This window comes from Manihot esculenta, chromosome 2 (genome assembly GCF_001659605.2).
Source record: "Manihot esculenta cultivar AM560-2 chromosome 2, M.esculenta_v8, whole genome shotgun sequence".
In the NCBI taxonomy this organism is placed as follows: Eukaryota; Viridiplantae; Streptophyta; class Magnoliopsida; order Malpighiales; family Euphorbiaceae; genus Manihot; species Manihot esculenta.
In genome coordinates, this window is record NC_035162.2 from 37,902,815 (window position 1) to 37,974,903 (window position 72,089).

Here is a 72,089-nt window from a genome sequence, read left to right on the forward strand (position 1 = left end):
TCCTTGCTTCTTCTATATTTTCTGAAGTTTTTAAACCAAGTTTTACAAGTCTCAAGGGCATGCATGTTGTTTACCCAAAAAGCCTAAAGTTTATGTGAGTCTTTATATGAGATGTTTTTCCTTGGGAAATTGCTGGTGCATGTTGTGTTTAGAATAAGCTTTTAGGTCCCTTAGGTATGTTAGATGTTCTGGGTAGCACTTGGACCTTTGCATGTGAGTTTTGAAGCTTTTTGGGAGGCTGAATGCTAGGGCAGAATCGGGTTCTGACTAAACTGGGGAACCCAGGTTCGGTCATCGAACCTGCAGGCAGAGGCAGCCTTTTGACCGCCTAAACTGCCCCTGAAAGTATTGACTTTCGGACCTGTGAATGATTTTAGGCTGCCGAACCTGCCCCCAAAAGTTACTGACTTTCGGATCTATGAAGGGGTTTAGCTGCCAAACCTGCCCCCGAAAGTTACTGACTTTCGGATCTGTGAGAGACCTTCGGCGGCCGAACCTGCAGCCGAAAGTCCCCTACCCAGCCTTCTTCTGCTTGTTTTACATACATATTTTGATATGTTTTAGAGGATTCTTGGGGAGTTGTTTAGAGTCTTGTAAAAGTTATATTTGGTCCCTCATTTGAGTCCATCTGTGTAGGATCTGACTTGGAAGACCGTAGAGGCTTGTAGTGAAATAGCTGCGAGCGTCAGCCAGAGGTGAGTAGAACTGAACTAATCTATTATTTTAAAGTAATCAAGCCTTTTAAGCATGCTCATGCATCACAATTGCCATGTATATGTATTAGGTTGTTTGCAAGGCAAAGGAGGTGGATTGAATTGCTAAAGGACTACAACTGTACCATTGAATATCACCCAGGCAAACCCAATGTGGTAGTTGATGCCTTTAGTTGCAAGCCCTTTAGTAATATAGCTCATTTCAAGGCAGTTTGACTCCTGTTGTTATTAGATATTAGATCTTTAAGAGCAGAGTTAGCAGTGGATGGTTTAGGGGCATTGTTGGCAACTCTAAAAGTTAGACTAGTTTTGGTGGAAAGGGTTAAGGAAGCACAAAATCAAGATTTAAAGTTAAGTAAAATCAATGATGAAGTGAGGAAGGGAATCCGTATTAATTTTATTCTAAAGGAGGACGAAACCTTGAGTTTTAGTTATAGATTATGCATACCTACAGTTAAAATCTTAAAGAGAGAGATTGTGGAAGAAGCTTATTGTACTACATATTTTATGCATCCTGGTAGCACTAAGATGTATAAATATCTTAAGAAAAATTATTGGTGGCCAAGTATGAAGAAAGAGATAGTTGATTTTGTATCAATATGTTTAGTGTGCTAACAAATTAAACAGAGCAGCAACATCCAACAAAGAAGCTGCAACCACTGCCTATTCTAGAATGGAAGTGGGAGCACATTACCATAGACTTTGTTTGTAGATTTCCTCATACTTCACGTGGACTTGATGTAGTTTTGGTGATAGTTAATAGATTAACTAAGTCAACACACTTTTTATCTATCAGAATGGACTATTCTCTAGATAAGTTGGCAAAGGTCTATATCAATAAGATCGTGAGACTCCATAGTGCTCTAGTCTCCATTATTTCAAATAGAGATTTGAGGTTCACATCTCTATTTTGGCCTAACTTGCAAAATGCTTTAGGCACCAAGTTGAAGTTTAGTACTTCCTTTCACTCTCAAACAGATGATCAATCAAAAAGGACTATCTAGACCTTTGAGGCTATACTCAAAGTATGCATGATAGAGTTCAAGGTAATTTGGGACAAGTATGTGTAATTAATGGAGTTCTCTTATAATAATAGTTATCATGCTAGTGTTGGCATGGCTCCTCCTTATAAAGTCTTATATGGGAGAAGATGTAAAATGCTAATGTGTTAGACTGACGCAGGAGAAAGAAAGTTAGAGGATTCAGAAATGGTGCAACACACTATAGATAAAATCCAGATAATCAAAAGTAGACTAAAAGTAGCCTGAGATAAACAGAAAAGTTATGCAAATTTGAAAAGAAGGGATATAGAATATAGTGTCGGCGACAAGGTATTTTTGAAAATCTTTCTATGGAAAGGAGTTGTACAATTTGGCATGTGTAGGAAGTTAAGTCTTTGGTTCATTGGGCCTTATAAAATTTTAGATAGGATTATACTAGTTGCTTATTGTTTAGCTCTACTTCGAGAGTCCTTTCATGTATCTATATTAAGAAGATATGAAAGTGATTTTTTTTATGTCCTTCATAATCAACCAATTAAACTGATAGAATATTGAACTTATGAGAAAGAATCAGTGGAGATTATAGCTAGAGAAGAGAAAGTTTTAAAAAATAAGGTAATTCATCTATTTAAAGTATGTTGGAGCAACTACTCTAGTAGAGAAGCTATTTGGGAGTGAGATGAGGATATATGGCTTCAATATCCACACTTGTTTGCTTCCTCGAGTATGTAAATTTTAATGACGAAGTTTTTTTAGGGGAGAGAATGATAAGACTCTTAGTCAAATAAGACAAAATAATGGAACCCATTTGCTTAAAAAAAAAGTGAGGATTTTAAAATAGTTAATTGTTAAAAAAATTCTATATTTTATAATTTTTTGTAATTCTATCCTGCACTTTAAAAATAATCAATTTAAATCTATACTTTTAATTCAAAAATTACACCTAACCAATAAAATTTTTATTAACCCATTAATAAAAATCTATATTACGTTATTGTGTATAATTGGTAAAAAATAACTAATCTATCAAGTGTTTAACCTTTTCATTACTGGCAGAAGCAACTTCATAGAAAACAACTAAGAAATGATTCTAGAAAACCTCTCTTTATGAGCCTTTTAGGCTTTTTTTTCAGTCATTAGTTTCAAGGTTCTTTCCTTGGTCATCCCACTAAATCAGTTTGCTTCCCATTTTTTTAAATAATAGATTATTCTTCCTCAGCCTCCACATCTAACATTTACTATAACCTACATTTGTGTCTAGGAAAGTACTTGCACTTAAAGCAAATGTTATTGGCTTTACCTTAGCCCAACCTCCCTCGAGGGAAGATTTATCTCATTTAATGGTAGGAGTAACTTTCACAATAGGTCCAACATCGCATACTCATCTTGTTATTTCCATATAAATTAGAGCAACTCCTAAACTGAGGCTTCTACTTCCTCATGATAGCCTCTATTAATTGCTCATGCAGCAACCTGGCTTGCTCAAAGGCAAGGAAGAAGGATTAAAGAATTAAATCAAATGGCTTCACTCCTTTAGATAACCCACTTACAAAACTTGAAATGAAATAAATCCTCAATCAACCTGAACAAAACTTCAGCTTAATAGATTTTAACTTCTCAAATTTCTCTTGATACTCAGTTTCAATGGAAGTTTGCTCATTAAATTAAATTCTTCCCCCGTATCTAAAATTCTTAACTCTATAAATTTTTTACAAATCTCATCTGAGGATTCATTTTAAGAGATTTTAAATTTTTAAATTAGTCATTCCTGAGATCAATTATCTATTTTTCGCAAAAAAATAAACAAGCCACTTCTATTTTAAGGTATATTATAAACCCGACAATAACGTGAGCACCTCCTAACTCATAACTTAGGATTTTTTCGTTAAATTGGGACATTATAAGACTTAACCCTTATCTTTTGAGACTTAAATTGTCACATAATTGCTGAAAAAAAAAACATATAAAATAAATTTTAAGAGAAAAAAAAAAGAGAGAAAAATAAAGAATAGTTATTTTAATAGCTGAATTAATAAATCGATTCAGTAGAACTAGCCCAAATCGACAACTGCAGCTAACTATAACCACGTAACTGTTCTCTCTACTTACTGACTCGCTCAGTTGAGCTCACCAACTATTATTCCTAACATATTCATCGGTCAACTATCCTATTGATTATACCTTACGTTAAAAAAAAAAAAAAAAAACACCGATATCTTTCCTTTAATAAATACATCTTATTACTTTATGGTATAAAATAGAGGACGATGCACTAGTGGCGAAGCCGTATGCCAATGCCTATCAAGATTTCTGATTTATTTTGATTCTTTCATTACGTACACCCATTTAAAAGAATGATGTAATAAAATTCTTAGTATTCATTTCAGATAATTTTATCATGGACTTCATGCATGTGAAGAAAAACAAAAACATTCAAAGCAAAAACCAATTCAAAAGCTAATTTAAAAATAGATTTAATATGGTTAACAAAGATATTTTTAAATTTTTAACAATAGCACTCAGTTAATTGATTTAACTCCTGCAAAACAGTTTCCCTATATATTTTTGCCTCATTCAAAACCATACCTTATCTCTCAAACTAATCAGAAATCTTTTTTTCTTATCCATTCATTATATTTTAAAAATGAAAATTATAAAAAATTACTAGTTTCCACACATTAACATTAATTATAGAAATCAAACAAATTAACTACTTGACTTTTTCTCCCCCCCCCCCCCCATACCACCCAAAAGAAAAATACCCACTTGCTTTTTCACTTAATGTAAAAAAGAAACAGAAAAAGAAAAGGAATCGTCTGGCATCTGGGTCTGCAAATCCATCAACATTCTGACACTGATACTCAGTACGCTGCAAAATTTTGAGGTTGCTATATTATCAATAAAGTTCCAAATCAAATGCAGGTTAATTTTGCTAATGTTAGAAAATTTTCCAAGCTTGATAAACTACAGGATCAGGAAGTAACGCACCAGCCAAACCTAGAAGCTATAACCAACTCACTTTTCTCTTTTCTATTTTCTCAGTAATTGGTCTCTATTTCAATAATATTTGCTTCCTCAAGCATGAAAGTAAATGTGTATACATATACAATGAAACAGATGCTTAAATCATTCTCTTGGAAGACAAACTTTCCAGTTGCACCTTTATATCCATAAACTCTATCCAGAGTTATTCTCAGTTAATTTTGGGCTTCGGTCTCCTTGGCCTCAAGACAATGTAAAGAACACCCAGAACAGTTAAAAAAGCAGGAACTGTTGTCATATCAAACACTACATGCACTTTTCTCTCTCTCGTGCAATGAATTGGATGCAGAAGAGCTATAGTTGCATTCACTTGATCAGCAAACCTGAAAGAGAGACAACAATCCAAACTTGGCCATATCATTTGCTTACACAATTCCCGGTCTATCATACATAAACAGAAAGATTAGCATCTCCTACCACAAAAGTTGAATCTAGAACAATTTTATCCCACCTTTATATTATTATTATTCTAAAAAAAGGCAATGTGTGACTGTCCAACGAAGAATAAATATGATAAGCAGTAAGTGATAAAGCATATTTTAGTCCACTTTCTGATTATCTTATTGATATTTATTTACATCTTTTGTGCCTAATTTTGTAGTTTTAATCATGTTTTGCAGATATTAGGTGTAAAGAGACATTCTGAAGAAAATGCTCTTAAAACTGTCAAAAAGTGCCAAATATGGAAAGTGCCAAAAAGGGAAAGTTTTCAAATATGGAAAGTGCTAAATAAGGAAAGTTTTCTGATAAGGAAAGTGCCAGAAAAGGAAAGCGCAATTAACAAATTCTTTGAAATTCAAATTGCAGATTCGTCTTTCCTTATTCAGACAGAGAAGCCAATTATGGAAAGTGTCAAATAAGGAAAGTTTTCAGAAAAGCAAAGTCCTCAAATAAGGGAAGTGCAGAAGCAAAAGCAAATAAGGAAAGCTCAGTCAGAAGATTATTTGAAATTCAAATCGCAAATCTTTCTTTCCTCATTCAAAGACATGCACACACTGCAGCAGTCAAATCTTCCAATTTAGGCAGCAAGATTTCAAGGAGATGCACTTGCCTCTTCTTCATTCAGCATTCAAAATTCAAACGAAGGCTCCACCTAAAAAGGAAAGACTGGACAGATTTCTTTCCACTTATGCACATTAATGACTGCACGCTCTCCTTCCTCTTCTGCAGTCCATGCGCACACCACTTGCCTTCTGAAGGCCAATGCGCGCATCCTTCCTCTTCTGAAACACCAAACGCGATTCTTTCCTTTTCAGATGCAACTTGGGCAGCCTCTTGGGCAGCAAGGAGACCTAGGTAACACTTTCAACTATAAAAAGACACATAAGGAGCCTTCACACAACTTTTACACACCACCTTGGAGACACCTACGAGATTCACATCACTTCTTCTACCTTTCTTCTTTTCTTTTATTTTTGGTTTTGTTTCAGCCATGAGAGGCTGAAACCTTTTATTCTAGTTGAAGATTAGGTGATGCTTTAGTTGTTTTATGGATTGGGAGACTTGATCAAACATTGTTTAACTTTTGGTTGTTCAATATTCATGCCATTTCATGATTTCAATATTGCTTTGTTCTTTAGATCTACGTTGATTCTTGATTGCAAAGTAATAATATGTTAATTTGGATGATTTAAGTCTGTAATTGCTTGGATTATTCAAACATAAGAACACTTGGTGTAAAAACTAAGGAAATTGTATGATCTAACGACATATCATGCGTTTGAGTAGTTAGGATTGGATCTCTCTATCTCTTCATGCAATTAACAATTGTTTTGATGCCTAAGGCCCAAGGACGTTCCTTGGCAATTTGTTAATTAGTAATTAATTAGAGGACGTTCCCTAATTAGTTTAATCATAAGGAGAGACATGGTGGTGAGAAGAGTCTTCCATCTCCATAACTAATCTATTGAATCAATCAAAAGAAACTAAATGTCAATGATCAATCCCAACAACTGAAGTGGATCCAATTCTTCAACTAGAGCTTTCTTATTATTTATTTCTCTTTTATTTTTATTATTTGCTTTATTTTTATTGCTTTCAGTAGTTTATTAATCAAATCAATCTCAAACCCCCCCATTTTGCTTTTACTGCAATTTATTTTTATTCTGCTTTCAGTTTATCTCGTTTTCAGTTTTATCTCATTTCAGTTTATTTTGCTTTCCGTTTATTTCTCTTTCAGTTTTATCTCGTTATATCTCGTTTCAGTTTATTTTGCTTTTAGTTTATTCCGTTTTCAATTTATTATTGTTTCAGTTTATTTTCTTGGTCTTGATAAGGAAAATAGGTAAGTTCTCAATTCCCTGTGGATTCGATCCTTTCACCACTATCTACAGTTGTAAATTGTTGATAACCCGAAAGGTTATTTTTGACCGGCTTCGACAACCGCGAGTCAGTAAGCTACTACAAACTCTGTCCGGAAAGCACAATGGATTAGCAGCTAACACAAACACGTCAAGTAGTCCTCATGAAACAACAGATTAGTGGACTTCTCAAAAAGTCACATTAGGATTTAATGATGAAAAAGTTGCAAACCGAAGCTTGTAGCTCCAGCTTGATGGTTGGGATAAAAAGCAAACAGAAGTGCTTAGGTGTTCTGTTTACAGATGAGAACTGGAATTAGATAACACTAAGCACAAATTTTAAAACAAAATCCCAATAGTTTAATGAAAATTTCCTTTTCGGTAATAAACTAGAGACAGAATTAAGCAAAAGAAAAACAAAAAAAGTGTGTGGCTGAAAACCCAAGAAACAAGTGTCGGCTACACTGTAAGCTTTAACGTGTATGTTTGCCAATTGAGAGGACATTAAAATGGATCTCTAGTATTATCATAACAAATAAGATTGGAAATGACCACATCAGCCAAAACAAATGCATGCATGACAAATTGAGGATAAAGCAACAAATGGTTGATTAAGGTGGTTTTGTCTTGTCCACTGGGAAATTGAACACTCCGATATGCAAAGTGACAAACTAGTGGTGAAATGATAAAGAAGAAAAAGGAGAGGCCTAAAAATGATGGTGAGTGAATCAATATCAAAAGATCTACAATTTCTGGATAGCAATGTGGCATTTGTTTCAAATAAAGCTGAAAGCTGAACTAGTTTATGATTAAAGCTTAATTATTGTCATAATTCACTTGTGGAGATTGGGATTTCAATTTTGAAGTAATTTAGGGACATAGATTTAGAGTTAATGACCAAAATAATCCCATCATTTTTCCATTTTAGCAATTGCACCCTATAACCAAAATAACCCCATCCTTTTTCCATTTTTGCAATTGCATTCTATCTTTTTATATTTTACTAACTAAACCCTACACTTTTGTACTTGTTCCAAGTGCACCCCAACATTGGATTTTTCATCAGAGACTAATGGAATTGCCACCTCATCTGACATGTCATTACCACGTCAGTTAAGCTCAAAATACAATTAATTAAAACTTAAAAGTTTAGAGTTTAAAGTTCAAGGTGCAATTTTAGATTTTTTAAAAGGTAAGGGTTTCTTAAGTTATTTCTCCTAAAATTAAAATTTATAATATTAAAAAATAGTTTATATTATTATTATAAATAATAAATTTTTTAGTTTTATCAATGATTTAATATATCAATTTTATTTTAAAGTTTGAAATAATAACTAATATGGATTCAAAAAAAAAAGTATGTGAATTAATTCGAAATTAAATTAAAATAATTTAATATACTAAATTATTAATAAAAACTAGGAAATTTATAATAATAACATAAATTATTTTTAATATTATGAATTTTAGTTTTATGAGAAATGACCAAAAAACCCTAACCTTTAAAAAAAATTATACAAGAATTTTAAAAATTTATCAATTAAATCCTAAAGTTTGAAGTCTTAATAAATTATACTCCGAACTTCGCTGACGTGGCATATTGACGTGTCAAATACGTGACAATTCCGTTAATCTCTAATGAAAAATCTAACGTCGGGATGCAATTGAAACAAATATAAAAGTGTGGGGTTTAATTGATCAAACATAAAAGAATAGGGTGCAATTGCAACAATGGGAAAAGGATGAGATTTTTTTGTCATTAACTCTAGAAAATATGATTTCTTGCGTTGGTAGATATGGTAAGAAGAGAAATGGGTTCTATATCAAAGAGAAGGAGAGAGTTGAATGAGAGACTGAGAGATGACAAGAACAGAGCGGTGGGATGGGATGATATTGTTAATCAACAGATAACGGTTCATTTTCATACCCAAGCAAGTAAACAGTAAATCCACCCAAGATGCACCTAATTAGAATAAATGGGTCCATTTGGACACTTAATGCAAGAGAAAAGTTCATACTGAAATAGCAAATTTTGCAAGAGTAAAATTAATGTATTCAAACCTATAAAATATAAGTTAATGACTAAAAGTGCTGCAGTACTTTGGCATCAACGATTGGGCAATATTTATGTCCACAAGAGGTTTGTCTACTTTTGGCTATCTAGGGCTAGCAGTCTTCTCCCACCCAATTGTTGACAAGTCTATATACTAACACCCTTATCTAGATCCATCGATGAAGGGCAAGGCCCAGGTGTATGTTCAACTGCAGTATGTTTTTGGCTCTCGAGCTATAGAGTGCAAGAGAGCCAGCTATAGGGTCCTTCCTCTTAAACCATTGATGATGGGCTGTGCCAAGGTCTATGTCGATGCAAGTATTACCTAAATTTTGGCTCTCAGGCCAAACAATTCTATCCTTGCCAAAAGTCAAGGAATTTGCTACGGCCCTTAATAGCTATTTTGTTAGCCAAGCTGAAGACTAAATGTCCAAATCTATGTGGTTTAAGGTGTTGTATACTTGCATTTTTTGGGGCTCTTGAGCCATTAATGCTTCCCTACCCAAAGTCAAGGAAGTTCATTAGGTCCTTCCTCTTGAGCATGTATAACAGGACCAAGGTAAGGTCTATATTGATGTGAAATTATTTGATTTTGGCCACTTTGGGTAGCAAAATGTTTACCCACCTACAGGTTGAGGAGATCATCCAGAGTCCTTACTCTGGAGTACTGGACCCATCAATTGTGGACCTAGCCAAGGTCTATGCATGTCCATGTCTGGTGTAATCTATTTAGGTCCTTGTGCCAACTATTCTAACCCTTTATAGAAGGCATTAAACATGAAAAATATATACGAAGTAGTTATCCACATTGAAAAATATCCAACTATTGATATGGCCATCAGTAGATAGGCTCTCGCTCCATGCACATTATAGTTTTGCTATCCTGTGGTGATTTTAATTATGGAGGTTAATATTGTAATTTTGGGTTTCTCCTATTCCTAGTATAAAGAGGAAAACGCTGCATAATAAAAAATGACCATTTTTAAGCTGCTGCGCTTAGCTATAATTGCAATTGCTGCATACTTTCCTTTTTCTATGTTCATATGCTATCTTTGTTTGTCATAAGGGCTATTTTTCAACAACTTGATCCACCAAAGTTGTTTGACTTTCTTTAATATAGAATTTAGTTCAATCCTCACACTGAAAATTAATGGTTGAAAATTTTACCTCCCAAGAATTTCATTAGACTAATAAGCCCCCATTAGAGAGAAGTGCATCATAAAACAATAATGAAACAAGAAAATGAAGAGAGGGTAATCTTCTAATGAGAAAAAAAAAACAGAGATTATATAACAGCTATATTTTGGTCCAATGGACATAACAAATGATATTATAAATGCCTAACCCTTTGGAAGCATCCTCCAAGGTATAAAGAAGTCTTGTTGCATCCACATAACGCAATTCTCCAGTAATGGTTGAGATCTGAAAAGATAATAAAATACAAATTAAACAGATTCTACAAATACTTATCAGGAACTGGAAATGATACAAAATACAATAGAGAAGGGGTGCTTACTCTTCTCCACAGGCTAACCACATAATTATACTTGTTCACAAGTTCTTTCTCTTTTGATTGAAAGAGCCTGAAGGTCTTCTCAGCTGGTTATCGCTCAAGGTTTTCCAATATCAGTCATAGTGCACAAGCAAATATAGAATTAGAAGCAATTCTTTTTTTTCTTTTTGGAAAAAAATCGAGATGGTAGTTTTTCAAGTGTCATAAATTTGATAATATTCCAGAAAACCATTGAATGGACAGATAGGAAAGTGGGAATTCATTCTATTTGAACAATGGGCAAGAATGAGATTGAGTTATGGGTAGCAAATTTATAGATAACACATGTATTATTAGCAATATAACTATCCTATTACTACTGATATTAGGAATCCTTAAACAAGGAGACTATTCAAATACTATCAGGAAAATCAACTAAGAATTCTTGAATAATAAAATACTAAACTTAACAGAACTCTACAAATATTCCTAAATAATATAAATTTTCTGTTCCTAATTTTACATGGAATATAATTTCTGAAATTTATCTTCCAATACCACATCATTCTGCAATCCCTATAATCCCAATTTTACTAAAATTCAAATGGAACTTTTACTTCATATAAGTTCTAAGAGAAATTGCCACGCAATAGGATGACCAATGAATGACCAACCAATAACAAATGTCTGCTACAAAACCATCAGACAAGGATACATGTACTCTCCATTAATAGACGATGAATAGCAGAATTCACCCGTTGTATTGACTCTTCGAGAGTTGTGATTATATAACTCCGGCCAATTGTATCCGACTGAAACTGTGATATGTGCCAGCCCTGAGAAGTAATGGAAAAAGGATTGCACCCGACCGACCATATCCAGTCCTGTGAAATTGCAATGCAGTATCATAAAATTGGCATTAAAGAAGATGCAACCTCATTTGGCGCAACACATTAGAATACAAAAAGATTGCAAACCACACGAGAGAATATGCATTGAATGTGCATGTGTGCACTGTGGGGGTGGGGAGAAGAGGGGAGGGAAGGGAGAAATGTGTGTGTGTGTGTGTGTGTATATATATATATATATATAGAGAGAGAGAGAGAGTGAGTGAGTGAGGTGAAGAGGATGATAATAACTGATGTAAACAACCATGCCTCAGACCAAAGGTATATAAAACTTCAAATTTCTGAAATAAATACTGCATTTTCTAGTTCATAAAAATAGCACCTGCACTCTGCACTCTGCAGACAAATATATACACATAAAGCATCAAAGTTCATAAAATTTCATTAAACACAATTCTCACAGTTAGTTCTAATAAATTAACAAGAACACTTTAATGAGTAGGACATAATGACTTCCATGATACCAAAAAAAAATACCAGATGATTTCGTAAATACTTTCATAACTTGAAATAATTTTTACATGTACCTAGCATGTCCAAGCATTTATTAGAACTATTACAGTTCAAGAAAATTAGGCAAAATAATTTTTACATACATCTGGCATGTCCAAGTATTTATTAGAACTATTACAGTTCATGAAAATTAGGCTGCTAAATATAAGGAAATCAATGTAATTTGAATATTAGCACCAGAAAAAACTTTTTTTCCTTTGTACTAGGCTACAGGAATTGAGCCTCAACTCTCAAATTTAATCACAGAAGATGACGAGGGAGAAAAGATATAAAACTCTACCAAAATGTGTTCATATCAACAAAACATGATTCATTATACATTTCTTTGGTAAGTCGCTGAAATATGATTAACATGTAAGCAAGCAGATCTGCCAATCAAGCAACATAAGCATTTTTACACACTAATACCTCAATTGCAGTTTCATGGGCATGGCTATAGGCAATATGAAGGGGAAGTAAACCAGCCAGATGTTCAGAAACAGCAGCCATTGAAGCTTTTATGGGCCTCCTGAATAGAGGGGAAATCAAGGAGTGCAACAACTACAATTGTTAGATTTCAGTTTCAAATCAAAAGATACACAATTATCCCATGTATACTCCAATTGAAATTTCGCCATATTATATTTTTGTTTGTTTTCCCAAAAAGGATTATTTGATGACTCATTTTAATTTGCCACATCAGATTAAAAATTAAATTAGACAAGTACAGGGCCCAAATACTCTGCAAGTCTACAAGAGTTTCACATCGTGAAAAAAAAAAAAAAAGAAAAGGGACACCACAATCATATGAAATAAAATGAAAATGATATAGCATGTACAACTTAGGGCTGCGAACTAATTGTTTGAACAGGGCACAAGCATCTGAAAGTCAGCCCAGTAAAAGTATGCTTCCTCAAGTAGTTTTAAATAAATTTTCTAGATAACTAGTAAATGAAAATAGGTGGGTTCAGAATTGTTATAGATTATAGGAAGTAAATATATTAATATAGGAAGTAAATATTGATAGATGGGTACTTAATCTTAGGGATTGTATAATCATAGACTTAATTTTCCTTCTTGTTTAGATACCGTCTTTTATATATAAATAGGTTGTAATCTTTATTATGAAATACAACAACAAAGTATTATATTTCTACGTGGTATAGATTTATTTTTTTCTCTCTTGTCAAGTCTTAAATTTTTGGAGACTAAGGACTCCTATTCTTTTGTGTTATCCATCTAGGATAATATTTGTGTCTCACCGTTCACCAAAAGAGGATGTCAAAGTCGCCTTGCAGCTCCCTTGTTAGATTTGTGGTTCGTTTGGGTGTTGGGTGGAATCTTTTTTTTTTTTTTTGATACTATTCATTTGGGTTACCCATAAAGAGTAACTTTTGGAGACTTAGGACTCTATTTATTTGGGTTACCCATAAGAGTAACATTTGGAGACTTAGGACTTTGTTTATTTGGGTTACCCATAAGAGGGTAACATTTGGAGACTTAGGGCTCTGTTCATTTGAGTTCCCCGTAAAAGTGTAACATTTGGAGACTTAAAGCTCTGTTCATTTGGGTTACTCGTAAAGGATAACATTTGGAGACCTAGGACTCTGTTCATTTGGGTTACTCATAAAGGGTAATATTTGAAAACTTATGGCTCTGTTCATTTGGGTTACTCATAAATGGTAACATTTGAAGACTTAGGGCTCTGTTCATTTGGGTTACTCATAAAGGGTAACATTTGAAGATTCAGGCTCTGTTCATTTGGGTTATCCATAAATGGTAACATTTAGAGACTTAAGGCTCTGTTCATCAAGCTATTGTTCAGGGGAATTATTCATCGGGTACTGTTCACGAGTACTGTTCATCGGGTACTGTTCACGAGTATTGTTCATCTGGTACTGTTCATGAGTCACGAGTACTGTTCATCGGGTACTGTTCATGAGTCACGAGTACTGTTCACGGATTCGAAATTCTATTCAAGTAAGGTGATTAATCTTATTAATCATTCTAAATTTGTTAAAGAATTAATGGACTATTTGTAATTTCTATATTATGACAAAAGGAATATTTCTCTATTTATGATGTGTGTAAGGCGTTTTACCAAGCTAAGAAAATGTAGTCTCCCATTCTAGTGCTAAACCTGAATGTCAAGTCATGGCAAAAACCGTTTGTGAAGTTTTGTGAGTACGTCAATTATTGGAAGAAGTTGAGTTCATAAATTCGGTGTCTGCTAAGTTGTATGGGACGAGTTGATTATATATGTAACAAGCTAAGCATGATTAACATTTATGCTCCAACTTGAGAGGGAGTGTTATAGATTATAGAAAGTAAATATATTAATATAGAAAGTAAATATTAATAGATGGGTTAGTTGCTTAATCTTAGGGATTGTATAATCATAGACTTGATTTTCCTTCTTGTTTAGATACCGTCTTTTAAATATAAATAGGTTGTAATCTTTATTATAAAATACAACAACAAAATATTATATTTCTACAAGAATAAATAATCAAAGGCTTAAAATTAGATTGACCCTGACCTCAAGTCCCACAGAAGTGACTGCCCATTGCACTGCAAATAGCTTTCCCAAGATGGTGGCTCCGACTGGACAACTATAACCATGTCTGAAAGAGCCTTTGCTTGGTAATGCTTGTCAACCAATAATGGCTCTCCATGAATGAACCAAAAGATAGGAACTTCAAGTGTAGACCTGGCATGGGCATGTGCTCCTGTATTATTTGAGAGCCAAAACTTTTAACTTCACTTTAATAATGAGAATATTTTTAAAAAATAAAAATAAGAATTACAGATCATGTAAATTATCATGCGGAAATGCAATAACAGCAAAAAAAAAATGTGAGCACTGGAAAATAAAACTCAAGCAAAATCCAAAACATTAAAATTAATAAATAATAAAGCTTCAGCAAGTGCAGAAACAAATTGTGCCAAAAGGGATTTCTTAACATTAAGAAAAATAATGGTATTTACAAGAACTGACATATTAACCACAGCTAGCGAACTAAAAACTCAGTGTTTCAACTATTACTGGAGCATAGATTTGGCTGCATCCATGCACAATTAACATTTTTTGACTTTATCTACTTGCTCTTTTAAGGTTGCTAGTTAGGTGTCTCACATGTTGCTTACCATTTCTAAAAGATAAACTCATAATTTCAAATTTCCATTTGGAGTTTAATTTTACTTGTGAGGACAAAAAATGTGTTAATAATATGATTAATGCAAGATCACTGTAATTGAGACTATTACAAAGTCTTTGGCAAAGTTGAAGGCCAAGTTTTACAAGATTGAATTTGTTGGCTTATTTAGTTGCTGATTTAAGGCTGATTTGTTTGCATAAATTAGGGGCTTAATTGTGGATATTTATCTTGTAATTATATTCTTCCTTGCTTGGGTGCAATTCTTTGTATATAAACAGACATGTAAGTTATTTATAAAGATTTAAGAGAGAAATACAAATATACATTCTGAAATTCTCCAAAAGCTTCAGAAATTTATATTGTACAATAGTATTGGATGGTGATGGAAAAAGACATACAAAATAAGCCCCGCAGAAATAAGGATGCCTAGACCAATATGCAGAAATATAAGATAAGACCATGGGAAACGAAGTAAAAAGAGTGCATTTGTATCAATTGCAAATAGCAACCATTGGAAATGGTTGAGAGATGGAGAATGAAATGGTTGTGAAAGAAAGCAGTTGCATGGCAGAAATAACAATCAATTAAATTTGTGGTCAAACCGTCAGAGTCTTGTATTCCAATTCCTTCCCACCCCATGCTAGCAAGTTTTATTGTATTTCAATTGAGAGCAAATTTTAGGGACACCTCATTTCCTTTGAGAAGAGATGGAGTGGGCCAAGACTACCAATATTCACATTGGAACCTTTTTTGTTACCTACAGATGACTGAAGCACAAACTTTTTGTTTGTGCACTCTTTATTTCAGCTGAAAAGAAAAAAGGGCTTGCAATCCTTTCCTTTAACTGGTGAAGTACCAACTTGGCAATAATGATAAACAAAACTCTTCTTCCTCAGACAACCTAGTTTCCTCAAGCTCTTCAGATAAATTGATTGATCAATATCACCCCCATAGACTTCAGTGAACCATCACTCAACCATTTTGTTTTCCTGTTCTTTTCAGTTGTTATAATTATGAACCCAGTTGTGCTCCCTTTTTCTTTAACCAAAACTTGTTTCATACCTTCTAAAACCAAGCAAAAGTGATAACACTAAGACAGATAAAAGATAAGAGTCTTGGAGCCCATCATCCAAGTCAGTTTCCTTATCTCCTTCCAGCACAAAAATATTTTCTTTAAAAATAATATTAAAAAAAAAAAAAGCAAAGCCTTAAGAACAGCCAATTCAGATATCAAAAATTTCAGCATCCTTGCCAGGAAGGAACAATTTTTTTAATAAAAAGGATTCTGAGAAAACTACAATAAAAATCTGCTAGATTTTAGTGAGAACATTTGACAGTTTGTTTTCAGCAAGAAACCAAACAAAAACAAAGATCCTTGTGAGATATCAGTCAAACTACAAATGGTTCAGCAACAATATGTCTAGCTTTAGCCGCTTTATAGATAGTTCAGTAGTTTTCAACTTCAAAGGCATCATTTTTTCCCCCACCAATAGTCCTTTTTCGCAACTTGCTTCTCGACAAAATGAAAACTCAATATAAATGCTTCAGATATCCAGGGTTCAAATGACAGGATGTTGCATCCTGTATGGCCTGATATGCAACAAAAAAAGGGACTGGAAAGAGTGGATTGGGGAAGAAGAGGTGGCAAACACTTAGTGTGTTTGCACTTCTGGCCATATAAATATCAATAAAATGCAATTCTTTGGACATGATTCCAGATTCTAGCTTAGTGTAAGGGCCAAATTTTTATAATAATTTTAATTAAATAGCTTGAATTTAGGCAGAAATTGCATCTCAAGTACAATTTTTAAGTTCACAATTATATTCTATTTAGTTTCTTCTAGCATAAAAATATATTTATTCTATTTAGTTATGACTAAAATAAAAATAGACATTAATTTTGTTTCAAAAGTGAACCAAACATGCTCCAAGTACCTAGTGCTCTTTTAAATTTTTATTTGGCATATCACTGATATCCATTAATTTACATAATAACAGCCTTACATTAAACATTAAATTATTCGAAAGCTTATTCCCTTTAACCTTTTATTCGAACCCTTAATCCTTATTTGTCACTTTTTTATTTTAATTATATTTATTTCTTATCATAGAAAAGGGACGTCTAGCCATTTACAGAAAATAATGATGTGCACCAAATATTTACATTAATTTCTTAAAGTTCTAATTTATGTTATTCCATATTTGAAGCTTAATTTCAATTTTAATCATTGCCATTGCAATATATACATGTTTGTGTGCATGTGGCAATTGTGAATTTAAGTCATTTTTCTTATTTCTAAATATTCATATAGTCTAATACGATATGATACCATGGCACCGCAACCAATACAGTTATCCTAAACCCCGATGATATTTCAAAACATAATGATCAAATAAAATATTTTTCAACAATCTGAAAATAAAGAGAAAGCTAATATGGTGGTAGATAACCTTTGAGGGAACCATGCTCATTCAACCTCTGCAATTGATACTGAAGAATGGAAGAATCAAGATAGGACCGGGTGGTCTTCCTATATGTTCCATTAACAAGCAAAAGTGGAACAGCTGCTGCACGTCGTGCAACTGAAAATGCCATTGCCAATGCAGGATCCTCTGCAAGTGATAATCTACATACAGGTTCAAATAATATATAAGTTGCAAGGACAAATGAATTTCTTACCGTTTACACAAAGCTACACATTCAGAAATCATCTGAACTCCAAAGAGCATCAATACAAGGATTTTTTTTCTTGGAAAAAAATACCTGTGGAAAATTGTTACTAGGGAAAAGATTGTTTTAAGGACATCCTACTGTTATTAGATTGAAAATTATCTTTTTTGGCATTTTGAGTACATTGGAAAATAATAGACTTGTTAAGTGTCGGCAACAGTGCTTATTCTCAAAAAATATAGCAAGAGAACTGAATAATAAAGTTAGGTAAAATTTTCTAAATGGAAAATTAAACTAAAATTTTCAATTTTTAAAAAAATATACCAATATTGAAAACCTAACTTTCCTTTTCTTCTGAAGAGACACATATCAACCAGAAACATGTATGTTTTCCAATCTTTGGCACTTTGTTGGCCAGAGTTGAATCGAGCAACAACATTCTCTTTCTTTTTTTGGTAAGTTCCTCCCATTTTCTTTTGCATATAAAAGGTTCTTTCTTCAAGTTTTGGATGAAAGACTGTTTCGCTTCAAATAAATACTTTACATTAGCAGCTATGATCAAATCCTAGCAGATTTTTCTCATAAGTATAAAAATTTTTAAAAATATACATTAAATTAAAATATCAAACTTTTTTATTTAAAAATATGAGACAAAAGTAATATTATCCTTCACATATTTATTTACAATAATGTGCTTGTTAAGATATAAATTTTTTGTTAACTTTTTAAAATGTTACACTCAATAATTTTATCATAGTAGTTATCTAAGTTTGTTTTTGGAAAATATTTTTATATTAAAAATTATAGTTGAATAAAATTTTAATTATGTTAGGTCTAATTAAAATGTTAAATTATGCATGTTTACATTTAAATAAATCATTAGAATTATAATTTATTAAAAAAAAGTTAAAATTATAAAGCGGAAAAATGCAATTGGAAAATTGAAAATTTGGAATAAGGAACACGCTTTCTAATTGGAAAATGAAAAAGCACATAACTAGAAAAGAATGTTTTCCCCGACTACTTGAGGCCTTAATCTTCTTTGAAAATTTAACACCGAAAATGTTTTAACCCACTAAAACTTCACAATTTTTACTTAGAGTTGATTATGAGAAGGAGTTTATCAGACTAAATAGTAATGTGAATGTGCTTCTATTGTCATCTTACGTATTCGTTTCCTTGTCATAAATTTCCAGTAATAATAATATAAACTAAAATTGATGTAGAGAACATTAGTGATAAATCAATGGGGAAGGAAAAAGGCCTTCAAAGGATAGAAATCAGCAATAAAACAAGAGCCAGAGGGACATCACCATGCCCCAGGGCGCGTCCAAGGCAGGAGGGGCAAGAAAACAACAGTCCTGAGACCAACGCACCCTAGGGCATGTTCCCAGTCTGCCCACAAGCCTCGGGTATGTCCTGCACAGGGAGAAATGGATCTCAGGCTGATTTTTGTCCAGATTTGGTTCTTAAGCTTTCCTACTTCATTTACAACTCCTATTTAGCTCAGTTATTAATTCTATTTTACTTTTTAATGTCTTTTTGCTTTATTTAGGGAAATTATTTTGTAATCCTATTTTAATTAGGATTAGTTTATACTTATTTTAGTTATGCATTCAATTCCTGTGAATGTCAAGTGGTATCAGAGCAGGGAAAATCCCCCCAACTAGGATGGCTAGCCTTGATGAGAGTGATAGCAAAGGTTTTCGAAACGGTGATCGAGGAGCTAGAAAACTATGACTATCCTAGGGACATGAAAACTATGGCGGAAGAGGTAGTGTTATCAAGGCGAGAGGCAACAGGGTCCCCAATGGCGAGAGGCAATAGGGTCCCCTATGGCGAGAGGCGAAAGGCTGCGACAAAGCCAAAATTTTGTTATATATTTTAAATATAAATATATACATATGCACACTTCAATGAACACCCATATTTAAAGGAAAAATTATATGTTCAAATGAAATATATATATATTATTTGCAAGAGAGAAATTTTTTTTCACAAAAGAAAGGAAAAAGAAAAAGAGGATTTGAAGCTCTGCCAGGTCCAGCAAGAAGAGGAGAAAAATTAAAAAACGAAGACATGCTGCTATGCAGGTACAGTAGGGAGAGAAGAGAGGAGAAAGAAGAAGAAGAGAAAAAGAGAAAGAGGAGAGACATAACTGGTTGATGGTATTTTGAGCAAAAAAGAGTAAAAAATTTGCATTTTAGTTGCTGCAGAAGTGTTATCTGCTGTTTCAAAGAGATGGAGAGAAATTTGCATCTAAGAATTTCTCTTTTGTAGTTTAAAAGCATTATTTTATTAGAAAAAAAAAAAAAAAAAAAAAGATTTGCTTCAATAAGGCGCATTGTGGACTGATGCGAGGGGCCTCGTCCTCGCCTCTTGCCTTTTATCGCCATGCCTTTTATCGCCTTTAACAACACTGGGAAGAGGTGCTCGTGGCTATGATAGATAGGATGAAAGGGATACCAAAGAATTCAGATTGAAAGTCGATATTCCTAACTTCAGCGGCTCTATGACTATCCTAGGGACATGAAAACTATGTCGGAAGAGGTGCTCATGGCTATGATAGATATGATGAAAGGGATAGCAAAGAATTCAGATTGAAAGTAATATTCCTAACTTCAGCGGGAATTTCACTATTGAAGAATTCTTGGATTGGATAGTGGATGTGGAGAGATTCTTTGACTACATGGAGATGCAAACCATGGTTTTAAATAACGGCCGTTATGTAACGGGTTTTGGGGGCCGTTACCTGTTATCCCGTTATACAACGGCCCCTCCTGATTTGCAGGCGTAACGATAATGGCCGTTACCGACTGTTACATAACGGTAACGGCCGTTACCGACTGTTACATAACGGTAACGGCTGTTACCAATAATTAAAATTTTTTATTATCCTTTATCTTCTGCTCCCTATTCTCATTTTCTTTAGTTTCTACACTTTTCAATAGCTTTAAAGACTATATTTTTTAAGCTTTCTCTTCCCTTTCTCTTTCAAATTTCAATTTTCCCTACATATTTCTCGTATAAACTTAGATTCATTATAAACTACTCTATTTTCAAGCTTATTTCTTCTAAAAAGGTAGTCAAATTTTATCTATTTTAGTTTTTAATTGTTGTTTTTTTCCATTTTTTGTAAGTTTTTGTAGATTAAAATGTTAGTTTTGAGTTAAAATTGTACTTTGAGCAATTAGTTTAATCGATCTATAAAGATTATGTTGATTTTTCTTATTTTAAACTATATGATGTTTAACTTAAGTTAAATAATCTATATTTTATATATTTATATTTATTATGCATTTGTATACATTGTTCTGAATTAAATCTAATCAATCTCATTTTATTTATGAACTTTCCAATTTTTTTTAAAATATTTGCGTAGCGCCAAGCCGTTACCGTTACCGTTACGTTACGGCCGTTAAAAGTCTATTTCTGTTACCCGCGACCACGACCGCGAACGTGGCCGCGACCGTTGTTTAAAATCATGATGCAAACAAAAGGAAAGTTAAAGGGGTAGCATGCCGGCTCAAGGGAGGTGCGTCTGCTTGGTGGGAATTTTTGCAAGCTAAAAGAGCGAGAGAAGGAAAGGGTCAAGTTTGTACTTGGTACAAAATGAAATTCCTGTTACAACAAGAATTCTTACTGCCAAATTATGAATAAATCCTTTTCCAACAATACCAAAGGTGGCAACAAGGGAGAAGAACCATCCATGAATACACCGCAGCATTCATGAGATTAGCCAAAAGGAATAATCTCCATGAATCCGAAGGGCAGCAAGTTGCACGATATGTGGATGGTTTGAGGCCCGCAATTAGAGACAGAATTGGTATGCAAGTATTAAGAACCTTATCCAAATCAGAGAACACAGCACTAAAAGCTGAGATGATGAAGAGTAAAGGATATGCCATGACTTTTACTGATGGGATGACAAGGACAATGTTAAAACGTGGCCGCGACCGTTGTTTAAAATCATGATGCAAACAAAAGGAAAGTTAAAGGGGTAGCATGCCGGCTCAAGGGAGGTGCGTCTGCTTGGTGGGAATTTTTGCAAGCTAAAAGAGCGAGAGAAGGAAAGGGACAAGTTTGTACTTGGTACAAAATGAAATTCCTGTTACAACAAGAATTCTTACTGCCAAATTATGAATAAATCCTTTTCCAACAATACCAAAGGTGGCAACAAGGGAGAAGAACCATCCATGAATACACCGCAGCATTCATGAGATTAGCCAAAAGGAATAATCTCCATGAATCCGAAGGGCAGCAAGTTGCACGATATGTGGATGGTTTGAGGCCCGCAATTAGAGACTGAATTGGTATGCAAGTATTAAGAACCTTATCCAAATCAGAGAACACAGCACTAAAAGCTGAGATGATGAAGAGTAAAGGATATGCCATGACTTTTACTGATGGGATGACAAGGACAATGTTAATCAGGCTGCATATAAAGAAGATTTAGAGGAAACAGTCCAACGTACTTCTCAAGTTACTAAGGTGGAGAATTCCAACAAGAATCCAGCTGCTGGTACTAGCAAAGCAAGTATTTCCAACCCTTCCAAAGATATAAACCCTTATACTAAGGCCACTATTATTAAATGCTATAAATGTAACGAGGGCCAAAAATCCCATAAGTGTCCAAGGAGGAAATCAATTAACATCATTGAAAAGCAAAAGGAGATTTGTTGTGAACCTGGAGTAAAGGATGAGGATGAGGATGACCAATTACAATAAAAAGACTCTATGGGAGGAAAGCATGTTCTTGCAAATGATAAGAAGAGTTGCCAACTATTCATGAGCGCCAGCAAAGTGCGACTTGATATCACAATTGAGCTGTGATTGTATATCCTTCAACCATGGTTGCTGAAGTAAGAGAGTGGCCTAAACTCTTCTATCCTAATGTTTCTATTGATTTTATTCATTCAGGAATCCTTGAAGAAACAAAATAAGATATGGAGGTGTTCAGTAAAATGTTGTTCAACTTTTCAAGTCCTAATTCAACAATGAAGAAGAAAGGGTGTTATTCCCCAATAACGACTATCATTCCCTCTCACTTCAAGATTCGGGGAAGAATTTTTTGCAAGTGGGAAAGAATGATGCAAAAGCTAACCGACAATCCTTTTGGCCCGTTACAAAAAATTCTAACTCAAGACGAGTTTTTTCTTTTTTCCAAGGACGAGAATGATGCGGAGCACATTAGTTGTAAACCAATGGGGAAGGAAAAAAGTTTCAAAAGAAAGAATTGGCAGTAAAATAGCAGTGGACCCTAGGCATGCCAGACAGCCTGCAACATGCCCCAAGGAGTGTCCAATGCAGGAAGGGCATGAAAGCCCCAGTCTTAAGGCCAACACGCCTTATGACATGTTCTCAGTTGACCAACATGCCCTAGGGCCTATCCTGCACAAGGAGAAATGGATATGGCCGATTTTGTCCAGATTTGGTTCCTAAGCTTTCCTACTTTATTTAGAATGAAAACCTGAATTCTGAAACATAAGATAGTAGGGTATTTATAAAGTTTTATATTCTCTAATTAGGATAGGAATTGAACTCTATAATTTAAGAAGACAACTCCAACCAAAATAGGGATAAGTTTAACCGGGAATTCTAAATAACATAGGAATCTCAAATAAGGTATAGAAAAAGAAAGAATTCTAATCAAAATAAAAACAAAAAAATTCCTATTAAAATAGGAGAGAATTGCTCTCAATTCTCCATATCATAGAACTCCTATTTAGCTTAGTTATTAATTTTCTTTCAGTTTTTAACGTCTTTTGTTTTATTTAGAAAGTTATTTTGAATCCAACTTTAATTAGGATTTGTTTATTTTAACTATTCAATTCCTATTTTGTAAGAGTTTTATTCCTATTCAATTCCTATTTTGCAAGAGTTTTATTCCTAATATGTTTAGAGGAATTAAAACTCTTAAATACCCTAGATCTACATGTATTTTTCAGCTTTTTGATAAATAGAATTTCTAGTTGAGTCTATCCTCTCAATTTTCACTCTCATGTGTGAGGATGTGTTATCGTTGTGAGCTTCACGCTGCATCAAAAATTCATCTGCATGGCAATATCCCTAAACAGGGCCATGTTGATGGGCCAAATCTATACAAGTAATCTACACATACAGATACATACATACATGTATATATACACACACTTGCGAATTAAACTTCATGCTTCAAAAATCTTAAAATGTAAATCAACTTCATAAATGATTGAATTTTCATTATTTTTTATCAAATTCTAATTTATTTTTCCACAAAATTCTAAAATATAAGATATTGAAAAGACAATTTTATCAAATAGAAATTGTTTTAATATTTTCAAATTTAAAAGAAAATAATAATGGATACATTAATTACTTTTAAAAAAATTTAATCACTGGTATGCATTTCTTTTAAATAATAAAAAGAGATACCATAATAATAATAATAATAAGGAATCAACCTTTAGTTAGAATTTTCACACATTGCCAGACTATTTTATACAAATCATGCATCAAATTAATATTCATACTGCAAAAAATTCGTCAAACGTTGAAACAACTTTGTCAAACAAAAAATGAGTCGCACGGAAATTCTAAAAGAAAACAGTGAAAATATGTATTGAAATCCAAAAGAGGTTGACATTGTTATGTTTTGAAACGTGACAAATCTGCAATAAGTGTCAAAGTTAAGAGTGATAAATGTAATTGGATTAATTCTTTAATAAAAAAATAAATTTAAAAAAACGAAGAAAAAGAAAAGTAAAAACGTAAATATGTCCACAGCATACGGAAATATTGCTTGTGACTTTCTTTAAACCAGGGACTCATTTCCTATCCAATTGCTTACTTTTAGCTATGATTAGAAAACATTTTCAATTGACCAATTTTCCTAAGCATCCCAAATTCTAGAGGATGCAAAAGACGTTTCTGCATAATATTTTTTGTGAAACATGTCGAGCCTAATTCTAAAGACAGATACAATAATGCAGAATACATACAAGCTCTGGCTGAACATAGGCTTTTGGGAAGGCAATAACAAGGAGGAAAGCCCATCCATGAGAGCCTTGAGATCCACGGGCAGTTTATCATTCCTAACTTTCTGCACAGGTTAATTATGAGTTAAAACAAATTTCAAAATCCAGAAAAGCTCCTTTAGAAGTATAAAAAACACACACCATACCTCCTGTGTAATGAAGAACAACTGAAAGGATATCTTTTCATAATAGTGAAAAGCACCATCAGCAATTGAAGGTGATATTATATGTCTCATGGAACCCCACAGTGTAGCGCCCAAATGTGCCAGAAAAGTATCCCGTGCAACCGTGTAGTTTTGGAACTCCTGCTAGGAATCAGTAAAATGTAACAAAGGCATAACTTTAGCAATGAATTTTTTGACTATCCCATAAATACACACGATTATATGTTGTCTCTTGCTAAAAGAAACCAATTTAACTGTGAATCTACCTATCATACTTTGACTTAAGAGAAGTAACCCTAAGTTTCACTTGCTCCTCAGTTCATGGTTATAGTTAAAAAGTTATGAAAAAGAATATTGATGCAGTGCTAAACATAGAAGTTATATTCATTACCGAATTAGGAAGTCTACTATTAGTTAGGAATTCTACTAGGTTTGTTATCTTTTTCCCAGTTTAAGTTGGTTAGTACTCCTTTTTTTTGGTTCAGTACTCCTAATTAGCTATTATAATGGACTTCTTTGACTTTCTGAAAGTCAAAAAAAGAAAAAAAAATTAATAATCTTCATGTAAAGACCAGGTAGCATACCTCATAAGTATCACTGAAAAGATTCCAACTCTCCATTCGTTTTAACGCCTCTATAGCTTTATTTTTATGACTTTCATCACGCTCCTCACCTTCAAATGATTGGAGCTCATTTTTCAAATCTTGCATTCTCTCATCAAGCTCTGACATCATAAATACTGGAATTAGCCTCAGAGGTATTCACTAACCCAGAATTCATGTTAGAAATTGTGAAATATATTTATAAAAATACAAATTTTAGACAATATGGCTATTGGATCTACAAGGTGTTAACTGTTAAGTAAAGAACATTTAACAACCTTCAAGTTGCAAAAGATGAACTAAACAAAGAACCTTAAATGCACATAGAGAAGATTACCTTCACAAAGAGCTAGCTTAACTTTCCTTCCCTTGCAGTGCTTGAAAGCAAAAAGCTCATAAATATCAATCTCCGCCAGAAGAATATCAATGGCTTGATGATCTTTCTGTAGCATTTAAATGCATAAATATTTCAATCAAGCATCAGCTTTGAACAAACAGAACCAGACAATGGAAAAAGCGACAAAAAGGTATATAAGTGTATTGATCACAACAATACAGTATCATATCCGTAGTTGCATAAGAAATAGCGAAATTTCAATACTGTTCCAGTTAACAATCTAGCATCTCCTAGTCAATCCATTTTACACCATGCATGCTGGACTAAAGAGTCGGGCAGACAATAATTAATATTTCAGGTGCATAGAAATCCTCAACTAGCTGTGGATTTTATTGGAAATGAATTTGGATAGATTAAGCCTTTGTTTGGGAGGAGGCTTTTAAAAGTAATTGGAGATTTTTCAAGGATTAAGAACCTTGAACTTGTGTTTGGGAGAGATTGAGATTTTCTAAAATGAGGTTTTGGAGTTCTTAACAACTTCCAAAAACCTCCATTTTCAACCCACCAAATTCCCAAATTGAGAAAGTTTTATCTTTAAAACCTCTAAATACCTTAACAAACATTCCATTCCTTCCAAACAATTAAAAACTATAAAGGTTTAAAACCATGAAAAACTCTACTCTATAACACCTTACTTTAGAAAACTTTACTTTACCTCTTGCCAAACAAAGTATAAGGGTATAAATTTGTGCATAGATATTTGTAGCCCCTCCCCCACCAACAAAAAAAAAAAAGAAAAAAGAAATTATTTTATGGATTACATGAACTGGAACACATAAAAGAGCCTTCAAGAAAGAAGAATTGTTTCTCTATTCTTAAGGATATGTGGTTTGAAACTTTTGTCTAATTGGACAACACTTCATGGAACATTTTCATCTCATCTTGTAAATTATTCTATTTTTTGTACTAAGTTGACACCACTTTGGTGTTGTTCTATCATCTTTTATTAGCTAAAAAATAATAATAATACTTGCATACAATAAAAGAATAGTGGGCCAGTAACTGTTATCAAATGGTTACCTTATGTCTCAAATCAAACAATCTTTTAGAAAGAAGAAAGAGATCTCTCAAGCAGAATTACCAGTCTTTCCATTAGTTGATCTAAACATTATACAGATGGCAGGTCAACAAATTAGGCAGCCAAGAGCAATGGTCAAGATCATTTCAATATAAACCAATGTTATAAGTTATAGGGAGTAAATATGTTAATATAGGAAGTAAATATCGATAGATGGATCAATTACTTAATCTTAGGATTATATAATCATAGACTTGATTTTCCTTTCTGTTTAGATATCGCCTCTCATGTATAAATAGGTTGTAATCTCTATTATGAAATACAACAACAAATATTATATTTCTACATGGTATCAGAGTCATTCTCGTAGAGATTTAATTTTTTTTTTCTCTCGTCAAGTTTTAAAATTTTTGGAGACTTAGGGCTCATATTCTTTTGTGTTATTCATCTAGGGTAATATTTGTCTCTCATCGTCCACCTAGAGAGTACGCCGAAGTTGTCTTACAACTCGCTTATCAAATCTGTGGTTTGTTTGCCGTTTAGATGTTGGGTGGAAGCTTTTAGTTGTCTTGCAACCCGCTTATCAGATCTGTGGTTCGTTTGCCGTTTGGATGTTAGGTTATCTTCCTTTAATTCATTTGAAGGCAAAGGAGTATAGAATTTTGGTTGAAATGGTTTTTGACAGTAAGACCCATATTATTAAAATTACCACAACGTCTTCAGTAGCGGCTAAGACAGGTAAAACGTGATTTTGGGTTACCCATAAAGCGTAACATTTGAAGACTTAGGGCTCTATTCATTTGGGTTACTCATAAAGGGTAACATTTGGAGACTTAAGGCTCTGTTCATTTTGGATTACCCAATAAAGGGTAACATTTGGAGACTTAGGACTCTATTCATTTGGGTTACCCATAAAAGATAACATTTGGAGACTTAGGTTATGTTCATCGGGATTACCCATAAAGGTATCATTTGAAAACTTAGAACTCCGTTCATTTGGATTATCCAGTGTAACATTTAGAGACTTAGAACTCTTTTCATTTGGGTTACCCATAAAGGATAACAATTGGAGACTTAGGGCTCTGTTCATCAGGATTACCTATAAAGGGTAACATTTGGATACTTAGGACTCTGTTCATCGGGGTTACCCATAAAGGGTAACATTTGGAGACTTAGAACTTGTTTATTTGGCTTATCCATAAAGAGTAATATTTAGAGACTTAGAGTTCTGTTCATCAGAATTACTCATAAAGGGTAACATTTAGAAACTTATGGTTCTGTGCATTTGGGTTACCCATAAAGGGCAACATTTGGAGACATTGGGCACTGTTCATCGGGTATTGTTCACGGGAACTGTTCACGAGTTACTGTTCACAGGTTCTATTATTATGATCCTTTGTTTATTTTGATTTTTTTGGGTTGGTTGTTCTTATGACTAAAATTGATTATATATGTAACAAGTTGAACATGATTAACATTTATACTCCAACTTGAGGGGAGTGTTATAAGTTATAGGGAATATATATGTTAATATAGAAAGTAAATATCGATAAATGGATCAGTTACTTAATCTTAGGATTATATAATCATAGACTTGATTTTTCTTCCTATTTAGATATCGTCTCTCATGTATAAATAGGTTGTAATCTCTATTATAAAATACAACAACAAATATTATATTTCTACAACCAACAAGAATGAAAAAGCATCATTTTGGATCTAGGAATGGTTACTTCAACTTAATTTTGAAGATATGCAAATCCAATCCCCGTACACATTCTCGTACTTGTCTACTTGATACTCATATCAAACTGTGATATACAATTTCATATGTCAGATTACCATTGAATTGACAACATAACCATAAAGAGATAGGAAGCAATAACATGAAGTAAATTCCTGCCTGGCTGGGTAACTTGGACTCAAATGTCAAATCTGGCTTAGCCAGATGTAAAGGAGTTCCAGCCAACTGCATGTGAATATTTCACAGCTAGTTCACTAATATTAAATTGTAGTGGCGATACATTTTATAATTTAATATTATTAATTTTTATTTTATTCTTATATCTTAAAGTTTGATTGTTGATACTTTATCAACATTCTAATAAAGTTAAATAGCAAAATGCACTTGAATAGAAAATTTTAGTTTCTTCAACCAAACAAACAAACAAAATAATAATATAATGATTTGGGTCTTAAACCGCAATTCAAAGTTCAAACATTTATGGTATTCCTATTTATTTTGGTAGAAATATTAGTCTTATTCTAACTAGAATTTACATTTTTTGCAGTCATATTTTTGAAGTTATAATTTTTTTTATATTTAAACCTGAAGTTTGTACATACCATAAGTATGATGGGAGGGCTTCTAATCTAAATATAGTGCATTTATCTAATTTCTCCATCAGGACATATTTGCAAGTTAATATCACCCAGTATCAGATGCAACACGCGACTAAAATCCAAGTTTGATGAAACAAAACTTAGAGGAGGCTAGGAACCAACAGGTTTAATAATGACATCATTCAATAATCATATCACCATTGTGTTAGAGCTTGGCATTGGCAACTGTGATTGTGTTGAATGAATCTCACAAGAGACCATCTTCAAATATTGTGACTGTTTCTTCTCAGGCACATTTCATCTTCAATAAGCAAATGTTTGTGCTTCAGAATGAGAAAATACAGAACCAAAATGTCCTTCAAGAGATAGGAAGTGCCAGCCAAAAGCAATGAGATCATGGAGAATATCAGATATTTATCTAGTAGATAGTCTAGGTTATCAAGCACAAATGTAAGAGACATATTATGAAGCATTATATCCCAAATATCGCTTTAATTATAATCTGTCCCTCAGACCTTACAATTCTAATTTAGATCCTACACTTTTGATTTGGTAATCAAGTTGGCAAAATGCAGCGATGAGGACCTTACTATCAGCCCAGTTAACACCGACAGCATAAAGGCAGGACATGCACCAGGCATGCACCTTATGTGCCTAGGTGCATACTTTGTTCCAGGCACAAGGCTCAAGGAAAGCACACCTTCTTCGTCTCCAACTTCAGTGAGCATCTCCATTGACAAAAACATTACCACTTGACCCAACAATTGCCAATATCCTGGAATTTGATATTAACACACTAGGAAGTTTTCAGAATTAGTATCACTGGTGATAACTAATTGCTGAATCTCATCAAACCACTACATCCAGGAACACAAACCTCCCATCTTTCCATTTTCAACACTCAAGGTCCTTTTAATCCATCTCTTCATACATTATTTTTGTTGAATCCCACATCGGTTGTGAAAAGGAGTAATATGCCCCTTATATGGGCCATAGGCACTCCTCCCCCTTGAACTAGTTTTTGGAGTGAGTTAGGACTGGTCCAAATTTAATATGGTATCAGAGCCTCTCATCCGATGTTGAGCCTCCTATAAATATGTTACGTACCAATAAAAATTCTGAACGTGAGGGGGTGTGTTAAATCCCACATCGGTTGTGGAAATGAGTAATGTGCCCCTTATATGGGCCATAAGCACTCCTCCCCCTTGAGCTAGCTTTTGGGGTGAGTTAGGCCTGGCCCAAATTTAACAATTTTCAATGTTTTCTTATTATTTTTCTAACTAATCTTTTGGACTCTGTTTATAGTTTACATGTAATCATTTTTAAAAACCCATGACAATGCTATTTGGGTCCTCAACATCATGATTTCTTTGTTTTTTTTAAACAAGACACTAACATGCTATTTAGATATATGCCACATATTTCTAAAGAAAAGAAATATGGACATGTTATTTAGGTCCTATATTTCTAGGTTATATAAAATTGCATTTTCTCATTCTAACAACACTAGTAATGCTACTTAGATTTGTTTGTGAATATAAAAAAATTTAAGAGTTTCTTTCGAATTCAATGTTCGGATTTATTTTATCTTCTAAAAATTTCTAAAAGTATGGCCCTAATGGTGAAGTCTACATTTATTTTATACTTTTCTATACTCATTAATGCTTTATAGATTGGCAATTTCGATAAGTTTGGTTAAATAGATATAGATTCTTTTTTTCACGCTCACCTCATTCAGGTGTACATCTATGCCCAGCTCCTAGGCCCCAAGAACCCTTTCCGCCTTAGTGCACCTTTAACAAGTAACAACTATGGTACTCAATTTTAAAATTAAAGATTTGGAGATTATTAGTGAGGTAAAATTTATAGTTATCCCTCATAAATAGATAAAAACTATTTTCACATCCTCCAATACCTCAATTATATCATCATTCAAGGCTTCTAATTGACAAGAAGATAACAAAAGCAAGGTATAAGATAATCAAATGCTTATTATTTTGCTATATGATACATACATCACCAAATACTGCAAATTTTTCCTGAATTGCATCTTGCAAGCGATCTTCAGCTTCATCTTCTGAAATCTCTGGATGCCACAAATAAAGAAATAGGTTGGCAAAAGCGGAATTTCAGCAGAAAGACTGAACAAACCATTACATGAATATAAAAATTGCTGTTATAAACCAACCGGAACTGTCTACTAATCAGTAGTGAAGGAGAGAAGGCAATTAGAAGGCTTAACAAAAACAACTTCTCAGCAATTTAGTAGAATCAAATAAGAATAGATGCAAGGTGGAAGACAATGGTATTAGGATCTGAGATTTTCTTCGGCTATTTTTTGGCCTAGATTTTCTGAAAGTTGTAGCCTAGAGTTAATTGTGAAAATCATGTAATCTCTTCCTGATTTTGTGGTCTTTAATTAGGATTCTGTCATATGCCTATTTATATCTCTTCTGTAAATATTAAAATGAAGATATACAAGTATCAGTTTCTTCAGTGGAAGAAACCAAGTTCCAGAAAGACATTCGTTTAATTATATAGGAAGAAAGATAATTTCACCACAAGAAAACAAAAGACAAACCCAAAATTGTTTAGATTCTTGTGAGTGCCAAAACGTGAGTAGATTCTCATGATTACTAAATTCATTCGGTTAAAAAATTTGGAAATCCAAAGTGCTGCTCAAGGTAAGAGTAGTCTGTAATTTCTCCTAAAGGTGAATTTTAATGACTTATTGCAGAAAAGGAAGCCTAACAAGTAACAAGACTTTGTCTCTTGATTTGAATGTTATATATTGCAAGCACAGTGAGGATCTTCACTTGTTATTACACTGCAAGGAGAATTCAAACATACAAACTGCCCTTCTGATCTTCTTGAGGAAATTGGCTGTGATCAAATTCTTTAGACTTTTGTTAGTTGAGCGGAGAGGATTTGTTGGCAGAAAGGAATAGAATTAGAATGCTTCTTTTTTGCAGTGTCATGGACCATTTTTATGGTAACCAAAAACTCATGTTTCAATAATCATAGGTCGTCTAATGTGCTGTGAAGCAAAGCAGTTTCCTTGGTTTCTGTACAGCCTTGACTTCAGGGGCTTTAAAGGAGTACCTTCAGGTATTATCCACCAAAAATAGAAGGCGCCTTTATAGTCTAGTTTTCATTTTGCTTGTTGCTTCATGAGTTTTTAATCAGGGGGAACTTTATCCTCTACTTAGTAGAACTGTGTTAGGTGGTATTTGGTTTAGTTGTGGTATCCAAACAACTAAAGTTAGGTGTCTGGTAAGTAATTGATAGGATCAACTGATAGTTGATAGGCAACTGATATGAGGCCTATCAATTGCATTTTAGATCAGCTCTACAATTATAGTTGTTTCCCATTAGCTGGTAGCTGTTTTGAATTTATTTTTTCTTTGGACCATATTACCCTATTAAAATTTATAATTATAAATTTTTTTAAATTAAAAAGTTTTCCATTAATAAAATATTAAAATTACAAGATATAATAGATAAATTAATAATACTATAAATAATAATTAAATTAGTTATAACATTCATCATTATATGATAAAAATTACATATATATACATGAAAAACAATTATATTTTAAAAATAAATTTTTAATTATTATATACGTTGTATAATAAATTAATATTTTATATTTTTCTTAATATAAAAAATTAATCATGTCCTTATAGTCATCTTATATGCCAATTGCGAACAATAAGAATAAGATATAATTTATCAAACACCTAAGATACATCAGCTATCAGCTACCGGCTAATATTACCAAAAGTTATAAGCTGCATGCAACAGCTAAACCAAATGGGCCCTTAATCCCCTCTATCCCCCAAAAGAAAAAAAGGAGAAAAACAAAAAAAAAAAAAAAAAGTAGATTCTAAGTTCTAACCATAGATACACTTCAAATTATATGGTGGACATGACAAATGAAATAATAAAACATGAATGCCAAAAAAAGAAAGATCCATAAAAGCATAACCATCACTAATACCTGCAACTGCACCAATGGTTTTAGTAACATTAGGCAAACTATGGTCTGTGCGCACACCTTCACCACCAACAGCAGCACCCCAAGAGAAAGGGCCTGCAGTTAAATCAATGAATGCCCACCTGACAGATATAATGTATTTAAGCCTTCATTATGCGTATGTGAGATAGCAAGAAATAAAATGTGAGGATAGATTTTCACCTGTCCTTTCCAATCCATGTATCTGTAAGACATTCTGCATGAAAACCACTGAAGTCCCCTGATTTTAACTCCTTTTCAAGAATAAGTTTCATATCTTCATTTTTCTTCCCCTTCAATAGCTAGACATAAAACAGATACAACAACATATTTAAAAATTCACTATTGACCTTCATCCATTATTCTTCATTCAGTTCTCATTTTGCAACTTTGGGTCAAAGTAAAACTGTAATACTGGGAAACTCAGATCGAAAAGATACCTGCAGAACTTTATTCTGAATGATATCTGAAGTGTCCTTTCCTTGGTATAACTTCTCAACATTATTGAGTGCATTCAAACAGATATTGTACCATTCCACCTGACATTTTAGAGATATTTATTGTTCGAATATTGACATGTTTCCCTATAATGCTAAAATACTCATTTAGTTACACATATCTATTATCTAATCAACATATGACATATAGACACATACAAAAATATTAATATACAGTTGTAATATGTGTAATCAGAAGTTAAAAACACAAGAATCACAGACATTCCTTTTAGCAGAGTGGACAGTAGGACAAACAAAAATCTCATAATAAATTATGATATTTGATCACAGCACACATCTCACAAACTCTCTGTTACCGAATAATTCCTTCAGCTAGGGTATTTTCCCATTAGTTTGCCCAGCCAAGCATATAAAAGACAAGAACGGGAAATTTTCAGCTTGACAGACAGTCTCCATAAGATTCACGAAGAAATTCCAGTAAAAATAATTACTACTACTCAACAAAGATGCATTGGCATCACCATCCCATTCAGAAGGTCCAATTTCAACTGCTCACAAATAGGCACAGACTGATTAAGTGTATAGGTTTCACCTAATGACTTTTAGGTTCCTTATTATAACCAATAAATGGTTGAGCCAGAAACAATAAATGGGATTTGCAAAATTGGGGACCCATGGAGTCATAAGGACTGGTCTGGAACTCAACTATACAACAACAACCACTAAGCCTTAATGTGAAACTAATCTTATGCATGCCCAAAAGTTCTCAAAGTCTGGAAAACAAATTTTATTTGAAAAAAATAAAAGATCTTTCGGCTGGTCTGAATACAAATGGAAACTATTATCATGTTAAATTAGTGAAATGTGATTGGTCATAAGAAACATGGCGAAGTTCTCCAAAACCTGTCTAGTGTCCATTCTGTATGTCATTAGCACTTGATTTATTTCAATAAATACATACACCTATATATGATATTCCTAGTCAAAATAAGGCAACGAGCTCTTAGTTGAAATAAGAAGCTTTCAATAATAGACTACAAGCAAAGCCAATACCTCAGTTGTGCAGATGAAATATAACAACAAACTGTACTAAAATTATGAACTCTCCAAACATAAATTATTATGGATAATGGATAGCCTAAATCCATAACAAACAGATTTCATTTATCTAGTAGTTTCATTTCAGATTTCCTATTATCTTATCTTATTATATTTTCTATTATCTTATCCTAAATCTAATTGGTTGCTTGCATTAAACTTCTACTTTGATTACTAGAACCTCCACTATAAAAGGAGTTTATTTTATTCAATAAAAACAAGCAGATTTATTCGAAGAATTGTGAGATTGACTCTCTCCTTTGTGAGTCTTGAGTGTTAAGAGCTCCCTCTAATAAGCACCTTTCCATGACTCCGGACCATAACAACTTGATATCAAAACCCATCATCATGGGTGTTTCAACAACTCTAGAAGATAAGTTGAATTCTTTCATGCAACAATTTGATGAACGTTTGAATGACTTAGCACAGAAGATTTTTAAACTAATTCAAACCTTCAAGAGGGTTGAACCAAAACTAAGATAGATCGAGCCGCAGCCAATCAAATTTTGGTCAACAAGCAAATGAGAAGATAGAGGTACCTAGAGTACCCCAAAATGACAAACTAGACTTTCCATCGTGCGATGGTACAAATGGTACATTATCATCCTGCATTCTAAGACCTACAAGAATGGAGTAGTAGATCATATTTTAAAAGAACTTGATTTACTTTCAAGTGAAGTTGTCTTTGATCTAGACACTCGAGTTTGGAAAGTAGCAGGTAGTGGGCAATGTTGTCCCAAATCTTAAGTAGCATGGAAGCCTACCATTTATTTTCAAGCGGCATATCCTACATTTGAATTCGAAGACAAGCTCCGTAGAGGAGAGTGATGTTATAGATAATAGATAGCCTAAATCCATAACAAACAGTTTTTATTTATTCAGTAGTTTCTTTTCAGATTTTCTATTATCTTATCTTATCATATTTTTTATTATCCCATCTTAGATCTAATGGTTGCTTGTATTAAACTTCTACTTTGATTAGAAGTTCTAGAACCTCCACTATAAAAGTAGTTTATTTTATTCAATAAAAATAAGCAAATTTATTCTAAGAATTGTGAGATTGAGACTCTCTCCTTTGTGAGTCTTAGAAGTGTTAAGAGCTCCCTCTAATGAGCTCCATTCCTATAATCATCCCATAACGCAATCCGTGACCTGGGACTATAACATAAATCTTCGTATATTAACATGCTACTTTCCTATCACAGAGAAAATCTAATTTCCATTCTCAATCATATCTTCCATTGGACTAAGAAAATTAAAGATCAAAGTAGCTATGTTAGTACATTTAATGCATACACATTCTATGCGATACCCCAATATAGAAATTCAAACTGAAATAATACTAACGGTATCAGTGTCTTCAGTTACTGTCCAGGCAAATTTTGTCATTGGATGCTTTTCATATAGAGGTCTTTTAATCTTCTCAAGTTCTGCAAATTGTTCAGAACATTTAGTTTTAAAAAAAAAACAATATAATTTATAATTCATAACCTTAAAAAATGAAACAAAATGACATTTATAAGAATTATCTCATACCAAGGACACTTTCAGGAATGCTTCCTGACTGGAGAATTTTTGCTTGCAAACTCTTGTTCTGAACAATTCATCAAGAAAGATAAATAGTCAACCATGAGCTTGCTCTATGAGTAATCTTATAATGGTGCCAAGATTAAAAATAAAAATATAAATATTAACCATCTTGCTACGGATTCATTAAACTAGCAAATTTACCAAGCTAGCTAAATGAAGCCATCCTTACAATAAATCACGATTGTATATTATAAATTATCTCCTTGGAAGAATAGCACAGTTATATAGAAGAAAAGAGCAAAGCAAAAATAATACCTCCTTCAGAAAAGTTATTTCAGACTCCGATAAACCGCTCCTGCCATTTCAAAATAAAAAGGTTGAGTGTAACATATTATGAACCAATGACCATGGGAAAGGGTATGCTCAAAAATATAAACTATGGAAACTTGTCATTCTTGCAAGAAATATTAAAACTCTCTCTCCTCTCCGCCCCCCAATGGCATATCTAAGCCACTTGGTTAGACATATGATTATCAAAGTAATAATAATGCTTAAGATGCCTACACATGGCATCTTTCTCCAACAGTCCCACAAAAAGTGGGAACTAGTCTGATTTGAGCGATCCCAATTCCCACCCCAAATGCCAACCTCAATAACATTGGGAAATACAAATTTAACTCTCCTAAAATAAGGACTCCAGAAATAAACTAAATGAGATGGGGTCCACAAGATTCACCAACTTCTAAAATGGCAAAGTCAAAAAGAAATCTCCAACAGTATAGTTCCCCAACCACTTGTCACTTCAGAATAGACAAAAAAAAAAAAATGAAAGATGTGACAAACAGCTGTTAGCCGCAATTCTCAGTCATACCCTATTGCCGAAAGAAAGTTTCCTCTAAGCCATGAATGTACCTTAAACAATTATACATATAAACAGCCCAAGAACATAAAAGAACAAAGAGTTCTCTCACATGCTATAAAGGGCAAGAGAACCCCTCACATTCCCCAGTCCCTTCATTGGTATCTTTATGTTTGTCTTACAAGAATTTCAACATAGCCACACCTCAAGGGAGTTTCAACTCCCATGGAAGAAGCTCTAAGAGAGGGAACAAAATCTACTTCTCTAATGTGTTACAGGCTCTACATGGCAAGTTCCAACTTTCAAGTGCCTAAGTAAATTGATACATCAAAAGGTTCGGCACGGCAAGATCTTACAGTTTGCAAAAACATCTGACCTATAACTATTTACATTCTCTCTCTCTCTTTCTCTTTATCTATTTATCTACTCTAAACCAGTTGTTTTTATGCACATCAAAATCATGGATTTTTTATATTACATTTCACTAATAAAATATAACTATATTAATGAAAATTAACTCTGAAAATGTTTACCATCCTCGAAAGCATGCTAATTGTCTCTACCACCCTCTTATATCTAATATAAACATTAGCCAATAATTTATACACACTCCCATAACACTTAACAGACTTGTATCTCTAATATCTCTCACACCACCAAATAAGGCATATGATAAAATCCTAAGAGATATTTGATGGCAGGTAGAGGAATTGAATGATTGGTGTAAAAAACAGGCACTAGCATTCAAATGTTAGAGGATAAGACACAAAAATTTTTACCAAGGAATAGCCTTAAGCCCTTACCATTTTGCTTTGGTCATGGATGAGTTCACATAGCATGTCTAAATTGGATATAAATTCTCTAATACATAGCTTTTATCCCTCGATAAACAGAAAAAAGGGAATAAAAAATACACACCGGTATCCATATTTTGCTCTCTTTAAGTCAAACTTGGGATTCAAAATGAAAATGTTATATGCATTTTCGAGCTGAAGATATTCCACAAGGCTAGAGAAAAGAACATCCATCAAATCCACATCCACTTGCCAAAGGACATCCGCATCATCACTGTCAACAATAAAACAAAGTATTTACCAATAAAAGATTTTGTCAAGAAGATTCTCAATAAAAGGAATGTATTTGTAGGAACAGGCTACTTGAGAAAAGTTAAGAATTACATTGTTCCATGGAGTCACTTATCCATTCTCACTTGGATTTAAATATACAATAAAATCTAAAAATGAAATCAAAACCAAAATCCAAGGAGCCCATCTCAAGACCTTTATTTACATGTTCCACGAACTGTTAAAACTTAAATCCATCAAGCAAGCTAATTAGACCATCAGAAATAGTTCACTCTCATCAAATATTTACTATTATTTATATTTCATATATCAGATAGTAACATTTTCCTTGCATAAAGAATATCACCACAGCCTCTGACTATCTGGTCTTTTGCAAATTACTTTTGATCAACTTAGTCCAGTATGACTATGAAAGCAATTTTATTATGATTTGTACAACTGAGCAACATAAGCAGTGCATGTGTACAAGGCAAACAAAGAACTCTGATTTTGGACAGGCAGGAATCGTAGTTGCAGCATTTTAGGGCAGGGGAGAGAGAGGGAGAAGTCGGGACTGTATTTATTTTACCTTTTTACAGACACATCATCCTTGCGACCTAAAACATTGATGGCATGCTCAAAGATAGAAGTAACCTTTTCACCCATTTGAATAGCATGAACTGAAAAACTGCAAAACCGAAGTTACTATCATGGCATAAGCCAAAAAAAGATAAATATTATCTAGAGGAGTATAAACCCATATATATAAAGGAAATAATAATTATAAAAGGAAAAATAATACAACCATGTCAAAAAGAAAACCCCACAACCATTATAAAATCAAGTAATAATAATAAAGGAAACTAAAATATGCACTACGGAGAAACATTACTTGTAATTAATGTGACTGATAATTGGAAGATTGTGACGTTGTTCTCTATCTACACTAATCTTGTAAAATGGGGTGAGAACTTCTCCAATTTGTGGAACTCGTGTATGTTCAAAGATATGATCAATTTTCATGAACCAGCGTTCAAGTTCTTCTGGATGAAGCTTGAATTCTAAAAAATGGATATGCAGAAGCCATCACTCAATCCATCAAATGAATCCATAAACTAATAAAAGGAGGAAACAGGAGCAGAAAATAGACCAATGAAAATTGATGAAACGTAACAAAGACAGCTACCTTGGTTCCCTTTTCCTTCAAATCCTATGAAAATGAAATTCACAGGAACTGGGAGGTACATAGAATCCACTTCCTGAAGCATCAGATAGTTTGCAATATTACCTAAAACACAAAATAAGGAAAAAGATTAATTAACCATTCTTTGTCAAGCTATAATATTACAACTGGGAAAAAGGTAGTAAAGGTTTGGTTAACCTTTATACAACAAACAAAAAAACTACATGTACCAATCCAGTTATAGTTTCCAACCATCCAAGTTAATTTCCATATATTCTCAAGTAACTTATCATCTGCGAGCGAAATCAAATTCATTTCTCAACAATATGATACAATAATGTACAAAACCAAATGATAATTCACGCATGGACGGCATAAGAAAATTACATTCCCAATAAAAGAAATAAAAAAAATATATGGGACTACTTGCTATTCAATTTCAAGAATCTCCTTGACCTACAAATAAATTTCTTATTGCTTTCCACAAGCAATATAGGAAAAGGAAAAAAGGTGAAGGTGACTGAAAAGTTCATCAAGATGAATCCCAAAATAAAGATTAAAAAATTATATTTTCAATTTTCATACAACTGACATCACAACATCTAAATAATTGAAAATATTTGTTAAATGAGTTTAAAAGACCACTTTCTCTTGCTGAAGATATTTTGCTTTTTCTTCCCTCCAGTTAATATTGCTTGTGATAGGCTCTAGAAAAGGTTCCCAAGTGCACTAGAAAAGACATGAATTATAGTCTCAAGTAAAAACCCCACAAGAATTTACCCTTAAACACAAAGAAAGCTCTTCTCAGTTGCATTCACCAAGCTGCTAAATAATATCGCAATTCTTTAGGCTAGAACAAAAATTTCAATAATGAAAGAATAACGAAGCTCCTTGCTGGAAAAGAAATTTGTAGATATGTTTATGCTAATTTCAAGGGAAAATTTAAATAAATTAATTAATTAATTAAATTGATCATTTTAGTGATTCAAAAACAAATTGATGGAAAATAAGTGAGCTATAACTAAGTTTATGGAAAACCAGCACGCATAGGGAAATACCCGACTTAGTGTAATTGAGAGCTCCCATTTTTCCAGGGCCTGAAGATTCCAGATCATCAAAATCTGCTCCAGCAAAACAAATCCACTCCTCAAGTAATTCCAGAGAAAGGAACATGTAAAGCCAGTAACAAAAAAGATATTGAAAATACCTTCACGTATGACAGCCTCACTCCAAAACCTACTCTTTGCTTTGAGATTAAATAAAGAAAATACAGATGACCGACCTGCTTGCTGAGATCCATAGGGAGACCCATTTGACCCAGTAACTGCAAACTAATACGAACGGCAGCAGATATCAGAACAACATATTTCGGCAATTATAGGGATTTTGGATACTGTAACGCAACTAATTCAAATACATAACATTCATGCCCTTATATGAATCTGAAGCACAAACTTCCACATTCATATTCAATCTATTTGTTTGTAGATGGAACTCTAACTTTAGTATAATAAAATTCCAATCACATATTCTGTGCAACATTATAGGCCATACAGACCCAGAAGGGAAAAAATCCCTTCTCTAGCACATTCATCATTCTTATGATCATATGAAAAGGAGAAACACAAAATGTATATACTCTGCGAGCATGTTGAAACTTTTAACAAACAATGAAGCTACCAAAGGAAGCATCAAAATCAAAATTAATCCAAAATATATAAAAAAAAAAAAAACTAAAAACCATATCACAAAACCCTAATCAAACCACTTGTACTCCGAAGAAATGAAATCATCGAAAAACAATAACCAGTGAGTTAATAAACGTTACTCACCAGCAAAACAGCAAAGAGCAAGAAGATACGCCTACGTGTAGCAGATCGCCGATTGCCCATCTCTATCTCCCTTTGAGAGACCCAGCTCGTCACAGTTTCAATAGCTTGAGGCAGATTATTACTTATCTAATCAATTTTTACTGCTAGAATTATTTTTAATCTTTAGAAAATGGCAAAAAGAAAATCCAAATTATTTAGGGTTAATTTCTCTGTCACTTGATTATTCAAGTCAGCACCGAATCATGGTAAAAATAAATCTATTCTAAAATATATTGTTGAATTTAATTGTACTACACGTTAAATTTTTCAATTAAAACAGTTTGTTTATTAAAAATAACTTTGTATTTAAAAAATTAAAATTTCATTTATTTTTTTTAATATATTTTTTAATAAAATAATTTATTTTTTATTATTTAATTTTAATTTAAATATAAAATTATTAATAAATTTATATATAAAATTAGATATTGAAAATGATGAAAATATGTTTTATTAATTAAATTTTCAAAATACTTTAAATATTAAAAAACACAGACTTCATATTTTTCATAAAATAAATGGAATGTAAATTTAGCAATTTAATGCTACCATATTCTATTTTTGAGTTGAAATCTTAATAACTACAATTAAAAAAAAGTGATATAAATTTTAATGGCATTATGATATTATTATAATTAACAGAAATTAGTTTAACAGAAATTAGAAGAATAAATATATAAATCTATATATAGGGGAAATTTATTTTTAAATTACATCATTTTTTTTAAATTACATAATTTTAATTAAATTTATATAATTTTATTGTTAGTATCAATAGATATTTTTATATAAAATTTATTAATATATTATCATTGATTATTCATATCTTATCATTTAATTATTCATATATTATTATTTATTTTTATTTAAATATATCATTTATATTAAATTATTTTATTATATAAAAATACTATACATATAATATAAATATAAAATATTAGTGTAATACCCGGCTAGACTTCGGTATCGGAATTCCTACCGTCCGGTGGAATTTCGGATGTCGGAAACCTCTAGAAGGGTAAAAGCATGTTTTCATAAATGTTTTAATGTATTTTATGATTTTAAGCAAAAAGGAAATTGAGTTTTAAATGAAAAAGACCAAGGAGACATTTTCAGGTTTGGCCGCCGAACGTCCGAAAGTTTCAAAGGTTCGGCCGCCGAACTTGCATGAGTTTTGGAGGCACCTTAGGCTGCCGAAAAGTGGTCTGCCAGCCCCTATATAAGAGCTCCATGGCCGAAACGGGCGAGTTTTCTCCCCATTTTCGGCCACGGTGAGTTCATGCTCTCCTATGGTTGTTTTCAATGTTTTTCCTTCTGATCTTCCATGTTTTAACAAGTTTTATGTTGATTTGAAGATATTCGAACAAAAGAGTGAGTTTTGAAAGCTTGGAGACTAAAGAGTTGAGATCTCTCCCATCTCCAAGTTGGATCGTCTCTCCTCTCATTCTTCAAGAGGTAAGAGTAGATCCATAGCTCCTTTAATGTTTTAAGTAAGTTTTATGAAGTTTTTGGGGTAGAAATGCATGTATAGGTTTATGTGGAGTTTATGGGTTTACTGTGCATTTATGAACAATGTGTGATGGATATGCATGTTTGATGTGTTGTAGATGGGGTTTAGGATAGTTTGAAGCCCCTAGGAGCTTGTATGCTTGAGTATGCATGTTGTAGAATAGGAAAATGCATGATTGAATGTGTTGGGAGGCGTTTATGCATGAGGAAGGCTGAGTTTCTGCCCTTTGGGAAGAACTCAGGTTCGGCAGCCGAAGGTTGGTTCGGCAGCCGAAGGTTCTTTTGGCCGCCGAACCTGCCTGTGGTAGCATGTATCGGCTGCCGAACCCTGCCCCCGAAAGTGGACTTTCGGCTCTAGAAGGGACTTTCAGCCGCCGAAGGTGCCGCCGAACATGCATGAGTTTCGTCTCTGGAGGGAACCTTCGGCCGCCGAAAGTGCCGCCGAAGGTGCATGACTTTCGGCTCTGGAGGGCCTTTCGGCCGCCGAAAGTGCCCTGTTCAGTCCTCCTTTGCATGATTTCTATGATTGTTTTAAGGTGTTTTAGGGGGTTTTTGGGGAGTATCTTAGAGTCATGTTCATGGATGTTTGGTCCCTCATTTGAGTCCACCTGTGTAGGTTCGGATCCGAGGAACCGAGGACCCCAGCAGTGAGTCAGTTACTACAAAGTCAGTAGAGCTTCAGCCAGAGGTGAGTGGAATAAACACTTATGTTTTAAAGCAATTAAATATTAATTTGAGCATGTTCATGCATCACGAATGCCATGTGATATTCTAGGTTGTTTGCATTAGAATTCACGAATTTGATGCACTGCATAATTTGATGATGATGTGGATGGATGTTGGATGATCCTTAGTCCTCAATATGATACGATGCGATATGATACGGTATGGTATGGTATGGAAGTCCGATTGACCCATTCTACGTCCCAGCACTATGTAAGAGAAAGACCGGTTGACCCATTCTACGTCCCGGCACTTTGGAATGTTATGATATGTTATGTTTAAGAGAAAGTCCGGTTGACCCATTCTACGTCCCCGCACCTTGGAATGTAGAGGACTATTGGTGACAATACCATCCTTGATTGAAATGTTTGTGATGTGTTGCATTTCATGAAAGCATGAAATTTAAATTGAATGTTTAATTATTCTGCTCACTGGGCTTTATAGCTCACCCCTCTCCCTAACCCCCAGGTTTGCAGGTACAGGGTAGACCAGGAGGTCAGCAGGAGTAGAGTCTTGTGTTATGTTTAATTATTCTGCTCACTGGGCTTTATAGCTCACCCCTCTCCCTAACCCCCAGGTTTGCAAGTACAGGGTAGACCAGGAGGTCAGCAGGAGTAGAGTCTTGTGTTATGTAATAGCTAGCTGTGGACATGAATATATTGTAATGTAAAAGTATGGTATAGAAATATAAGGTAATAAGGCTTGTGAAAGATTAGAGTTGTGCTTGACCATAGCATGTTGTAAATCCCTTTCTAGTACATGATCCTAATGTTTAATGATATTTATTGTAAACCAAACTTAATTTATGTTATGTCACCCCATTGGAGCATTGATGAGGACTCCAAGATGGGGTTAATATTTATGATTATGTATAGTGCATGCACAGGTTGTGTTTAGTGAATAAATGTAAAGAAAAGTTCAAAATTTTTATGTATGTTGTTGATCATGTATGGGATTAAACAGGTATTCAGGATGAATGTTTGGCTTGCTACGGGTACCGGCGGCCTTAAGCCGATCTGAATTCTAGCGCCGGTAGCGGTCCGATTTTCGAATCGTTACAATTACATAAAATAAATATATTAATATAAGTATAATTAATTTAAATTATATAATTATATATATACATTACATTCAAATTTTATCAATAGAATTATATTAATTTATATTTAAATTATATACAAATTTTAATTTATAAAATTAAGCGAATAATATTAAGTAGGAAAATAATTATACAAATACATATATAAATATACGAAAGTAATAATAATAATAATAATAGTTTATTAAGATATTTAATAGTTTAAAAAGAGTGTCTACTTGATAAAGACATATAGTGAAAAATAAATATATAAATTAATAATATAATTATATAATTAAATAATAGAAATATAAAAATTAACAATATATATGGTAAATAGATTAAGTGGCTTAGAGGTGTAATCGAATTGAGATGAGTCTCTTAACGAGGCTGCTCGATAAGTATTTTAACGAGTCTATTCACGAGTTTCTTAATGAGCATGTCCACGAGTCTCTTAACGAGTTTGTTCCCAAACCCCTTAACGAGTCAGTTCACGAACCTCAACTAACCGAATACTACAGAGCTCAAGTTTGACTCGTTTAATAAACGAGCCTAAAAATTAAACTCGAGCTCGACTCGTTTAGAAATCGAATCGAGCCCAATCGAGTTTTTATCGAGACGAGTCTCAAATAAATCACAAATAGCTTGGTACGTTTACAGCCCTAATTACCCTAGACTGCCAACATTTTTCACTCATATCAACTGACTAAATCATAAGCTTTCCTTAAGTCAATCTTCGAAACATGAAAAGCAACACCCTACTCTATGATAATTTATTACAAGCTCATGTGCTAATAGGGTTGTAATCGATTCGAGTCAAGTCGAGTTCGAGTTTTGATAAGCTCAGACTTAAAACTCGAACTCGACTAGAAAATAAATTTAAAAGTTTTGAGTTTGAATTCGAGCTCGACTAATGAAATTAAAATTTTTTTATTTAATTGAAGTCTCTCAAACCCAAAACTAATGAAAAAGAATGTAGAATGGTTGTCTTTTTATAGAGAAGTCACAATTCTCCATATCCCTTCAACTTTCAATGTGGGCTTGGTGTTAGCGAATGAGCATGTTTATGAGCTTGTTAGCGAGTCTGCTCACAAACTTGTTCGCGAGCCTGCTTACAAGGTTGTTCGCGAGCCTGCTTACAAGCTTGTTCGCGAGCCTGCTCTCGAGTCTGCTCACAAGCTTGTATGCGAGCCTGCTCACAAGCTTGTTCGCGAGCTTGCTCATGAGTCAGCTCGCGAGCTTGTTCATAAACTTGAAAACGAGTCGAGCTCGGGCACCTAAACAAGCCGAACACTGCTAAACTCAAACTCGGCTCGTTTATTAAACGAGTCTAAAAAATGAGCTCGAGTTCAGCTCGTTTAGAAAATAAGCCAAACCCGATCGAGCTTTTATCGAGCCGAGTCTCCAATAGCTTATGAACAGTTTGGTTCGTTACACCTCTATATGCTAATAACACATTATCCACAATGCTCCTCCTTAGTACAAAAGCAAATTGTGCAGGACTCACAATTCTATATAAAAATCTCCTATTTTGTTAGTTAGTATTTTGGTTAGTCTTATACACCACAATATAGCAGGCTATAGGCATATGGTCAGATAAACTAGTAGGGTTTTAGGTTTTGGGTATAATGGTAATTGTGGTAGAGTTAAACTACTTCCATAACTTCCCTGAGATAAAGTTTCCTTATTACTCTATTATAATCTCCACTAACAGTATCTTACACCTCTATATTATAACTTTCATTTTTTCTCATGTGGAGCAAAAGAGAGCATCCTTCTCACCCATATTTAGTATCTCTCATATTATATCTTTAACATATTCACGAATGTTACCTTCTTTGTGTTGGAAATTTTGAAGCTTGGCGCGAGCCTCGCTCTAAGCATTTTCAAAATAAGGTTGCTTTTTGACCTTCTTGGTGAAGTCCTTCCACATATTGATGGTGCAAGTCCCCTTCTTGATATATTCACTCCTCCACCTCCAAGCAATGTCAATAAGATAGAGTGGGACATTTTGAATTTTGGCAGCATCTTCGATGATCCTTATGGCTTTAAAGTACATCTCTACATTCCACAAGAAGTTGTCAATCTCCCTTGAATTCCTTGCTCCACTGTAGGCATTCGATTTGGGAGCATCAATTTTAGCAGTTGGAGTAAAAGCATTGGTCCCAACCCTACTGATCAAGGTTGCTTTGCATAAGGCTAACTCAGCCTCAAGCCTATCCACTTTCTCATGGTAGGCAGCCAATTCTACCTCAATGGCCTGATCCCTCATGGCCAAATTGTCCATTACTACATTGAGTGCTCCTTGCATCTTCTCCCTTAGCTCATCATCCTCCCCATTGGACTCAAGCTCGGTGATGCAGAGTTCCATGTCATCGCTTCTATCTCTTTTATTTGACAGGAAGGTGTAACACCCCGGAAACCGGTACCTCTCTGTAACGGCCCAAAGTGTTCGGCACTAGGATCCAGATCGGCTTAAGGCCGCCTAGACCCGTAGTAAGCCTGCTATGAATTCTGTATACCTGTTGAAATCCCATACATGATCCGACTAGACTACTAACTTTTCTTTCTTACTCTATAAAAACTACCAGACTTAACCTTTAAAACAACAGACAACTCAGTTTGAATAGCCCTCAGGGCTATACCAGTGATACGCTACCAAGTAACCTCCATGCCCTATCCGCTGTGTCATAAGACCGCTATAATAGGTCAGCATATCATAAGTCAACTTGGCTACCATAGAGTCACAGGAATCAAACCTGATCTTCTCTATTGGCCTCTCTATGGATCACAGGAATCAAACCTGGTCTTTCCTCCGCACTGGTCTTGGGTCAAAGGAAGTAATCCCTGTCTTCCCTCACAGTTATAATTCACTGGGTTTTCGAAACACAACATTTATTAAGCCTGGTTTGACTCATTTCTCATCATGAAACTGAAAACAGGATACATGTATATACTCAAGGGATCAACATACTCATACTATAGGCAAAAGCACATTCTATCTCATATACACACTGACTTACTATCTATTACATCACTTTTTATATTTCTTTATTTTACATCATGTCCATACTATACTATTACACATGCAATCTTCTAGCATATACTCTGATGCTCCTACTCTTCCCAGCTACTCTGAAACCTGCAAAACTGGGATTAAGGGAAAGGGATGAGCTACTAAAGCCCAGTGAGTAGAAACACTGAAAACAGTTCATTCATACATACTTTATATGTAATGTGTCACAACTCAGACATTTCACATCTTGGATTAGACATGACCTCAAAACTCCCTCGACGGGCTATTGATGTCACCTTGGTCCAATCCTCACTATCCATGAATAAACCTGTCACCACATAGTCCCAGTATCTGTATCGTGCCAGGCCATCGACTGGGGTCCTGGTCTTCCTGTCATGCATACATGCAACGTATATTCATTTTAATCTGTCAGGCCAGTGATGAGGTCCTGACTTTCCTTTATAATTATGACCATGCATACTTTTTAAATCTTCCAGGCTATGGAATGGGGTCCTGGATTCTCTATACCTGTCTGGGAACTATTGGATCATTCAGTATTTACCCAACTCATACAATAACTATGCAATGCAACATTTTCGTGATTCTAATGCAATCACCCTGATATAAATCATAGCATCCATGATGCATGAACTATGCTCAAACAAGCAATCTTTTACTTTAATATAAATCATTTAGTTCTACTCACCTCTGCTCCTCTAGCAGATACTGAACTGACTCTGCAACCTCTAACTCTGATGACCTCCTCGATCTCTCGGGTCCAGTCCTGAATCAAATGGACTCGAATGAGGTGTCAAACATACTCTATCATAACTCTTAAACATCTTCCCAAGAATCCCTCTAAAACCTCTCAAAACAATCACATAAAACATGCAAAGGAAGGCTGGACAGAACACCTTCGGTAGCACCTTCGGTAGCCGACTGTCCAGAACAGATCCGAACCTTGGGCATATTCGGCGGCCGAACTCCTCCTTCGGCTGCCGAACCTGAGTTCATCCAGAAACTCAGCTTCGCGCGCCAGCAAGCTTTCCAACCCTTCCAAACCGTCAACACATGCATAACTCTACTCCTCAGACTCATGTATATGAACAAAGGGGTCCAAAACTACCTATTAACCCCAACAAAACAGAAACTATAACACATAATCATGCTTTATCAATCAAAACACATAAACTAACCTAAGCATGCAACTCATGCATAAACTCTCTAATCCTCTTTAAAAGCTGTTAAAAACTCATTAAAACAACTAAAAGCTTCCCTTACCTCTTGAAGACAGAAGCTGGAACAACTGAACTCAGCAACTTCTCCTCTCAAACTTCAAACCACCAAAACTCACTTTTTCTCTCTTTTTCTCTCAAAAACCTTCAAACCCTTTTACAAATGACCAAACCCTCTGCATAAGCTGATTAAAGCTTGCAGATGAGTCAAGGGAGACGTGGCTTAATCCCCTAGCCATGATCTAGAGGCAACAGCTGGCCAAATCACGGACTGAGGAGCATGCACAGCTTAGCCGACCACCCCAGTTTCGGCTGCCGAAACTGCATGCAAAACCATGCAACTTTCGGGGGCCGAACTTAACCTTCGGGGGCCGAAACTCTATGACTTTCGGCGGCCGAACTTAACCTTCGGGGGCCGAAAGTGACAAAAGTCTCCTTTATCCTTTCTCTTCAAAACTCAATCCTATTGCACTCTAATCCTTTAAAAACACTTGAAAATCTTTTAGAAAACCTTCACTCTACCCTTCTAGAAACCTCTGACATCCTCGAATCCCACCGGATGGTAAGAATTCCGATGCCTGATCTAGCCGGGTATTACAGAAGGCTTCCAGCCTTGCTATCCTTTCTTCCAATGCAACCAAGATGTTGCGGGACTTTTCTATTTATCCTTTCCACTCCTTCGAGATTGTAATCTAGTGGTTGTCTCCATACCACTGCTGCTAGAAATGTTTACACGTGAAAACTGAACCTTAGTACGTCTCTATGAGATTGGACAAACGAGGCTCTAATACCACTTATCACGGGCTCACTTATTTTCCTAAGTGCTTCCCTCGTGCGGCACTAGCAAACTCCCCAATGATTAGGCCAATCAGCTTTAAAACCCATTGATAGGCTTAATAAAATAACAAAAAAGTTAGCTAAGAAAATGTGGGATCAAAGGTAGATCAAGGTAGAGAGGCAATAAGGTGGCAGAAATTTGGCTAAGTAATTTTATAGCCTTTAAAGAATGCTTTACAATAAAGAAGGGTAGCTTTACAAGCATTTACAATATGTGAAAAATGAGGGTGATCATCCTTATTTATAGGCACTTCCACCTCTTTAACATGTGGTGGAGAAGCTGCCTTAAACATGTGGTTGAGAAGCTGCCTTAAACATGTGGTTAGTGTAACGCCCCGAAAATCGGACCGTTACCGGCGCTAGGATCCGGGTCGACTTAAGGCCGCCGGGACCCGTAGCAAGCCTGACATGTAACCTGTAAACCTGTTTAATCCCATACATGATCAACAGTCATACATAAAAATTTAAAACTTTTCCTCATACGTACTGTCATCAACTAACTCAACCTCTGCATACCCTGAACATATACATAACATAGTCCCTCTGTGGGATCTCATCATGCCTTAAAGGCAAAACAGCCTGTGTTGAGTTAGTTTACATAAACATCATAACATAAGATCATGTATAGACAAAAGGGATTAACAATACATTATGGTCAAGCACAACTCTATCCTCAAAAACCTCATTACATAACATTTTGAATATTTTTACATTTCATCAATTGTCATGTCCACATACTAACTATTACATACATAAGACATACTTCAAAACTCTGGCTAATCTTCTGATCTACCCTGTACCTGCACATCTGGGGTTAGGGGAGAGGGGTGAGCTACAAGCCCAGTGAGCAGAATAGTATAAAACAATATATTAAAATTTTATGCTTTCATGGAATGCAACACATCACAACAAATCACATCTCGGATGGTATTGTCACCTATAGTCCTCTACATAGGTCCAACTGTGCCGGGACGTAGAATGGGTCAACCGGTCTTTCCCTTATCATAACATATCATATGGACCAACTGTGCCAGGGACGTAGAATGGGTACAACCTGGACTTTCTCTTACATCGTGCCAGGGACGTAGAATGGGTACAACCTGGACTTCCATACCATAACATGCCATAACATCAATCATATCATAGGAGGACTAAAGGATCATCCAATAACCAATCCACATCAACATTAACATCATAAATGCAATGCAACATATTCGTGAATACTAATGCAAGCAACCTATTATATCTCATGGCATTCATGATGCATGGATCATGCTCAAAATTCATATTTCATTTATTTAAAACTTAAGGTTTATTCCACTCACCTCTGGCTAGCTCTGACAAACTCTGTAGCAGCTGGCTCACTGCTGGGGTCCTCGGTTCCTCGGGTCCGAACCTACACAGGTGGACTCCAATGAGGGACCAAACATACATAAACATAACTCTAATATACTCCCCAAAAACCCCCTAAAACATCATGAAACAATCACATAACAACATGCAAGAAATGGCTGGACAGGGCACTTTCGGCGGCAGGTTCGGCGGCCGAAAGTCCCTCCAGAGCCGAAAGTCAGGCAGGTTCGGCGGCACCTTCGGCGGCCGAAACTCCCAGACAGAGACGAAACTCATGCATGTTCGGCGGCACCTTCGGCGGCCGAAAGTCCCAGACAGAGACGAAAGTCTCCCTTCGGGGGCAACTTCGGCAGCCGAAAGGCCTGCCTCACCAGCCATGTTCGGCGGCCGAAAGTGCCTTCGGCTGCCGAACCTGGTTTCTGCCGAAGGGCAGAAACTTGGCTCCCAAATGCATTTTCGCCTCCAAACTCACCAATCATGCATATACCTCAGTTAAAACATGCATACAAGTTCCTAGGGGCCTCAAAACATCAAATACCCCAACTACAACACTTCAAACACACAAAAACAACATACATTGTCCAAGACATCAAGGTTAACCCATAACTCCACATATAACCTAACATGCATTTCTACCCATCGATCTAGCATAAAACTTATTGAAAACACATAAGGAGCTTAAGATCGGCTCTTACCTCTTGAAGATCGAGAGGGAGACGACCTAAACTTGGAGATCCACGAAAATGAGCTCCTGAGTTCCCAAAGCTCCAAAACTTGGTTTAAACGTTCAAAACTTGCAATGTGAGTTTAAAACTCAAGAAAAATGGTGGGGATTTGGAGGAAGAACACTAGGTTTGCAAAGGGAAAGTCGGAAGCTTGCTGTGGCCGAAAATGGGAGAAAGCTCGCCCATTTCGGCTAAGTGCCCCTTATATAGTGGCTGGCCAGGCCACGTTCGGGGGCCGAATGTGCCTCCGCATCCATGCAAATGTTCGGCGGCCGAACTTGACTTTCGGCGGCCGAACCTGAACTTCCCTAACTCATGCTTTCGGGGGCCTAACGTGCCTCCAAAACGCATGCATGTTCGGCGGCCGAACTTGACTTTCGGCGGCCGAACTTGACTTTCGGCGGCCGAACCTGGGTTTTCCTCCAATGCTATTTTCATGCAAAAACTCATTTAGTTTCATACTTTAAAACGTTAAAATTCATGAAAACATTTTATAAAACATGTCTCTACCCTTCTAGAGGTTTCCGACATCCGAGATTCCTCTGGACGGTAGGAATTCCGATACCGGAGTCTAGCCGGGTATTACAGTTAGTATTAAAAGTCTAAAAAATTCTATATACAGCTACTGCCTAGTAAAGAAGAGAAGCTTCTAGAAAATTCTAGTCATGGCACAATCAAACCTCACTTAAGCAGTGGACTAGCCTATTTCAGAAGTCTCCAACATGCAGAGAACTCGCCCATCAAACCTCGGTTCGCTTAGAAGCCTCTGGCACGCACTTGATCTGTCTCTCTTGTGCACCTGACAGCTTTTAGAGAATTCTCACAGCTGATCCTCATTTTGCCTAGGAGTTGCACCTATTGGAACCTCACTTGTGGCAGGAGCGATATCACACCTAGGTGCCATTTGCCTGCTGGTTTGGATAGTCTGCTGGACCCATAGGCCCTCCCCCATGGTGAGCAAGCTGGGGGCTAATCATGGTGCAAAGAATTAGCCTGTTTTGCAAGTGTGACTTTCGGTAGGCGATATAAGGAAGCTTACACAACAAGCTTATCTCATCTCTTTAAAATTTTCCATAGAAATGTCTAGCCATATGGCTTCCTCGAGAAGCTACATTCCTGTCCATAAATTAAGGAGGTGATTATCCTATAAATAGGAGATGTTTGCCACTTATAAATACTAATGAGAGTGCAATTGCTAAGTCTCTTAAGAGCTCTTCTAAAACACTTATTTTATAACCATTCTTTAATAATAAAACTCTTCCTCTTTGTGCCATTCTTTACTTGTTTGCAAATGTGTGAGTGTGTTATTTCATCCATTGGGTTAAGAGCTAGTTGTTAAGGTTTTTTATGTAGGGTTTAGAGAAATCAATCTCACAAGCGCTGCACAATAATAAGCTATTAAGTTGTAATGTGACACTTGATATCAGAGCCTTATTTGCATTCAATCAGAAAAATTATAACCATAACCAGAAAGGATATGGAAGCTAGCAATCTCACTGACTTGCCTAAAGAGAAAGGGCATAAAGAGGCTCACATGTTGCTTAAGAGGAGAGAAAAATCAAAGGAAGTAACGAGGGATATTACCGTACCTTTGGAATTGGTAGATGCCTTCCAAGCAAGACTAGTCAAGGTGGAATTGGCGATGGTTGGCATCCTAGAAACTCTTAACTCATGGGAGTATAAGCAAAAAGAGATGAAAGAGAAGCTGGAGGGTGCTCTCCAAAGTGCTCTCAACATGTTCATCGAATCAGTAATGAAATTGGTAAAGGAATTCAAGAACACTGTGAAGTCAAAATTCTATCTCTACATAAGCAGTTGGCGGAAGCTAAAGGAGATATCAATCTGTGTAAGGTTGCATTCTCAACGGGTATGCTAATCGTTACTGTTACCTTGAAGATTGAAGTCCTTGAGCACCAAAAATATGGAGGTAAGCGTGATGCTAAAGAATTTAATAATTTTACTTAGCATATGCAGAAATATTTTAGTATAATTAATTTACTTGATGGTGTTATAAAAATAAATACTGTCACTTTCTATTTGAAGTATGATACTGCCCTATGGTGGAAGTATAGTTTCATTAAGGTGGCAAAGGGGCAAGCTGCCATTGAGACATAAGAAGCATTCAAGAGGGAATTTAAAAAGCAATTTTACCTCAGAAATGCAAAGAAACTAGCTATGAAGAAATTACAAAGTCAATAAAGGAGTATATTTGTAAGTATTCTTCCTTTATGCTTAAAGTCGCGAATCTAAGGACTCCTCAAAGAAGGATAAGGGGAAAAAGAAAATTTAGTTCAAAAAAAAATGAGAAAGATAGGACAACCAAACCTCACAAGGGCGATAAGATAGCCAAGCATGCCTAAGACGGAAAGGGCAAGCAGCCGCAAGGCGAGTCCAATAAGGAATAGCCTAAGCTCAAATATGACTGTTTCATTTATAGTGGACCTCATTTCATGCTTGATTGCCCTAATCACACCAAGATGAATGTGATAGCTACCTAATATGATGCCTCACAGCAATAGCAACATGAAGAGAATGTGCAGCTGGATTCGGTGCATATTGTGAATTTGATTCAAGCCAAGGTAAGTAATCAGCCTGCTAGGACATTGCCAAGGCTGTTGTTGGCTCGAAGCTCCAACTAGAGAAGGCTCTCATGTACGTGGCTGCTAAGGTGAATGGGGTAGACACCAAGGCATTGTTGGACAGTGGCGCCAACTAAAATTTTGTGTCCAGTAACATAGTTGCATAGATGGGACTTAAATTTTCTAAAGAGTTGGGTTGGATGACAGTGTTGGATCATCTGGCCAATTACTTGGTGTGGCACATGGTGTTCCCTTCGATATTGCCTCGTGGTGAGGCAATATTAATCTGAATGTGGTGGAGTTGAAAGATTCTCACATGGTGATCAAACTTTATTTTATGGAAAGAGTAATACCCCTTTCTTTCACTAATGATGGGTGCATTTAATTTGGTAGTTATGGCAAGGATTATAAGATAGCTATAGAGCACCTACCTGTTGGCACAAGGATCCTTTCGGTGATACAAGTTTTAAAAGGAGTAAAAAAAGAAGAGGAGACTCACCATGTGTCTTGTAAGGATAAAGGTACTATTTCTAACTCACTTGATATTCCTCTTGAATCCTGCCTATTTTGGATGAATTTTCCGATGTAATGCCACCTAAGCTACCTAAGAAATTACTACCAAAGCGAAAAGTTGATCTATTGAGTTTTAGCCTGATACTAAACTTTCTACCATAGTTTTTTTTATTGAATGACACTCTTAGAGCTTAAAGAGTTTAAAAAGTAACTCAAAGAATTACTTAAGGCAGAGTACATTTGTCCATCCAAGATTCGTTATGAGGTCTTAGTATTATTATAAAAGACACATGATGGGAGCTTACAGAAGTGCATTGATGATTAGGTTTTAAATAAAGTCACTATCAAAAATAAATATCCCAATCCTTTAGTGGAGGATCTCTTTGATAAATTGGGGAAGACTCATTGGTTTCAAAACTAGACTTGCATTTAGGATGTTGGGAATGAGAAGTTCATATTGCCAAAGGGAACAAGGAAAATACCATGTTCATCACAAGGTATGACTCTTACAAATTTCTTGTGATGCCTCCACATTTTGCACTTTGATGAATAAGTTTGTAGTAGTCTACTTTAATGATACTATGGTGCATATCAAAACTTTATAGGATCACATTCAACAACTAAGGCTTGTATTCCAAATTTTACTAAGAATGAGCTGTATATTAAAAAGGAAAAAAAAAAGCTCCTTTGCTGAATAAGAGGTGATGTTATTGGGACATAGAATTGTTAATGGAAAACTTAGCATGGATACAACTAAGATGAAGGCAATTCTTGATTGGGAACCACTAATAACCATTTTAGAATTATGATCATTCCTTAGATTGGTGAATTATTATAGGAGATTTATCTAAGGATACTCAAGGAGGGCAGTATATTTGACTAATTTGCTTAAGAAAAATGTCCCTTAGGCGTGGAATGAGAAGTGACAGCAGGCCTTCAAAGATCTTAAGCATGTTATCGTGGTGGAACCTATTTTGGTATTATCAGACTACTCTAAGCCATTTGAAGTGCATACCGATGTATTTGTAACGACCCCAAAATGGACTGTCACCGGCGCTAGGATTCAGATCGGCTTAAGGCCGCCAGAACCCGTAGCAAGCCTGCTATACTCTCTGTGTACCTGTAAAACTCATACATGATCATACATTTTCTGTGAAAATAAAAACTCTTTTCTGAACCATGGCTTAACCTGTGCATGCACTATCTCTGTACTCTGTACTCTGTACTCTGTACCCTTGACTAGAGCTTGCTCTAGATGGGTTAACTCATACCTGTTAAGCCTGGTGTTTCACATACAGTAAAACAGACATTCATATACAGATCATGTTATGAACAACATCACTAAGTCAAGCACATTTCTAACTTTATACACAACTATTATATCTCTTTAATATTACATGTCCACTCTAAGCTATTACAAATCTCTTTACTCTTTCTGTACTCTGTGGATCTCCTCTGTATACTGTACACTGAACCTGCAAAACTGGGGTGAAGGGAGTGGGATGAGCTCTATAGCCCAGTGAGTAGAACAGTAAAACATCTCAGTAAAATATGATCTCATGGAATGCACCATATCACAGACAATCCACATCAAGGGTCAACCTGTCACCACATAGTCCCCGTAACTCTGCCGTGCCAGGGCGTAGAATTGAGCACCTGGTCTTCCTGTCATATATGTATATGTGTATATAACACCTCTGTACTTACCATTGCCAGGGCGTAGTCAAAGGCTCCTGGACTTTACTATATACCTGCCAGGGCGTAGTCAAAGACTCCTGGACTTCTCTCAGAGACTATTGGATCATTCAGCATTCACCCACAACAACAATTAACTATGCAATGCAACATATTTGTGAATGCTAATGCAAACAACCTGCTGTATACTCATGATGCATGAACTATGCTGAAAGCAGTTTATGTCTCAATTAAAAGTATTACGTTTAGTTCCACTCACCTCTGGCTATCTGGACTGACTCTGCAGGCTCTGAAAACTCTGGAGCAGAACTCACTGCTGCTCTTTCTGGTTCCTTAGGTCTGTACCTATACAGATGGACTCAAATGAGGGACCAAAGTAGCTTATGAACAACTCTATGAAACTCCCCAAGAATCCCCTTAAACTCACTCTAACATCCATGCAAAGCATGCAAAGGAAAGCTGGACAGGACACTTTCGGCGGCAGGTTCGGCGGCCGAAAGTCCTCTCCAGAGACGAAACTCATGCACCTTCGGCGGCTGAATCTCTACTTTCGGCTGCCGAACCCTTTCGGGGGCAAGTTTCGGAGGCCAAAAGGCACTCCAGAGACGAAAGTCTCTAACCTTCGGCGGCACCTTCGGCGGCCGAACTTCCCTCCAGAGCCGAAAGTCCAAAAGTTTGGGGGCAAGCTTGGGCAGCCGAAGCCACCTCCGTATGGGTTCGGCGGCCGAATGTACCTTCGGCGGCCGAACCTGAGTTTATCCGCAAGGCAGAAACTTGCTCTGCCTCTTGCCAAAAGCACCAAAACACATTCACACATAAACACCTCAATTCCTTAACTTGCATACACCCAAGTATATGCTCAAAGGGGTCAACAACTACCTAAAAACCCCAACAACACAAAACATATAACACATAATCAAGCTCTTCTCACAAAATCACCAAAAACTCTCTTTTTACCCTATTCATGCAACTCTCTCCATAAACCCCATAAAGCCATCAAAAATCATAAAAACAAGTTCAGGATCTTCACTTACCTTTTGAAATCAAGTAGATGAATGATCCTAACGTGGAGTTTTGAAGCAACTCTTCTTCAAACGCTCAAACGCTCCAAAATTCACACCTTTGTGGTTAAAGCTCAAAACCTTCAAAATAACACAAAACTCAATCAAATCTTTGCATGATTTAATGAAAACATGAAGAAAACTCTACAAAGGACAGGGTCTCACCTCAGAAGACAAAAGAAACGGTGATCTTACCGCTTCAACCGACTGAGGGCCGTTTTATAGGTGGCTGGCCAGACCACCTTCGACGGCCACACGTGAAACCGACAGCCATGCATGTTCGGCGGACGAACCTCAACTTCGGCGGCCGAACCTCAACTTCGGCGGCCGAACCTGGCTTTTCTGCCTTGGTTCATTTTACTCAAAACCTCATTTCTTTTGCTTTCAAACTTGATGAACATATCAAAACATTTTAGAAAAACATAAATCGAACCCTTCTAGAGACTTCCGACATCCCGGATCCCACCGGAAAGCAGAATTCCGATGCCGGACTCCAGCCGGGTATTACAGTATTGAAGTTTGTCATTGGGGGTGTGTTAATGCAAAAAAGGCATCCCATTGCTTATGAAAGTTGCAAACTAAATAACTGAGGGGCGGTATCCTGTGTATGACAAAGAAATGGCTGCCATCATTCATTGCCTACAGGCGTAGGGGGATTACTTATTTAGGAGTCGATTTATGATCAAGGCCAATAATATGGCTACAAGCTACTTCCAAAGGCATAAGAAATTGACGTAAAAGCAAGGCAATAAAATTTATTAGCAATTTGACTATGTTATGGAGTACAAGCTCGAGAAAGCCAACATGGTAGCCAATGTGCTAAGTCGAAAAGCTAAATTTACTTCCAGGAGTAATATGGAAAGCAACCTACTGGAAAGGGTCAAAAAAAGTATGGGCTATGATGTCTTTGCTAAAAATCTTTTAGCACTTGATAAGGAGGGAAAAAAAAAAAAGAAGATTTGGGGAGAACAATAAGCTCATTTGTATAATTAGCAATTCTTTTCATTCCTCAATAGGGTAAGCTTTAAAGGGAATTGATGAAGGAATACTATAACTTTCTATAGGCAGGTTACCTTAGTATTCAAATAATATTAGCTTTACTTGAAATGTCTTACTATTAGCCATAGATAGAGTATGATATGAAGGATTATGTACAAACTTATCTTGTATGCCAACAATATAAAATTAAGTAAAGTCAATCCGTTGGTTTGTTGGAACCTCTTCCTACTTTGGAGTGACCATGGGATAGTATCACTATGGACTTCATTTCTGCTTTGTTGAAATTTGAATTTCGTGGCTCTATCATATTTGTTGTGGACAGATTGTCGAAGTATATCCCACGAGATTATATAGAGGAAAAGGCAGCCAGTTGTTCTTCAAAAACATTGTGAAATATTAGGGCCTTCTTAGAAGCATCATTAGTGATCGAAACCCACGGTTCATGGGAAAATTCTTGCGGGAATTATTCAAGATGGTGAGATCAGATTTGCACTTTTTTTACCTCTTTTCACCCCTAAACGGATGGGTAAATAGAACGAGTAAATGCACTGTTGGAGTTGTATCTTTGGCATTTTGTGAGTGCAACCTGATGATCTGAGATCCAGAGAAATAGGGTTTTACAGAGGTTTTTGGAATAATGAAAAACTTAGAGCTTAGGGGAGGATCATTTTCCTTTTATCTCTTTTCCTCGTCTGCCAGTGATGTTCAACGGCCTAGTTATCATTGGACCACCTGTCTCTGCCATATTGATACGATCGTACGAGGATATCCGGAACCTGTCTCATGCGTAACGGCCCCTGATTCCCTTCGTGCATGTGTGGATGGATCTACAAGGCTAAAGGTGGGGCCTTCTTCCCGATTCCGGGTTGGGCCGAGAGATAGGAATAAGACTGAGTCCAAGGAGGATCATCCTGAGAAGCCGTGAGGGCTGGGCCGGCCTGGTTGAGAAATCCATATTGACCCTGTATCAAGGTTCGAATGGGCTGGACCTGTTTGTACTGGGATCGTGTGGGCCTCTGAGCGATGGGCCGCGATCGAGGGCTTGGCCCCTGACCGGGGTGGAGAAATCTAGCGGTCATCAATTGCCCCTTTACCTTCTCGGCAGTTATTGCCCCAATTATCGAGGGGGTAAACATCAAAAAGCATTATGACCGCGCCTGTTTGAATTCAGCTTGCTCCATAATGCCCTTTCATCTTTTTGTCACTCATAGCTTTAAATCCTCTCTGTCTTTTTTCTATTTCCAGCTTTCCTCTACTCTTCGTGCATACTGTTGTCTTCACTTTCCTGCCTTTATCTTTCAGATACGCTTTCTTTCCTTTCTTGTGAATAGCCTTTAAGGATTCTGAAGCCGCTAGCCTAGAGTATAACGTCGCCCTGTCTCACATTAAAATCTCAGCCTCCGGCTATATATTAATAACACCTCCTTCATGGCCTCAGGCTCCTTATCGGGACAAAGGGATCCCTCTTTCCGATTCTCCTCCCTCTGGTTCAATCGATCTCCAGAAAGATGCAAGTTTAGTTTTCTTTGTCATGTGGAAGAGGTATGGTTTATCCTTCCCTTATCTCCTTCTTTCAACGGGGTTTTCCAATATTTCGGGATTGTTTCTCGGACGCTGGCCCCTGGTTTCACTCTCTTTATGTTTTCTTTCGAATCTGCTCTGTCTTTCATGGGGGTCTGTTCTAACCTTGCTTTTGTGATTTTTGCAGCCTTTGGGGGTAAAGATGAATCGGATTACGCCCCCTAAGATTCTTACGCCGCCCATAGGGAGCTTGAACATTGCTTCAGATGTCTTCCTAATGGGGCGATTAACGGGGGAGGTTACTCAACAAGTCGCCAAAATCATGTTTTCCAGGTCGTCCGAACGGCCTCCTCCCCCTGTTCCTGTCCGAGCTCCGGAGCCGAGCTTTCGCGGTGCCGAATCTTTAAGGCGGCCAAGTATTGACAAGTCCGTTTCAGCCGTGCTGGTTGTTCAAGCTCTCAGGTTCTCTCGGGCTTCAAGGCCGAGCGAGGACTCCGGTTTGACGACAGCGAAGCCTGCCCCGTCTTTTGGCGATGCTTCTGGAGAGAGGCCTGAGGCCTTCATAGCCGAGATGAGGATCCTTGCTAGCCGGGCTGAGATCGCCTTTGTGAGGAATGTCTATGGGGTCCCCTCCGAGGTCGGTCCAACTGATGAGGATAGGGAACCCAGCTTTATGGATGATGGGGGTGTAACGGAGAAGGTTGGAGGCAAGTGTCCTATTCTTCTCAGAGTGTTTGTCTTGGTTCGTGCTCCAAAGAAGTCTTGGGCTTCCAGAAGATCGGCTCCTGTCTTTCTTTCTCCCGGGGAGGAGGAGAGGATTCTCGTGGTGCCCCTGATGTTTGCTCCTGTCTCAAACTCATGGAATAACATGATTTCTGAGGCTTATTATGAGATACAAGATGCTGTTTACACACGTAATATTAGCAAGGGTAATCTGCTAAAATTAGTCCAACATAGTATGTGTGTAGATTTGCAACATTCACTTGTTCCATTGCTCTTCAAAATGCCTCGCCAATTTTCCTCGGCTTGCTCGAGTGTATCGTGCATCACACTTGGGCGACAGGAAGCCTGCCTATGGCGGAACAGTGAGAGATGCTTATGGGGATCAACTTGTTCAGCTCTCCTATAATAACGAGATAGAGTTCGGTTGGTGAGTAGGAGACCTCTAAGGGAGTAGAAGGAGTCCGCCGATCTAAAAGGGGAACAGGGTAGATAATAGCGCCTCTGGTTGTGTAAGTCCTTTAAGGACAGCTCTTTCTTCAGTGGAGTGGGCACTTGTAACATGCTATAAATGTACTTTTCTTTTAATGAAACTTTATTTGTACTTATTTTGCTTGCTGTTTCAACTTCATTGGACTACTTATTCTATTAAATAGTCTGACTTGTTTAAATTTTAAAGATTTGACAAGAAACACTTAAGCTGTGCTTAATAAACTTTGTAAAGAATTGACTACATCGTTTTTCCTCCCTTGTCTCTCAGCTAATCAAGGCTGAAAATTTTAACCAGGGATTTAGTCTCTGACTCATAAACTTTTCTTTTTTCACAAGGCATTCTTATCCGTAAGCTCTTTCCGAGCTGGGTTAGCCGCACTTACGAGCTCTATTTTTAACAGTGATCAAGGCGTTCAATTTACAAGTTTTTATCCTTGTTACTTTATTAATGTGAGCTCGGGCGTATAGCCTTTGCTGAATAATAATGAGTCAAATCATGTACCTGTCGCGATGATGAGCAGGGCTCGTCTTTTTGCTTTTAGTTCTGTCTTGACAGGGACTGGAGTTGAGGTTTTATCTGCTTCGTGCCATTAGATTTTCCTTGGATTGCCCCTTTACTTTCTCAGTATTTATTACATGAATAGTGAGGGAGTAAATTCCTGTACTTTTATTTGTACTTGCACGGCTTCTTTTTAGGCGATTTTACTTTGCTTTCTGGTTGTGAGCTCGGATGTCTGGTCCTCCTCGAGGTGATCCTTCGTCAGGCGGTGCAACTTAATCTGCGTGCTCCACTGGGACGGAGAGTTCAATCTTTGTCGTTTTCCTTCTTCTTGGGTTATTCTTGCTAAATGTTTGTTCATGGCAAACTGACTCGAGCTGTGAGTACAGTCCTTTGCCCTCGTTATCCTCCTATATGTTCCTGCATTTATGGGCCTTTTCAAAGAGGGAGCTCGGTTCTCTGTTATTTTCTCTATACTTAGCTTCATTCTACCTGAGTGTTGCATGTTGCGAGTCTATCCAAGCTGGGAGCTCGGTTCTTTGCTTTTTGCTTAGGCTTTTATGCCTACAGTCTGTAACGCTTCTTGTATCGCGAGCTCGGGAGTTCGGAATTTTGCTTTTTTCACTTCGGTGCCCCGAGCTCGTTTGTGAGGTCGGACTTGGTTCGGGAGCTCGGTTCCTTGCCCCGTGCTTAGGCTTTTATGCCTACAGTCTATGATGCTTCTTGTACCCCTGAGTATGTTCTGGGCTCTTTGCTGTTTAGACCTCTCTCTAGGCTAGTTGAGCTAGTTTAGTGCCAGCGGTCAATTCGCGAGGTTGATGTAGTACCGAGCTCATTTTTTGAGGTCAGCATGGGGCTGTGGCGCTCTTGGCTATTGTGCCCCGAGCTCCTTCGGGAGGTCGGAATTTGATTTTTCATTGGTAGTCTAAGACTCATCCTTTGCGTGAGATCGGAGCTGTGTTTTTATGAGTTGTCCCTGCACATGATATTGGGAATTTTTGCTCCGGGAGGCCCTTAAGACCTTCACCGACCATTTTTGTTTTGTTTTCCCAGGAGTTTTAGGGGATCCCGGTCTTCGTGCTCCGGGAGGTCTTTTAAAATCCTCACTGGCCGTTTTTATTTTGTTTTCCTGGGAGTTCTAGGGGATCCCGGTCTTCTTTGTTTTCCCGAGAGTTCTAGGGGATCCCGGTCTTCGTGCTCCAAGAGGTCTTTTAAGATTCTCACCGGCCGTTTTTATTTTGTTTTTCCGGAAGTTCTAGGGGATCCCGGTCTTCTTTGTTTTCCCGGGAGTTCTAGGGGATCTCGGTCTTCGTGCTCTGGGAGGTCTTTTAAGATCCTCACCGGCCGTTTTTATTTTATTTTCTCGGGAGTTCTAGGAGATCTCGGTCTTCTTTGTTTTCCCGGGAGTTTTAGGGGATCCCGGTCTTCGTGCTCCGGGAGGTCTTTTAAGATCCTCACCGGCCTTTTTATTTTGTTTTCCTGGGAGTTCTAGGGGATCCCAGTCTTCTTTGTTTTCCCGGGAGTTCTAAGGGATCCTGGTCTTCGTGCTCCGAGAGGTCTTTTAAGATCCTCACCGGCCGTTTTTATTTTGTTTTCCTGGGAGTTCTAGGGGATCCCGGTCTTCTACCTCTGAGGTCTCTATGTCTCAGGGTCTTCATTGCCAGGAGATCTTGAGGATCCTGGACTTGCATCCGGGAGATCTTGGGGATCCCGGTCTTCTACCTCTGAGGTCTCTATGTCTCAGGGTCTTTATTGCCAGGAGATCTTGGGGATCCTGGACTTGCATCCAGGAGATCTTGGGGATCCCGGTCTTCTACCTCTGAGGTCTCTATGTCTCAGGGTCTTCATATTATGTCCTTTCCTTTTCAAAGAGAAGTGATATTCATAATACAGATAACATCATTGTGTAAAGAATGGCGTTATTTTATTCATTTGTGCTTTTCAAAGTATAATATTTATTTTTTTTTTTACAAATATTTCAAGGGAAATACCACTTCAAGTGCTGGATATTCCAGGCATGGGGCTCAGGGTTTCCCTGCATATCTTCAATTCGGTATGCTCCTAGCCTGACCACTTTTGCTATCCTGAATGGGCCCTCCCAGGTTGGTGCCAACTTGCCCACTGCCGCTCTTTTTCCCGTAGCTTCCAAGTTTCTTAGGGCTAGGTCCCCTACCTTTAGACTTCTTTCCCTGACCCTTTAGTTGTAGTAACGGGCTGCCCGTTATTGATAAACAGCAGTTCGGACTTGAGCTTCCTCCCTAATTTCTTCGAGAGCGTCCAAGTTGCTCCTTAATTTGTCGTCGTTAGTGTTCTCGTTAACAAATTGGACTCGATGAGTGGGGATTTGCAGCTCGACTGGGACTACGGCCTCTGTGCCGTAAGCAAGTGCAAAGGGCGTTTCTTTAGTGGACGCTCTAGGGGTAGTTCGGAGTGCCCACAGGATACTGTTGAGCTCTTCTGCCCAATTCGCCTTTGCCCCATCCAGCCGTTTCTTTAATCCTTGGAGGATAGCTCTGTTGGTAACCTGGAATGGAGCCATATCCTCCGAGCCATATCCACTATGGCATGGAAACTCTCCTTCTCTGCTGACTGAATCAATTAGGAATACCTAGAATGGAGCCTCATGATATACCTCCTTGACTTCCTCTGATCTATGTCCAGATTCTGCCCAGCAAACGGCAACAGCTCCAAGAATCTGTTTGTATACTCATCCACGCTCATCTCATCTGTCTGCCTCAACTGCTCAAACTCAATCATCTTCAATTCTCTTGAACTGTCAGGGAAAGCCCATCCTGCAAACTCATTTGCAAACTCCTCCCAAGATAGGCTGTCCAACCTCGGGTTCACATAATTCTTAAACCACTCACGGGCTTTCTTGCATTTTAGTGTGAATCCAGCCATCTGAATGGCTCTACTGTCATCAGCTCCTATCTCATCTGTAATTGTCTTGACCCTCTCGAGGTACACAAACGGGTCATCACCGGTTTCAAACTGGGGAGCACCCAACTTCATGTAGTCGGTCATCTTGACCTTGCTCCCTCCAGATGAGCTAGGTTTAGGCATTTGGGTTTCTAGGACAGTAGGTGCTGCTGGTGGTGGAGGAGGTGCAGCATCCCCTGGGGTGGGGTTTGCTGTACCTGGATGGTAGGGTGGGGGTGGATACATAGGGTACTGTGGGTACGGTGGGTAGAAAGGTGGGTATGGCATCTGAGAGTGATAAGGGTTGAAACTGGGGTAATCCGATGTACCTCCCATCGAATACCCGGGATTATGCGAAAAGGGTGGGTAGTAAGGTGGCTGAACAAATCCCGAGGCCTGAGTGCCTCCTTAGGACTCTCCCACTCCCTCTTCCGACATACTTACTCCGAGACTGCCATCCCTCCTCTGATCCACATCCATCTGATCCCCCATATCCTCTGACATATCCCCTTGCACTGTTCCCCTCACTCATCTGCTTCTACCCAGATCCAAAGACCTTCTAGGGTCTCTTACTGCTCTTTCTCTGCTGGACCTACTTGACATTGCCCTAGGCAATGCAGGAGGACGGGCATCAGTGCCTTCGTCCTGGGGTGGTACTCCAGTCAATCGTGCAGATCGACGAACATCAGTGCCTTCGTCCTGACATTGCCCTAGGCTGTATGTACACTTCATTGGGGAGTTGTTCTAATTCTTCTTTGGACAACCGACTAAGCAGGTCTGCTTTGTAACGACCCGAAAATCGGACCGCTACCGGCGCTAGGATCCAGATCGGCTTAAGGCCGCCGGGACCCGTAGCAAGCCAAACCTTCATCCTGTGAACCTGTTTAATCCCATACATGATCAACAACATACATAAAAATTTGAACTTTCCCTTACATTCATTCATTCTTTCATTCATTCACCAAACTCAACCTGTGCATGCACTAAACATAACATAATCATAAACATTAACCCCTCCTTGGAGTCTCATCAATGCCCCAATGGGGTGACATAAAATGTATTGAGTTTGGTTACATAAGCATCATTAAAATCATGTACTCCAAGGGATTAACATCATACTAGGGTCAAGCACAACTATAAACCTCAATAGACATCATTACATTTCATTTCTATGCTATACCTTTACATTACATTACATTCATGTCCACATCTAGCTATTACATACAACATAACTCTACTCCTGCTGACCTCCTGGTCTACCCTGTACTTGCAAGCCTGGGGGTTAAGGGAGAGGGGTGAGCTTCTAGAGCCCAGTGAGCAGAATAATAAAACATAGCATTTAAAACATATGATAACATGGAATGCGTCACAACACAAACAAATCACATCAAGGATGAACTTGTCACCATTTAGCCCTCTACATATTCCAATCATGCCAGGGGCATAGTGCAGGCCACACCTGGTCTTTCTCTTATACATAACATATCATACATAACCAATTGTGCCGGGGGCGTAGTGCAGGCCACACCCGGTCTTTCTCTTACATAGTGCCAGGGGCGTAGTGCAGGCACGCCTGGACTTCCATATCATATCATCATGTCATAACATATGAGGGCTAATGGATCATTCAACATTCATCCACATCAACAACATATTATGCAATGCAATATATTCGTGAATTCTAATGCAACACCCTAATATATCTCATGACATTCATGATGCGTGAATCATGCTAAAACTTTCATTTAATTTCTCAATTTAAAATATTAAGTTTAGTTCCACTCACCTTTGGCTAGCTCTGACAGACACTGAAGCAGCTGACTCACTGCTGGGGTCCTCGGTTCCTCGGGTCCGAACCTACACAGGTGGACTCAAATGAGGGACCTAACATTCATAAACATGACTCTTAAATACTCCCAAAAAACCCCCTAAAACACCTTAAAACAATCACATAAATCATGCAAAGGAGGGCTGAACAGGGCACTTTCGGCGGCAGGTTCGGCGGCCGAAAGTCCCTCCAGAGCCGAAAGTCATGCAGGTTCGACAGCACCTTCGGCGGCCGAAAGTGCCCTCTAGAGACGAAAGTCCATTTTCGGGGGCAGGCTTCGGCAGCCGAAAGGCTTGCCTCACAGACAGGTTCGGCGGCCGAACCTGGTTTCTCCCAAAGGGCAGAAACTCAGCTCTTCAATGCACACTTTCCTCCCAAACCCTCCAATCAAGCATCCAACTCTCTTAAATCATGCATAGACACTTGCAACAACACTTAGGGGTCTCAAACCATCCTAAACCCCAACTCAAACACATCAAACATGCATATCCAACACACATTGTCCATATACTCACATAAAACCTAACAAGGTTCAACTAATCTAAACATGCATTTCTACCCCATAGATCAACTTAAAACTTGTTTAAAATATACAATGAGCTCAAGATCGGCTCTTACCTCTTGAAGATCGAGAGAGAGATGACCTAAACTTGGAAACCAAAAGAAAAGAGCTCTTGAGTCTTCCAAGCCTCAAAACTTGCTCTTTGCTCAAAAATCTTCAAAACAAAGTAAAAACTCATGAAAATCATAAAAGATTTGAAGAAAAGGACTCAAAATCGGCGAGGGACGGCAGAGAACTCACCTTGGCCAAAAATGGGGAGAAAAGCTCGCCCATTCGGACAAGGAGACCCTTTTATAGGTGGCTGGCCAGACCACTTTCGGGGGCCTAACGTGCCTCCGCATGCATGCCATGTTCGGAGGCCGAACTTGAGGTTCGGCGGCCGAACCTAGACTTCCCTCACTTATGCCTTCGGGGGCCTAAAGTACTTCCGAAGTGCAAGCATGTTCGGCGGTCGAACTTGAGGTTCAGCGGCCGAACCTGAGTCTTCCTCCCAAGACTATTTTCATTCAAAACTTAATTTCTTTCTTGATTAAACCCATGAAATACATTAAAACATTTTATAAAAACATGATTTTACCCTTCTAGAGGTTGCCGACATCCGAGATTCCATCAAACGGTAGGAATTCCGATGCCGGAGTCTAGCCGGATATTACATTCTTCCCCCCTTAAGAACATTCGTCCCTGAATGTTCACCAAACAAACATAGCATGGCATAAAACATAACATTCATACAAAGCACATAAAAACTCACCTTAGAAGAGATGAGGATATTGCTAGAGCATAGACTCCCGTGTCTCCTAGGTACACTCTTCGATGTTGTGGTGATTCCAAAGGACCTTCACCATCGGGATTTCCTTGTTCCTTAGCTTTCTGATCTGGGTGTCTAGGATCCGTACTGGCTGCTCAACATAGGTGAGATCCTCTTGGATCTCCACATCAGGCTCACTAAGAACCTTACCCGGATCTGACACGAACTTTCTTAACATAGAAACATGGAAAATCGGATGGATTCTCTCCATTGAAGCAGGTAAATCCAGCTTATACGATACATTCTCGATCTTCTGCAAGATCTCAAAGGGTCTGATGTACCGTGGAGCTAGTTTACCTTTCTTCCCTAATCGAATCACCTCTTTCATTGGAGACACCTTGAGCAATACCAAATCCCCCTCCTGAAACTCTACTAGCCTTCTACGGATATCTGCATAACTCTTTTGCCTGCTTGCAGCAGTCTTGATCCTTTCTCTGATGATGGGTACCACTCTGCTGGTGATCTCTACTAGCTCAGACCCGCCAAGGCCTTTTCTCCTACTTCTTCCCAACAGACGGGCGACCTGCACTTCCTTCCATACAAAGCTTCATATGGAGCCATCCCTATGCTAGCATGATGACTGTTATTGTAGGCAAACTCCACCAGAGGTAGATGCTGCCTCCAAGAACCGCCAAAATCCAGCACACACATTCTGAGCATATCTTCAATTGTTTGGATGGTCCTCTCTGATTGTCCGTCCGTCTGAGGATGGAAAGCAGTGCTAAAATCCAACCTGGTACCCATAGCGTTCTGCAGACTCCGCCAAAACCTGGAGGTGAACTGGGGCCCTCTATTAGACACTATTGAAACAGGAACCCCATGCAACCTGACGATCTCATCAACATACACCTGCGCTAACTTGTCCACAGAATAGCCACTCCTGACAGGGATGAAGTGAGCAGATTTGGTGAGTCTGTCCACAATCACCCATATGGAGTCCAATCTGTTGGACGCCGCCGGTAGCCCCACCACGAAGTCCATAGCTATATTCTCCCATTTCCACTCTGGAATAGGTAGTGGGTTAAGCATTCCAGCCGGCTTCTGATGTTCCAGCTTCACCCTCTGACACACTTCGCAGGCTGACACAAACTGTGCCACTTCTCTCTTCATAGCTGGCCACCAATAAACTTCTTTAGATCTTGATACATCTTGGTGGCTCCAGGGTGAACACTGTACCTGGCATTATGAGCTTCTCTCATAATGTTTCCCTTTAGTCCTATGTCATCTGGTACACATAGTCTGCTCCCATAGCGGAGGATCCCCTTGCTGTCGAATCTGAACTCACTATCCTTGCCTGACTGAACAGTCCTGGCAATCTTCACTAACTCTGGGTCCTCATGCTGTTTCTGAGCCACCTGCTCCAGAAACACAGGTGCCACTCTCATCTGGGCAATCAAAGCACCTGTACCAGACAACTCCAACTGTAGACCTTCATTGATGAGCTCGAAGAACTCCCTCACTACTGGCCTCCTCTCTGCTGAAATATGGGACAAACTGCCAAGTGATTTCCGGCTTAAGGCATCTGCCACAACATTCGCTTTACCCGGATGGTACTGGATCGTGCAATCAAAGTCACTGAGCAGTTCTACCCATCTTCTCTGCCTCAAATTCAGCTCTCTCTGACTTAGGATGTACTGTAGGCTCTTATGATATGTGAAGATCTCACATTTTACCCCATAAAGGTAATGCCTCCACATCTTGAGTGCAAAGATTACCGCTGCCATCTCTAGGTCATGTGTAGGGTAATTCAACTCGTGCTTCTTCAGCTGCCTAGAAACATAAGCAATCACCCTTTCATTTTGCATTAGCACACAACCCAGTCCCACACAGGACGCATCACAATACACTGAGAAGTCTTCATTACTAGATGGCAGAGCTAACACTGGTGCTGAAGTCAACCTCTTCTTTAGCTCCTCAAAGCTCTCCTCACACTGGTCGGTCCACACAAACCTCTGGTTCTTCTTAGTTAATCTGGTCATGGGAGCTGCAATCTTAGAGAAGTCCTGCACGAACCTCCTGTAGTAACCCGCTAAACCCAAGAAACTCTTGATCTCTGTCACCGTGGTGGGTCTAGGCCAGTTAGCTACAGCTTCCACTTTCTTGGGGTCTACCTCGATTCCATTTTCTGACACCACATGCCCCAAGAAGGAGATGCTCCTCAGCCAGAACTCACACTTGGAGAACTTGGCATACAAGCCATGTTCCCTCAAGGTCTGCAGAACTAACCTCAGATGATGGACATGCTCCTCTGCATTCCTGGAATACACTAAGATATCATCTATGAAGACAATAACAAAGTGATCCAGGTACTGGCTAAACACTCTGTTCATGAGATCCATGAATGCTGCAGGGGCATTGGTTAACCCGAACGGCATCACAAGGAACTCATAATGCCCATATCTGGTCTTGAATGCTGTCTTCGGCACATCCTCTTCTCTTATCCTTAGCTGATGGTACCCCGATCTCAGATCTATTTTGGAGAAACAACCTGCTCCGGCTAGCTGGTCAAATAGATCGTCGATCCTTGGCAACGGGTACTTATTCTTAGTAGTTACTTTATTCAACTGCCTGTAGTCGATACAAAGTCTGAGAGATCCATCTTTCTTTTTCACAAATAGCACTGGAGCACCCCAAGGCGAGGTACTCGGTCGGATGAATCCTCTATCTACCAACTCTTGCAACTGCTCCTTAAGCTCCTTCAATTCTGCTGGTGCCATCCTGTAGGGAGGGATAGAGATCGGTCTAGTTCCAGGCATCAATTCAATTTCAAACTCTATCTCCCTAGCAGGTGGTAAACCTGGCAGTTCGTCGGGGAACACATCTAAAAACTCACTGACCACGGGCACTGAGGCGGGCTCTCTGACATGACTATCCAGCTCTCTCACATGAGCTAGAAAACCCTGACAACCCCTCCTGAGCAGCCTATGAGCCTGAAGGGCTGATATCAAACCTCTAGGTGTACTCCCCCTGTCTCCTCTGAAGACAACTTCTGACCCATCCTGACATCTGAACTTAACTACCTTGTCTCTGCAGTCCAAGGTAGCACCATGGGTAGATAGCCAATCCATCCCTAAAATGACGTCAAAATCTGTCAAATCTAGAACCAGAAGGTCGGCGGACAAGCATCTTCCCTTCACAAAAACTGGACTATACTGGCAGACTGACTCTGCCACTGATGGGTCACACTTGGGTCCACTGACCCATAGGGGACACTCTAACCCAGAGACCATCAATCCCAATCTCTCGACGGCCCTCGGAGCAATGAAAGAATGCGATGCACCAGGGTCCATTAATGCATACATATCAGAACAACCAATGATGAGATTACCTGACACCACGGTGTTGGATGTGTTTGCCTCCTACTGAGTCATGGTGAAGATCCGCACTGGAGCTGACGGACCCTCACCCCTGAAACCCGCTGAAGAAGAGGCTGCCCCTCTTCCTCTGCCTCTGCCACTAGCCTAAGTCGCGGCTGGAGCTACTGGCTGAGCCACACTACCAGAAGCTGTCTGCTGAGACTGTGTCGCAAAAGCTGCCCTAGGACACTCCCGAGCCATGTGTCCCTCCTGCCCACATCTGAAGCAGGCTGTCGTCCCAACCAGACATACTCTCTTGTGCGGCCTCCCGCACTTCATGCATACTGCATTATCTGCACCCGAGCTCGAGCCACTTCCTAATCCCAGACCTGACTTGGTTTTCTTACTTTAGATTTCATAATTATCCTCATTTAGCTTCTCTCCCTTATTAAAATTAGTTATAAAGTTTTGAAAATAAATATTATGCCCCCGAAAGTGGTCTGGCCAGCCACCTATAAAAGGGTCTCCTTGTCCGAATGGGCGAGCTTTTCTCCCCATTTTTGTCCAAGGTGAGTTCTCCGCCGTCCCTCACCGATTTTGAGTCCTTTTCTTCAAATCTTTCATGATTTTCATGAGTTTTTACTTTGTTTTGAAGATTTTTGAGCAAAGA

At 37.2% G+C, this 72,089-nt stretch overlaps 1 protein-coding gene across 4 annotated transcripts; it reads right to left on the reverse strand.

Moving 5' to 3' along the window:
- Nucleotides 1-4,579: 4,579 nt before the first annotated feature.
- Nucleotides 4,580-41,569, reverse strand: LOC110609379. Of its 4 annotated transcripts, none has more exons than XM_021748920.2 (25): nucleotides 41,413-41,569; nucleotides 40,788-40,911; nucleotides 40,639-40,701; nucleotides 39,584-39,685; nucleotides 39,290-39,458; nucleotides 38,987-39,085; nucleotides 38,252-38,401; nucleotides 36,790-36,829; nucleotides 36,481-36,538; nucleotides 36,292-36,374; nucleotides 33,829-33,927; nucleotides 33,572-33,690; nucleotides 33,374-33,492; nucleotides 31,386-31,456; nucleotides 25,950-26,055; nucleotides 25,595-25,734; nucleotides 24,993-25,151; nucleotides 24,811-24,911; nucleotides 17,611-17,786; nucleotides 14,541-14,730; nucleotides 12,431-12,530; nucleotides 11,317-11,485; nucleotides 10,626-10,708; nucleotides 10,455-10,531; nucleotides 4,580-5,079 (listed from the first exon to the last, which is right to left on the reverse strand). In XM_021748920.2, the coding sequence occupies exons 1-25, from the start codon at nucleotides 41,470-41,472 to the stop codon at nucleotides 4,908-4,910; spliced, it is 2,829 nt and encodes a 942-aa protein (XP_021604612.1). In that variant the 5' UTR covers nucleotides 41,473-41,569; the 3' UTR covers nucleotides 4,580-4,907. The 4 variants fall into 4 exon arrangements, with proteins under 4 accessions (XP_021604612.1, XP_021604611.1, XP_043808429.1 ...); XM_021748919.2 differs by having other exon boundaries at nucleotides 24,993-25,154; XM_043952494.1 differs by having other exon boundaries at nucleotides 24,993-25,154; nucleotides 40,788-40,904; nucleotides 41,413-41,537.
- Between the last annotated feature and the right edge of the window lie 30,520 nt (nucleotides 41,570-72,089).

What these genes read in the sequence shown, in the direction of transcription:
- LOC110609379 (XM_021748919.2), bottom strand. Translation starts at nt 41,472, where the DNA reads ATGGGCAATCGGCGATCTGCTACACGTAGGCGTATCTTCTTGCTCTTT. An exon ending in TTTTCAGTGATACTTATGAG is followed by an intron (nt 25,155 to 25,594) that starts GTATGCTACCTG and finishes ACTGATTCCTAG; the next exon opens with CAGGAGTTCCAAAACTACAC. An exon ending in TGTTCTTCATTACACAGGAG is followed by an intron (nt 24,912 to 24,992) that starts GTATGGTGTGTG and finishes TAACCTGTGCAG; the next exon opens with AAAGTTAGGAATGATAAACT.